Below are 72,089 nucleotides of genomic sequence, written 5' to 3'. Positions count from 1 at the left end.
TTTGTACAGCCGGATTTCTATGCCCTATCATCCTATTTTTAAGCATACAAGATGCAAACCAATGAATGTCATACTAACAAATGTATTATTAGCAAAGAGACAGTGTGCAGCCCCATGATGATTGGTCCCACTGTATTCAACCAACTGCCATTACTGATTTTCCATTGGACCTCATTGGATGATGAGACATTGGCTAACAAGGGTGCACATTGAGTAACCAATCATCAGCGTTTAGTTGAAACACATGGTTTACTTTTATTGTAAAGCATCATCTGTTGATGTTGATCTGTTGAGATCATGTGAATTGCATGACCACTGACACTAGTTGTTTGGGTACAGTGGTGACCTATCCCCTATGATATATATTATATGAATATCTTTCTCCCATTTGCCGGTTTCACTACTGGAAAGAATTACAACCTGCAGATATCTATCAATTCCAACACTGGATATATAACTATATCTTGGTTGTACATCTTCTATGCTCAAAAAGTGAGGTGACTATTATTTCTAAAGACATCTAGATTATTTTATTAGAGTATTATGAGGAGGACTCTTTGTATCTTGTGGTGATGTAGATCTTTTATATGATGGCGATGTGGATCTTTTAATAAACAACCAAAAGTCTCATCTTTACCTTATTCTAGTTCTCAAAATGCAGACTGAGATATGGAATATAACCTCTAGAACTTCTCTCAGACATAGATAAAGCAAGGGCAATCAGTGCTTTTTTGCCAACTGGAGCAGCAGGGCCTGGCTAACTGCCAGCCCATCCCTCACTGCCAGCTTATCCCCCTTGCCCCAGAGCCAGGAGAGAGGAATGTATTTGCTGACCAAGCTCCTGTGGTTTTCTCCTTGTTATATAGTGCCTGGGACAGTTGGCAACTATATATTACTCTAAAATAATATTTCTCATCAATCCCAGCAAATAATGACTTTGTTCTTCAGCAGGGATAAAGCGGAACCATAGAGCGGCAATCCTGGTCACAGCCTTTCTTGTTACCCTGCTGGTACCTTTAGTAATATTGATTTACTATAAATGCAAGAAAAGAGGTAAGTTACTTTATGTTATCTACTTATATATGAAGTACAGATTGTACTTTGCCTAGGCTAGCCAGTTTTACAGGGAGTGGAATATTATTGGGAGTGGAATATTATACAATTCTTAGTGCCATAAACGTCTCTACTGTACATTGTACCCATATTCATCAAATCAGTTATTTTCTGTGTTAAAGGGCAAGGAAACCTAAAATGACTGTGGGTGCCCATTTGTTATGCATTCCAGTGATCTTTTACTTTGGACCACTTCTATAAAAATGAATGGGTATTTGTCCAAAATGTGGCACTTCACCATTTTTAAAATTCTGCCATTCTGCTCCAGGTAAGTTCCCACAGACTTGCTTGGATCATTGGATCAACCCAGGGCACAATCTGAGCTTATGTGGTCCCAAATTGGCACCCCACTCTTTTTAGGTTACAGGCAGTATTGGTCTGATTGACCAAAAATGATATAGGGTGCGAAATGACAAATATAGAAAAGAAAAGCAGAATTCGGCAGATAATGCCCTTCAAATGTAACAAAGACTAATGCTTTATTCCTTCCTGCCCCCATAGAACAGGAAGAAGGGCTTCACCTTGTAGAGGATTTGGGTGATGAGAATCAACTGAATAATTCTCTGGCATCAACAGCAATTGCAGGTATATGGGGTATATTATATGGAGTCCCTGTGGGGGGAAAGTGAGGGTATATTATATAGAGTCCCTGTGGTGGGAAAGTGAGGGTATATTATATAGAGTCCCTGTGGTGGGAAAGTGAGGGTATATTATATAGAGTCCCTGTGGTGGGAAAGTGAGGGTATATTATATAGAATCCCTGTGGTGGGAAAGTGAGGGTATATTATATGGAGTCCCTGTGGTGGGAAAGTGAGGGTATATTTTATAGAATCCCTGTGGTGGGAAAGTGAGGGTATATTATATAGAATCCCTGTGGTGGGAAAGTCAGGGTATATTATATAGAATCCCTGTGGTGGGAAAGTGAGGGTATATTATATAGAGTCCCTGTGGTGGGAAAGTGAGGGTATATTATATAGAGTCCCTGTGGTGGGAAAGTGAGGGTATATTATATAGAGTCCCTGTGGTGGGAAAGTGAGGGTATATTATATAGAGTCCCTGTGGTGGGAAAGTGAGGGTATATTATATAGAATCCCTGTGGTGGGAAAGTGAGGGTATATTATATAGAGTCCCTGTGGCTGGAAAGTGAGGGTATATTATATAGAGTCCCTGTGGGGGGAAAGTGAGGGTATATTATATAGAGTCCCTGTGGTGGGAAAGTGAGGGTATATTATATAGAGTCCCTGTGGTGGGAAAGTGAGGGTATATTATATAGAATCCCTGTGGTGGGAAAGTGAGGGTATATTATATAGAATCCCTGTGGTGGGAAAGTGAGGGTATATTATATAGAGTCCCTGTGGGGGGAAAGTGAGGGTATATTATATAGAATCCCTGTGGCTGGAAAGTGAGGGTATATTATATAGAGTCCCTGTGGTGGGAAAGTGAGGGTATATTATATAGAATCCCTGTGGGGGGAAAGTGAGGGTATATTATATAGAGTCCCTGTGGGGGGAAAGTGAGGGTATATTATATAGAGTCCCTGTGGGGGGAAAGTGAGGGTATATTATATAGAGTCCCTGTGGTGGGAAAGTGAGGGTATATTATATAGAGTCCCTGTGGTGGGAAAGTGAGGGTATATTATATAGAATCCCTGTGGCTGGAAAGTGAGGGTATATTATATAGAGTCCCTGTGGTGGGAAAGTGAGGGTATATTATATAGAGTCCCTGTGGGGGGAAAGTGAGGGTATATTATATAGAGTCCCTGTGGTGGGAAAGTGAGGGTATATTATATAGAGTCCCTGTGGTGGGAAAGTGAGGGTATATTATATAGAGTCCCTGTGGTGGGAAAGTGAGGGTATATTATATAGAGTCCCAGTGGTGGGAAAGTGAGGGTATATTATATAGAGTCCCTGTGGTGGGAAAGTGAGGGTATATTATATAGAGTCCCTGTGGTGGGAAAGTGAGGGTATATTATATAGAGTCCCTGTGGTGGGAAAGTGAGGGTATATTATATAGAATCCCTGTGGCTGGAAAGTGAGGGTATATTATATAGAGTCCCTGTGGTGGGAAAGTGAGGGTATATTATATAGAGTCCCTGTGGTGGGAAAGTGAGGGTATATTATATAGAGTCCCTGTGGTGGGAAAGTGAGGGTATATTATATAGAGTCCCTGTGGTGGGAAAGTGAGGGTATATTATATAGAGTCCCTGTGGTGGGAAAGTGAGGGTATATTATATAGAGTCCCTGTGGTGGGAAAGTGAGGGTATATTATATAGAGTCCCTGTGGCGGGAAAGTGAGGGTATATTATATAGAGTCCCTGTGGCGGGAAAGTGAGGGTATATTATATAGAATCCCTGTGGCGGGAAAGTGAGGGTATATTATATAGAATCCCTGTGGCGGGAAAGTGAGGGTATATTATATAGAATCCCTGTGGTGGGAAAGTGAGGGTATATTATATAGAGTCCCTGTGGTGGGAAAGTGAGGGTATATTATATAGAATCCCTGTGGTGGGAAAGTGAGGGTATATTATATAGAGTCCCTGTGGTGGGAAAGTGAGGGTATATTATATAGAGTCCCTGTGGTGGGAAAGTGAGGGTATATTATATAGAGTCCCTGTGGTGGAAAAGTGAGGGTATATTATATAGTGTCCCTGTGGGGGGAAAGTGAGGGTATATTATATAGAATCCCTGTGGTGGGAAAGTGAGGGTATATTATATAGAGTCCCTGTGGGGGGAAAGTGAGGGTATATTATATAGAGTCCCTGTGGCGGAAAAGTGAGGGTATATTATATAGAGTCCCTGTGGTGGGAAAGTGAGGGTATATTATATAGAGTCCCTGTGGCGGAAAAGTGAGGGTATATTATATAGAGTCCCTGTGGTGGGAAAGTGAGGGTATATTATATAGAGTCCCTGTGGTGGGAAAGTGAGGGTATATTATATAGAGTCCCTGTGGAGGGAAAGTGAGGGTATATTATATAGAGTCCCTGTGGGGGGAAAGTGAGGGTATATTATATAGAGTCCCTGTGGGGGGAAAGTGAGGGTATATTATATAGAATCCCTATGGCGGAAAAGTGAGGGTATATTATATAGAATACCTGTGGTGGGAAAGTGAGGATATATAATATAGAGTCCCTGTGGTGGGAAAGTGAGGATATATTATATAGAGTCCCTGTGGTGGGAAAGTGAGGGTATATTATATAGAGTCCCTGTGGTGGGAAAGTGAGGGTATATTATATAGAGTCCCTGTGGTGGGAAAGTGAGGGTATATTATATAGAATCCCTATGGCGGAAAAGTGAGGGTATATTATATAGAATACCCGTGGTGGGAAAGTGAGGATATATAATATAGAGTCCCTGTGGTGGGAAAGTGAGGGTATATATATAGAATCCCTGTGGGGGGAAAGTGAGGGTATATTATATAGAATCCCTATGGCGGGAAAGTGAGGGTATATTATATAGAATACCTGTGGTGGGAAAGTGAGGATATATAATATAGAGTCCCTGTGGTGGGAAAGTGAGGATATATTATATAGAGTCCCTGTGGTGGGAAAGTGAGGGTATATTATATAGAATCCCTGTGGTGGGAAAGTGAGGGTATATTATATAGAGTCCCTGTGGTGGGAAAGTGAGGGTATATTATATAGAATCCCTGTGGTGGGAAAGTGAGGGTATATTATATAGAGTCCCTGTGGCAATATGGGCAATAGCAGAAGGACCTGGTCCCACAACCTTTAAAAACAATAACAATATAATGCTTTGTTTTCCACATATGTTGCATTTTCAACATACAAACACAATTGTTTTGTTTTTCAGACAAAGGAAATGTATTTGAAGGAATTCTCCAAGACTTAGAAATGGGTCATTACAGAACCTCACAACTTACTCCAAACAAAGTTTGGCAAATCTGGCCTGAAACTGTAGAAATACTTGAATGTCAAACACTGAAGGACGTTCCTTGGAGTTTCCTGAGGAAGCTCATGTCCTTAAACCCTGCTGCACGAAGCATGACCCTGATATATGTTGATAATCAACCAATCATAAGTAAGGGGGATGGTGATCAGGACAGCTTTCTAGAAACACCTGTCCGTGACTTGGTTCCAAATGTAGTCCATCCTCTAGATCTTCTCTGTGTTCTTCTTCATTGTTCAGATCCTTGTTTACAGCAAGAAATTTTTTTAAAAATGTCCATGTGTCAATTTGCTGTCCCCCTGCTGCTCCCTTCTTGGTATGGCCCAAGCTTCACCTTCATGCTGTGGGCAATGAGAGACATTGTGAAGAAGTGGAGACCTCCATCCTCACAGGACAGTAAAGGGTTTGAGGAGGATAATATTGTGAACATATCAATGCCAGTTTTCTCCTTTGTGCGACTAGGGAACTGCAGAACATCCAAGTCACGCATTCTCAACCGTATCCTCAGCCCGGCTCATCCGATCCAAGACTTTTTCCTACATAGAGAAATGGATTCGGGAAATGTTGCACGTAAGATCTCCGATGGGTTGGTGGAAATATCATGGTACTTCCCTAGAACTACAAATACATCTAATGTCTTCCAAGAACCCGCTGCAGTCGTCAATATGAGAGGAGACATCAAATCGGGAATGGCACAGTTCCACTTTTTATGCCAAGTATCGTCAGCCGTGTTCATATTCACAGAGGATATTAGTGAGGAGGACTATGAAGTGCTGCTAGGAACTGAAAATGCAGAGAACAAGTATTTTATCATTATTACAAAACCATACCAGTCTGTGCGTGAAGAGATGAGGAGATATCTGAAGCTGCTGAACTATAATGTGCTGAACAATACGGTTAATGATGCAGCACTAGTAGAACAAATAAGACTCCGTATTGAAGGGCTTAACAAAAGCTTGACCCATATGACTCTAGAGCAAATGGCTCACAAAGCCGGTGAACTTGGAATCCAAGTAGATGAATTTTCTGACAATATTTGTAACTTGAAAACACTTGCTGAGCAGAGCACTAATAATAGAGAATGCCTTGCACCATATAAAAGGAAGGCAATGAGTCTGGATGGAGATTGCTGGAAGGAGCTCCAACAAGTAGAAAGAATAAGAAAACAGTGGGGTGAGAATGGAGATGGTAACAAAGCAAAACTTGTACTAAAATGTTTTAATCTCTTAACGCAAATGAAATGTGAGTTTCAGAATGTAATAGTTAGGTTTTTAGTGGCAATCAATTATTTAACTCAGGGAGAGAAACTGATTTTTCTAAAGTGGATGAAACTAAACCTTGACCAAGTAGCTAGAGGGAATCATGCTGAGGAGTATTCCCTGGGAGTTGAAGACTTTTTACAAATGTTACCTCGGTTATATGAAGATAGGAATACTGGGAACAATTCTACTGACAACATTATCCATAAACTCCCAGGATTAGGTGCTGATCTCCTCCATGATGGGTTTCCTTTACAGCTGGTAGATGGAGATGCCTCCAACATCCCCATGAAGTGGGTTACAGATGTTCTGATGGAGCTGAACACCAAGACAGGAGGGAAATGCAGAATACGAGTGATCTCTGCACTGGAAGTACTCAGTACAGGGAAGTCCACCCTCCTGAACTCCATATTTGGGCTGCAGTTGCCCGTGGCCAGAGAACAAGGCACACAAGGAGCCTTCATGATACTGATTAATGTGAAAGAAACCTTTCAGCCAGACCTGGGCTGTGAGTTTATTGTTTTGATTGACACAGAAGGTTTGAATGTTGCTGAAATGTCTTCTCATGAAGACAAGTATGAACTTCACAGCCAGCTAGCAGAAATAGTGTTTGGGCTGAGTGATATTACCATAATCAACATGGTAAGGGAGACTGTATCTCAACTGAAAGGAAACTTGACCCAGAAATTCTTAAAAACAAAACGATTAGGAAGAAAGAAGAAATGCCTCTTTGTCCACCACAATGTAAGTGATGTGTATTTTTATAAAGAAGAAGGAGATGACCCTGAAGTGAACACTTGGTACATTCCCCCTTTATGGTTCGGGGCCCCACCCATGGCTTCTGTTAGCTTACAATACAGTGAAAGTGTCTGTGAACTAAAGAAAGACTTAATTTCCAGTATAAAACAGATGGATGTTCAAAACATACAGGAATTTTCTGACCACATGGAACAACTTTTTAAATCTGCAACCCATAAAAATATAATAAAATAGAATGATAGAAAAGAAATATAGGGGGAATGAAATATGTATGGCTGAAGGAAAAAACGGTTGCAATGGGAACAAAATGGTGCTCTTTACGACAAAAAAATACTGTTAGCAAACACTTTGCATCTCTTAATGCAAAACCCTATAACAGTATAATGATCCAGGCCTTTACATTTGTCCACAGCAGCTCCCCATCTTCTGATCTTGATGGGCATCTTTGAGAGTCAGTGGCACTGCACATGCTCAGTAGGCTCTGGGCTGCTGTTGGGAAGCTGAGCTTAGGGGTCATAGGAAATCATCAACACTTAAGCTGGAAGTGAGGTCACATTGGCAAAGAACTAATGGCTGATTGCAGAAAACCATGTAATTTGAATCTGAAATTCACGATACTATAAGAGTATAATTAATTCATATTGTATATATACTGTATATAGGGAGTTGCCCCTAAGCTCAGTGAGCAGCCCAGAGAGAGTGCTGGGAATCAGCAGAAAAGATGGGGGCTACTGGGGGTATATTTATGGGCACAGATCTTTCCTGCCTTGGGCTGGTTTAGAAGATGCAGAAATGGAGCCACAATAAAGTTACAAGGGCTATAAATATTGATATATGTGGGATGTAGCAGAGACAGAATACACGGGACCATATAGGTCCCACACAGCGGCAACTGCCACGGTTAAGGAGATGCCCCAATCTGACACTTTTGTTTGTTATTTGTCCATTCCCCCCCCCCCATACAGTCATTCCTGTATTTCTCCCCATCACTGGCATTTTTCCCAGTACAACAATCTCTGCCATTGACCGCAACACTGCCATCTCTTCTATCTACAGCCCCCTGAGGTGACTTTATGGGTGGGGCAGAGAGAGAAATAGCAAATGTATTTTCTTTAATGACATTACAAATCTTTAATTTGTCATGTGATTTTATAAATTATGTCATCAGAACTTTGTGGGAGGGGCAAGAGAAGGATGAATAGGAGGGTTTTTTTGCTGCACTTTTAGTTATATCGACATTTCTATCTTTTATATCTGGAGCATCGCAATGTTTGAAACCATTTTAATGATGCTTCATGTTTACACAACATATTTTTTTAAATAAAATTCTAAAAAAAATGTTTGCAAAACTTCAGACTGGTTTATTTGGAGCTGAGATCCAGACGGTAGATGTTCTGAGAGCTTTCTGTATCTTTATTAAGCTAAATGTGTAATTTCTAGAAAAGAAAAAACCCTAATCAACAGTGTCCCCAGCACCCAATGTCTTACAAGATCACTCAGCCTAACGCCCATGGAGTCTTCCACTCTCTCATCTGAGCCGGTTCCTATGGAATTCATATTAACAAATATATACACTATACAAAATAAGTAAAGAATATTACATATAGATATAGTGCAAACAATCTAATATTGCAAGTACATACACCTAGGGGCAGATTTATCAAATATGAGTTTAGAGGGTAAAACATAAAAACTCACCCACGTTCTATTTATTCATCAGTGACGTAATTATATATACAGCTGTCTGCTATACCTTAGTTCCTCTTGCATGTCGGACTGGTTGCGGCCCTCTCAAAAGCTTTTTCTGTAGGGGGGGCCCGGCATGATCAAGTTACACTGCTGATTCCTATAGTATTTGTAACCCCTATTTGGCCATGAAATGGTTAAAACCCAGGCTAGTATGGTTTAGAGCATGGGGTACATGCGACTCTCTTAGACATATAGCCCTCGCTATATGGAAGAGACAATGCGGAGCAAGGGTGTAGTGGACTACAACTCACTGTGGCTGTGTAGTGCAGAATTAGTAAAGATGGACACCAGAAGGTTCTTGCAGTTGAACTATAGAACAGTTTATTGTCAGAGACAAATAGGAAAGCAGGGTTATACTCACAAATGCAGATATAGATTTTAAATGATAGTAGTACTCCACCGGTTTATCCCACCTCCTTCTAGAGTCTGGGCAGGGTAAATGCAGCTGGGCAGCTTGGCACCCCTTGGAAGCAGTCAGGATAGATACCTCAGTCCTCAGGTTGATAACTCCTAGCTTCAGAGTCTTCTGTGTGAGTAGGGATCAGGGTTTGTTCTAACCTGTCTTATATGTCTACTCCGTGGCCCTACGCTGAGGCAACATTGCCGGATGGAAGGGTACTTCCTTTCTACTCTCCTAGATGGGGCTGGAAAACTGCCCATGCTTCCTTCCCTCTCTATCTCCCTCTCCTAGAGAGTGCTCGACAAGAGTAACTATCTTACTGGTCCTCATTCACGGGGCTCTGTCCCCGACTTCACCAGAGTGGTAGGTAACACTCTGGGGCAAATGGCTTTACTGGGGCCTAGTTCTGCTCCCAGGCTCAGTGGGCCTTTATACTGAGAGACAGAGGCAGCCAAAGAGAAAGCCACACCTCCTTGCTAGACACTATATGAGGCTGCAAGGGGTGTGGTCAACCAGACTAAACCAATAGATATGAGTTACATAACTATAAACTAGATACATGGGACTCTGCCCAGTAACAATGGAAATGTGAAGAGTTAGGGTTTAAAGCCATAGGGGAGCTAAATCCTATGGGTCCCTACATATTTTTAGAAGTGTATTTATAGGTAAACTCTACTTTTCACTCACTGATTAGAATGTGGGTGAGATTTTATGTAGTAAGCTCTAAACTCACATTTGAATAAACCTGTACCCTAGGGTTGCCACCTTTTTGGTCAAAACTTACCGCCCAACTTTCAGGGAGGTGAGATGATGGCGGTAGGGAGGTGGGGCAATGATGTATAGGAGGTGGGGCAATGATGTCATGGTGGTGGGGCAATAATATCAGGGGATGGGGAGTTATTGGACTTAGGGCAAAAATTGGGTAGATCAGAACCAGGTGGAGATCTGCCGGCAATGAAGACTGGACCCTTTAGCTGAAAAAGTAAGTACGGCTAAAGAAAGAAAATGGGAATTACAAATCTACCGGCAATAACATTACCAGTAAATTTTTAAAACTGGTTCCAGCCCTAGCTGGTAATTTACCTGCAACTGGAACAACTAAAAAAGTAGCACACTTCCCTTCTGAGGTTTGATTTCAGCATAATAACATGAGGCTACAATTGTTTATTATTTTACCCATGTAAGATGGCCAGTGCAATGCCGATCCTCGAATTTTATTGCTTCTATATTGAAGTTTTTGGTCTGTAACGTTCTCATTGGTCGGTTTTCTTGCATCTTCCTTTGGCAAAATAGTGGGTTCCACTCGGATAGATCCATGTAGGATATTAATTCCCCTCAAAAATCACTCATCAAATTGTGCTATAAAGGGATTTATTGTCAGAATATTTAACATACATCAGTTTGAGTAAATCATATAACAGTTTAATGATATAAGGTTTCATTGCAGCTGTGAGTGATCCTTACAATAATATATATATATATCTAGATCTACAACAATTACAGGTATTTATTATTTATTTCCAGTTCCAATTCCAGGTAAGATTATTTATTATTATTATTATTTATTCATAAAGGACCAAGATGCAGTGTTCTACAGATTATATAGTGATCTATGTAACGTATGTAACTCATTTCAATCAGCGGCAATAGTTCTTGTAATCATTTTCATTTCTCATTTCTAATTATTTTTTTTACTTCGTATTGGGGGTAAATGGGAAATGTGGGGGAGAGTTTATATATTTAGGGTATTATCAAATGTACTAACAAATTCCTATAATAGATGATTAAATATATATTATATTGTACTATATTTAGAGTTATATGGATTTTTTTTTCCCCATTAACCTAAAATCTACCCATTTTCCTTTTAACATGGGATATATGAAATAGAACTTACTAACTTATAGTCTATAATCATATTTTCTCATTAGGACCCTTTGATGGCCAACAAGGACGCCTATATGCATATAATTCTTTATCCCTTTATTCTATCCAGAGACAGAGGCTTCTCAGTGGGCTGTTGGTTTGTGCGACTTTGCTCTTTAGGATCAGGAAGTACAATGTGGCTTTAGTTTCATTCAAATGTTGCCCTGTTAGCGACAACTAACAAAAACCATAGATATTTCCTAATTAAAAGAATAGGCAACACCTATGTTCAGCCCAAGCCCTATTCATTGATCCAGTGTTGAAAAAGGGGGTAAAGTGTCCCTTTAATTAGTTAAACCACATAGCAGTTAGGAAGACAGAAGGGAAGATGAATAGGAGAAGGCCTGAAGAAAGATAATCAATTAAAATGAATCATTAAACTAACCCTTCATAGTTGGCTGTTGGGTTCAGAGATCCCAGAAAGCATTTTCAGTTTCAGGCTGAATATAAGACACAACAGGAAGGCTTTTAATTCAAATGACATGCAAAATAAATCATGTTGATCAAATGAAAGGTTGCATAGTACAGGTCAGTCTATAACATGCTAAAATGTAATGTAAAGTTGCACTTCCCCTTTAACTAAAATGATACACCTCCCTTAGGCTTTGAAGAGCCTTTCCCTCAGTTATCTGGCGCCATGTGGCTGGCAGATCCGCTGGTTTTGCCTCATATTCCTTTGCAAATTCTGTATTAAACTTTGCAAAAATGAATTTCCAGTAGTCTGAGGCTGTGATGCTGGGGTCAGGCTGAATGGCCCAGTCTGGGTAGAATGTGTGGTATTCCTTGTAGGGATGCCATTTCCATGCTGTATCAGCACTGCTGAATTTACTATCAGAGATAACTTGAGTTGAACATATGTCTGTACATAATTTTTCAAGTTCCTCCCCATCCTGATTAGAAGACTGGGAACTCATAGAGTAACTAGAGGTGCATCTTCCTAAACCTTGAGGCCGATGGACAGAGGCAAAGTGTTCTTCATGGTGATCCCCTCCAGCCTCACAGGGGGCCTTGCAGAAGGGACACTGCTTCCCACAGCCAAACACCTTCTTAAACAGCTCTTCCTCTGGTTTCACTGAGGCATTAAACAGTACATCTTCAGTTCTATAGGATTTCAACTCTGATTCCATTGCTTTCTCCGTGTCTGTGAGAAATTCCTCAATATATCTTGAAAACTGCTCAATATCTGTGTTGTTCTGAAAAACTATCACTTTCATGGCTTCTTGTGGGATAACTAATTTGCTTTCAAGCATGAGGCAAAATTGGGTCAGAAAGTCAGAGACAGAGGTTCTGTTTAGTAACTCTGGGCTGTGAAGAACCTCCCTGATATCCTTACAGATACGAGTGAGAATATTTACCTGCAACTTCTCTAGCTTTTGCCCATCACTATACCTATCTAATATGTGATCTATAATCCATCTTTTCACAAACCACTGGTACGAGTTAATATACAGCACAAACTGAGAGAAATCCTGTTGCTCAAGCAGTTCTTTAAGCACAGAGAACTGGAAGAAGGTTCTGCTGCAATATTCTCTTGCACTCTCGCTATTCAGAATGTCCTCTACAATATCATTGCCAATATGCTGGAAAATATATTTGGTTATTGCTGGCTTCAGGCACAGCTCACAGAACTGCCGGGCTCTGCTTTGTGTTTCATCTTTTTTTTGGAATATATTTTCAAACAGTAACTGATATTGAGGCTTTAGGTTTTGCAGACAGAGGACGGGATCATTTTCTCTAAGAAATGTATCATGCATCACCTGGAACCTGGGAGCTGCATTCCCTAAAATATGAAGCTTGATGTCCAACTCAAACTCGTGGGTAAAATGAAGATTTTCAGCTTCTTTCTCACTGAGCCTACTGCTGATTTTGTGGATCAGTTCCCGGCAGTAGGTTCTGTCAAAGTCTTCCTTTGTGTTAACTTTTTCTGTTACATACTCACTGCAAATTCTTGTCAAACAGCAAGCATGGTCCTGTATTTTATCATTAGATTCCTTGGTATACCATTCTTTAGCTCGCTTAATTAATGAGTACCATCCAATATAAACATGGCTTTCAGTTACCTTGAACTCATTTTTTCCAAAGTCACCAAAATGTTTTACTTTAAGAATCTTCTCATTTATTGTTCCCCCTCTGTTAGCCATGTTCATTCTGATTTCTTGCAGCATTTCCTGACTGATGTTACGTTTCTCTAAAGGATTTCTGGGTAACTCGGATAATGTTCTCTCCCACATATTGTCAAATGTGTCTTTCACTTCCTTATCACCTGGATGGGTTCCAATTTGTCTGAACTTTTCCAGAAGGCTGGTAACATTTTCTTCAATTGTTCTTTGGTAATTGCTTTGGATATTTTGTAATTGACGGTTTTGATTTTGGATTCGAAAAACATCATCAACTTTTGCCCCTGCAGATTGTGCCATTTCTTTCCGGAAACATTTCACATCCTGAGAAAAATCAGCTCTGTATCTTTCTATCAGATGAACATTGTTAGATTTACTTTCAAAATATTTCTCTAAGTTGTCCAACATCTTCTTCTCTTCTTCATAAAGAAAAGCATTCAGATGATCTTTATAACCCACACACAGCCCTGAGTGCAGTTCATCTGCTGACTGATTCTTCATACTGTTCTCAGTGCTAATGAGCCAGGTATGAACCTGTTTGCGGAAGTCCCATTCCCACTGAGAGTATTTCATTGCTAAGTGATTGTAAGCTTCAGCTACCAGGCTGTTTCTAAAGCTGAAAATGAAATTCTCATGTTTCACAGAGTTCCACAAGCTTTCCATATATTTAATAAATCCAGCAAATTTATATGGTTGTCGAATGCTTTTCTGTTTCTCCATCAATTTAAACAAATATTGTTTCAGTTCATACACATTCTCACTGTAGCCGGAGCTTACAGAAGCCATGGGTGGGACACCGTACCAAAGCCCAGGAATGTACCAGTTGTCTAAATCAGAGTTATAATCCATTATATCACAGAAACCTGTGATTCCACTTATTTTTTCCATGTTTGCTGCTGCTTTTGTCATTTGGTTGAGCTGATCCAAGAGCTTTGTTCTGTCCCTCATGTTATTATCACGAGCAGAAACATCACTCACATTCTGATGCACAAACTGGCACTTGGGTTTCTCTCTTATTGCATTTATTCTAAGAAATGCATGTGCGGCAATCTGTAAAATGTCTTTCATGTCAGCTACATTTTCTCCAACAATATTGATTATAGTGATATCACTGAGCCCAACCACTAGAGTTGCCAACTCATTGTCATGTTCATAGCTGTCCTCCAGAGAAGCCAGTTCTGGGGCTTTCAGACCTTCTGTGTCAATCACCAGAATAAACTCACAGCCCAGGTTTGCTACTAAATTTTCTTTCACATTAATCAGTGTCATGAAGGCTCCTCGTGTGCATCGCCCACTGGCCACAGGGAACTGCAGCCCAAACATGGTGTTCAGGAGGGTGGATTTCCCTGTGCTCTGCACTCCCAGCACTGTGATTACTCTCATTCTGCATCTTGCCTCTGTCTTCTTATCCAGCTCAGTCAGAATGTCTGTAACCCATTTCATGGGGATGTTAGAGGCATCTCCATCCATCAATTCCAAAGGGAACCCATCCAGCAGGAGATCAGCTGCTATTTTGGGCAGAACAGTTAACTGCCTGCTTGTTGGACTGATTTGTTTTGTTTTCACCATGGAACATTCTGCTTCATAAAACTGCCCCATCTCCCGCAGAAAATGTTCTACTCCCAAAGAACTGTCAGAGATTTGCTGCCCCAGCTGTATAAGTTCATCTTTGTTCATTTCTGATGTAATTTTCTCCTTGTACTCAGCTTGCAATTTCAAAATAATTTTTCGGCTAAGGGAATCAAGTGTGAACTTTATCCATTTCAGGAAATAATGTTTCTCTACCTGTGATAAATGAGTAATGGCAGATATAAATAAAGTCATGCCTGTGGGAAGAGGGTGCCGGTTCTGCTGGTTACGTAAATCCAAGAGCTTCTTCTTCAGCAGAGATTTGTATTGTTCTATAGTTACATCCCCTTGTTTTCTCATCCGGCACAATTCTTTCTCAGTTTGGGACACCTCCTTCCACAGATCCCCTTGTAGCTTCAGTGTTTCTTTCTTATACTGAACCACATCTCGTATCTCTTTAGTAATTTCTGCGGCACGGGCTTTTGCTGTCCGACATTCACTGCACATTTCATCTACCAGGAACTCTGTGGCCGAGTGTGACATGTCCTCAAGTGTTATCCTTTTACAGGAGTTCCCCAGAACATTCTTCATAATTTCATGTATTTTATTCACCAGTTCTGCATCATTTGCTACTTGGTCTTTTCTCAGTATATATTTTGGTCCAATATTCATAAGGGCAGAAAACTTTTTGAAGGATTCTGCAGCCTCTCTACTGATACATTTACCACTTGGAGTAATAATAAAATAGAGTTCTGTGCCAGATTGACTGCACTGTGATAGGGTCTCACTCTCCCTCTCATTAATATTCTCAGCAAACACAAACACTGCGGCTGAGACCTGCATTAGGAAGGCTAACTGGGATTTATTCAACTCTAGATTTCCACGCACATTTGTAATTGCAATGGGTTCTGGGAAGGTAAGGGAATTCTCTTTTCCATCAGGAAAACGCCAGGATATTTCCACTAGGCCATTAGATAACTGCCTGTCAATGTTTCCCCCTGCCATATTTTCATGTATAAAGAAATCATTGTACTGCTGAGCTGGGCTGAGCACTTGATTGAGAATTTTAGATTTAGATAATTTACTTTGCCCCAGTCTCACAAAAGAGAAAAGAGGCATGGGTATATTCACCAGGCTTTCCTCTATAAAAGCCCTGCTCCCTGCTGATGCCTGAGGTCTCCAGCTCCTTACTATGCCTCTCATAGCCCACAGCATGAAGGTGCATTCTGGGCCATCACCAGCAGGGAGCAGCAGTGGGACGGCAAACTGGCACAGGGACATTTTTGAAAAAATCTCTTGTTGCAAAAACAAATCAGAACAATTCAGAAGAACACAAAGAACATCTAAAGGATTAATGGAGTTAGATACGTGATCTTCAGTATCTACACCAAACATATCATCCATTGTTTCTTCTTCCCTGGAAACTGTATCACTTTCCAATAGAAGTGTGTCCCTTGCAGTTCTTTCCACTGCTGCCAGTTTCCTTAGGAGAGTCAAGGGAAGGTCTTGAATAGATTTAGGACCACATTCAGCCATATTCTCTGCTCCATTGTCCAGGATAGCCCTCAGGGTGAGCTTTGAATGTTTATGTTGCTTTATTATGTCAATCAGTGTGTGTCTTTTGCCTGAGGGTTGAAAATTCAAAGTAAAAGTCAGATGAGTCTTACAAGGGCTGTCATTATTATTTCTATATCTTCAGCATATTATTTAGCATTCCAAAGACTATGTTCAGCCATTCAAACCAGTCACTGTCCCAGCAGATGTTATATTCTAATTTCTGAACCCCACCCTCTAGGGTAATCTCATCAGTAGCCAATCAACCTGCCTTTATGTTTTAGAAAAGAAATAAACATAATAAACACAGCATTCACACAAACATGAATGAAGTACAGAGGAACATAAGCCAAATTTATTAGAAATTGAATGTATGGCGAGAAATACATTTTCATGCCCTACAATGCCTCCTGATAGGGTCATTGGGTTCTAATAAATGTGGCCCAGTGCCTTCCAACATAATGTTTTGTGGCGTTTTGGTTTTGCTAAGGGAATGAAGGCGCCCCATGAATAACCAGCCACTTGTAGTGCAGAAGCTTATATGGGGCTCTGCTGTGGGTACAAAAAAATAAATGAAGCTCATCTAAAAATAATGCATTCATAATAGTGGAAAGCACTCGCAAATCTTGGGGGGAAGCGAACTGCTTATGCTGAATGGATGCCTGCATCTTCCACATGGTATTATAAATAATAAGCCATTCTGGAATTGGCATTTTTTATATTTCTTTTTATAATCAGGCCAAACGTATCAATGTACCACTGTGTGTTGGGCAGTATGCGGAGTACTGGCTAGTATTATTTCTGGGTTCCATTCAAGCCAGGTCACTGGAAGTAGTTTGTATGCTTTCCCTATAGTTTAAATGGGTTTCCTCTGCATAATCCAATTCCCCCCACAAAACATACAGAAAGGTTAAATGGCTCCTGATAAAAATGGATTGTAGTTCCACTGGGCAATACCCAAGCAATCAGAATGGGTAGGTTAAAATAAAATACTTGAAATGTTTAATGCTAAAAAAGAAAAGAATATTTATTATGTCATCATTCATTAGAGCACACAGATTCCAAAACTTTGTTTCCAAACTAGTCCCGAGGTTTGGATCACACTTCCACATGGTAATGATTTAACAATGTCCACAACACTGCTCTACAGATGTGATCTACCAGAACATCTGCCTGAAATTCCCATGAAGCACTCAGAGCTCTCACAGAGTGTGCCCTCACCCCCTTATGAAACTGTCTAACCTGATAGCTTAAAGGGGAAGGAAAGGCTAAGTAACTTGGGGGTGCCAAAATGTTAGGCACCCCCAAGTGACTTAGATCGCTTACCTTTTACCCCGGGCTGGTGCCCCAGTTAGGAGAAAAAAGCACCAGCCCAGGGTACCTGTAGGAAGCACTTCCTCCTTCCTTTCTCTTCTGCCGGCGAAATCCGTCGGCCGGCACATGCGCAGTAGAGTGAAAAGCCGACTTATTATTATTTCTACCAAAGGTCATAACTTTGCACTTATCAACATTGAACCTCATTTTCCAGTTTGCTGCCCAGTTTTCCAATTTTGTCAAATCGCTCTGCAAAGCGGCACATCCTGCATGGAACTTATAGTTTTGCACAATTTAGTGTCATCAGCAAAAATAGAAACAGTACTGTCTATGCCCCCCCCCAGGTCATTAATAAGCAAGTTAAAAAGCAAAGGCCCAAGGACTGACCCCTGCGGTACTCCACTAACCACACTGGTCCAATTAGAAAATGTTCCATTTACCCCCACTCTGTGTAATCTATCCTTCAGCCAGTTCTCTATCCAATTACAAATATTATGTTCTAGGTCAATCAATGGTAGGGGGCAGGGAAAACCCATAGGTGTGTAGGCTGCCATAGTGACCAGGGAAAAATAAATCATCTTAATAATTCGTTACTATAACAGTGCACAAAAAATGTAAAATATTTAAATATAAGATGGAAATATTTATTACTCACTCTCGCTTTCCAATACACCAGACAGAGCTGGGAACCTGGGTCTCAGGGTTTCAAGTTGGCCGAGTAATTTCCGATAGTCGGCGTCTCCTCTCTGTAGCACATAATTTAATAACCGTTCCGCTCGCTCTTTGGGGCTCTCAGCTCTACCGATGTGTATATCCTTGTCTGGGTCAATGGTGAGGAAGGAATTCGGTATGAGAGCAGCACAGAGAGAATCTTCGCTGTAGATTTCAGTTAATCTCTCTATCAGTCGCTCTATGGTGCCCAGTGCAGGATCCATGATTCCTGTCTGTCCAACCTGAAAATATTTAGCAACAAGGGGTTATTAAAATTTAGTTTAAAATGTCAAAGACTACTTATACCCTAAATGGAGTTAGCCGAATCCTTGATGGAGAAGGACCTATCTATATTATGGTTATAACAATTTATTTGGAATATAAAAGGTTACTGTTTGAAAGAGGTCAGCAATTAGTAGTCTCCTGTATTTCTGTGAGTTCCAGTTCCAGCCCTCACCAATCACTGCCAAACATTAAAGACCATATTTGTAGGAGTATGCATTTAACGCAACTGGTTTCCCTGCCAGATCCTTACATATCCTCTCCTTCTGTGCAAAACCCCTAGGAGTGAACACTTTGGTCACACTGTAACACTCATAGGACAAGTCATCTAATCATAACTCTGCACTAGCGATGCAGATCCAGATTTTTAAATTAATAAACTCTCTCTGACCTTATTTAGTTTTAAACTTTAATCAGCCAGAATGCATTTTAAAGGACAAGTAAGTCAAAAATATTGATGTGCACTTTTTGTAAGGCCATCAACCACCGTTACTAACTCTTCTTTCCATCCAGAATGTTCCTCAATGGGTGGTATTTTTACCCTGCAACACCACCTTATCCAACTTTGTTACAGAAAAGACCACAACAGGTGTTCTACTGCTTTAAGAAAGTCTGTCCAGGTAGCCTATCATGGTGTATCTAGCCCCCACAGCATGCCACCTCAACACCTGGTTACAGACATGGTCTTTTCAGAAAGAACAAAGGATCATCTTTTCATTCTAAAAGTCTGACAGCACTTTAGGCTTCCTATTATATGGCAGTATCAGAACCAAGCAGTTGTTCTTAATGGTCATGAATGTTTGATAAATCTTAATGAAAAATAAGTGGCTCAGTTCTATGGCAAATGGGGGAGGAAATCTTCTTGAAAAAAGACTTCCCAAAGCCTTTTTAATGGCTCACCATTAATCAGTGTGAGCCCGGGTATATAAATCCCAAGCTCTCTGCCAAAACTAATTTAACACTGGCTCACCCAGTGACTTATGTGTACAGGCCCCGGACCCTCCAACGCACAACTTCAAAACACTCCTGATAAAACTATAGGGAAAATACACTCACTGAAGACAAGTGTTTGGTCCAGGTGCAGCGCCCCAAACCCGTAGCTTGGGGTGTAACCGAACATCAACTGAAGGAGAAATGGCACGCACTCCTTAATCCACCAAAACTTGTCTTTATTGTAGAGATCTAAAACAACAAAGTCCTGCCCATTTCTCCTTCAGTTGATGAATGTTCGATCAACAAAATTCTGGCCCTCTAATGATATATGTAATTGGAGCCCACCATTAAGAGAGGCAGCTCACACTGGATGGATACTTAATAACAGACTCTCTTTGTTCATATCAGCAACCTTAAATGAACTTACAGACCCACTGTTCCACCAAACCGGAATGTTTTTTTTATCTTTGCAGCTCTTGCACAATTTAATTTAGGAGTAGAATGGAAGAAGACCAACATCTGGGGGCAGATCTACTAAAATTTGATTCAAATAAGCTAATTTCTACGAATGTCCGCAACATTTACTAAAAAGTATGAACTTAAAAAGTCTGTGCACAGGTACAGCCGAGAGTCATCTGATGGCAGACTGACAGGATTAGGAGGCAGAGCTAAAGGCACAATCATTAGTACAAGGCACAGGTACAGCCGAGAGTCACCTCATGGCAGACTGACGGGATTAGGAGGCGGAGCTAAAGGCACAATCATTAGTACAAGGCACAGGTACAGCCGAGAGTCACCTCATGGCAGACTGACGGGATTAGGAGGCGGAGCTAAAGGCACAATCATTAGTACAAGGCACAGGTACAGCCGAGAGTCACCTCATGGCAGACTGACGGGATTAGGAGGCGGAGCTAAAGGCACAATCATTAGTACAAGGCACAGGTACAGGCGAGAGTCTGTACCCCCGCCTAATGATTTACAATTTAGTGGTTGAGCACAACTTTCCCTTTTCTTGTGTTATTGTTTATACAGGAGCAGTGTCTAGCTCCATGTTGTAGCCCCCACTATTCCCAGCTACAGTCAGGTGATCCCAATGGAGCCAATAAAAGGGCAACCATATGGGAGTTTTAACCTTATAAGCAAGAATGTTGCAGGTAAAACTTAGTCCCTTTGGTCAGTACTAATCTTAAATTACTTATATAGGTCAGTCAGTGTAGGACTGGCCAGAAGGGATGACTGTGACACAGTTGGCCAGCTTGAAGTATATTGCAATGTACGGACAAACAATCCCTCCTTTGGGTCTGGGGAGGGAAGGCATTTCTTAGTAGCTGAATGCACAGAATGTCCTAATGTCCTATTTCTACATATTGATAATGGGTGAGTGCAGAGGATCTTTTGCGGTTGTTTATATGTATTTTGTGGTCACAGTCTCATTGCACTCCCGCCTAATGATTTACAATTTAGTGGTTGAGCACAACTTTCCCTTTTTCTTGTGTTACAGGCGAGAGTCACCTGATGGCAATCTGACAGGATAAGGAGGAGGAGTTAAAGGCTAATTTACATATATACATGTAACCCTTTCTTGGCACACTCACTTATTTTGGGCTGTAACATCACTGCCTCAACCCCCATACCATCTGCCCTGGGTTCAGGTTTAGCCTCTGGTAAAGGTGGCAACCCTAATGGCCCTGTAGGAGTGAATATGAGAGCTGCACACACTGTATGCAACAATATAGGGGTGGAGAACAATAAGCCAATGATATTCTTGCCCATTCTTGTTATTGAAGCTCTACTGAAGGGCAGGGGAACCAGAGGAGAAGTAGGAAAGGGTCTGGCACAGCATGGGATGGCCAAGTTATGGTGCATCAAGGGGTCACACATTTACACACATTTACACACTGTCACACATTTACACACATTTACACACTGTCACACATTTACACACATTTACACACTGTCACACATTTACACACATTTACACACTGTCACACATTTACACACATTTACACACTGTCACACATTTACACACTGTCACAAAACTTTTACACACACATGTATACACAAATCATTTTTTTTTTCATTTTACCACTTTGTTTTTAGTTTCTTTTCCCTAAAAACTGTTTATTTTGACAGCGTGACTATTGGATCAGATATTCTGACCACTAATTACACTGTTGCGTGACTTATTTTGTTCTTTCACTGATTTGCACAATTTTTGTGGTTATATCGCATTTTATCCCTGTATAAGTGTTCCTAATCTGATTTTAGCGTAGCTTTGCCAGGTGTAACTTTGGTGTACAAAAATAACTTTACCTATTTTGAATTCATCAGAATGTGTACTTTACAAAAATATATGGTTTTCTGGGGGTCTCTGTATAGTTAGGGGGGTTACGGCACATAATACACTAAAAGGGCCTCCGTATGCAAAAGCTGAGTTGGCAGGCGAGAAATCCATAGGAGCTATTTTCATTTTGGGGTCAGTACATACCACAGACTTTGGTATATCTATGCATATTGGGCATCAAACTGTTCAGTAGGCCTCTGGTGTTCCTATTTTGGGTGACTTGCCTTTGTACGCAAGAAATTGTGTGAGATAAATGCGGCAAATTGCAACATTTTTAGGCAATTTTCTGAAATGTCATAAAAACAACTAAATTTAGGAAAGCTCTGCAGATTGGTACTTTGGTGTAGAAAGGACTCTTTACCCGTGTTGGATTTGTCAGAATGTGTACTTTACAAAAATATATGGTTTTCTGGGGGTCTCTGTATAGTTAGAGGGGGGTTACTGCACATAATACACTGACAGGGGGCTCTGTATGCAAAAGCTGAGTTGGCAGGCGAGAAATCCATAGGAGCTATTTTCATTTTGGGGTCAGTACATACCGCAGACTTTGGTATATCTATGCATATTGGGCATCAAACTGTTCAGTAGGCCTCTGGTGTTCCTATTTGGCGTGATTTGCCTTTGTACATAAGAAATTGTGAGAGATAAATGTGGCAAATTGCAACATTATTATGCAATTTTCTGAAATCTTATAAAAATCTGCAAATTTAGGAAAACTTTGCTTGGCTTGGTACTTTGGATTAGAAAGACACGGGTACCCATTATAGATTCGGGGGAATGTGTACTTTCCAAAAATATATGGCTTTCTGGGGTGAGTGTACTTTTTTGTAGCTTTATCCCACATGAAGGATGTAAATGTGTTGATTTTGCTGGAGCTGAAATGACAGAAATGGCAGATCATATGGGGGTATGTTCCCATTGGGGCCCCTACATGCCACATACTTAGCTAAACCTATAGATATTGGGCATCAAACTGTTCAGTGGACCCCTGGCGTTCATATTTAGGGTGTTTTATTTGGTTACTTTATGACCTGTAGGAGATAAGATACTATAGACTGGAAGCCTTGAAGCGATTTTTTAAAAATTTCACAAATTTTGATAAAAACCAATAACTTTAGGAAAGCATTGTGACTTGTTAGTTTGGAGTAGACAGATAGTTGTGCCTATTCTGGATTCCCCAGAATCTGTTCTTTCCAAAAATATACAATTTTCTGGGATAAACATAGTTACATAGTTACATAGTTAGTTACACAGGGTTGAAAAAAGACCAGTGTCCATCAAGTTCAACCCATCCAAGTAAACCCAGCACACCTAACCCACACCTACCAATCTATACACTCGCATACATAAACTATAATTACAACCACTAGTACTAACTGTAGATATTAGTATCACAATAGCCTTGGATATTCTGATTGATCAAGAACTCATCCAGGCCCCTCTTATAGGCATTAACAGAATCTGCCATTACCCCATCTCTAGGAAGGGCATTCCATAACCTCACTGCCCTCACCGTGAAAAACCACCTACGCTGCTTCAAATGGAAGCTCCGTTCCTCTAATCTAAAGGGGTGACCTCTGGTGCGTTGATTGTTTTTATGGGAAAAAAAGAGCATCCCCCAACTGCCTATAATCCCCTCTAATGTACTTGTACAGAGTAATCATGTCCCCTCGCAAGCGCCTCTTTTCCAGAGAAAACAACCCCAACCTCGACAGTCTCACCTCATAGTTTAAATCTTCCATCCCCTTAACCAGTTTAGTTGCACGTCTCTGCACTTTCTCCAGCTCATTAATATCCTTCTTAAGGACTGGAGCCCAAAACTGCACTGCATACTCAAGGTGAGGCCTTACCAGGGACCTATAAAGGGGCAAAATTATGTTTTCATCCCTTGAGTCAATGCCCTTTTTTATACAAGACAGCACTTTATTTGCTTTAGTAGCCACAGAATGACACTGCCTGGAATTAGACAACTTGTTATCAACAAAAACCCCTAGATCCTTCTCCATTAAGGATCCCCCCAACACACTACCATTCAGTAGATAGTTTGCGTTTATATTATTTCTACCAAAGTGCATAACTTTGCACTTATCAACATTGAACCTCATTTTCCATTTTGCTGCCCAGTTATCTAATTTTGTCAAATCGCTCTGCAAAGCGGCACATCCTGCATGGAACTTATAGTTTTGCACAATTTTGTGTCATCAGCAAAAATAGAAACAGTACTGTCTATGCCCACCTCCAGGTCATTAATAAACAAGTTAAAAAGCAAAGGCCCAAGGACTGACCCCTGCGGTACTCCACTAACCACACTGGTCCAATTAGAAAATGTTCCATTTACAACCACTCTTAGTACTCTATCCTTCAGCCAGTTCTCTATCCAATTACAAATATTATGTTCTAGGCCAATATTCCTTAATTTGATCATTAACCTTCTGTTAGGTACTGTATCAAACGCTTTAGCAAAGTCCAAGTAGATGACATCAACTCCCATTCCAGCATCAAGGTTCCTGCTCACCTCTTCATAAAAGGCGACTAAATTAGTCTGGCAAGATCTGTTACGCATAAAACCATGCTCCAAGCCAGACCTCAATGAATCCTGAAAAATTAAGTGAAGAGGTTTGGCAATCACAGCGCTCAGCTCATTTAATACCCTGGGATGAATCCCATCCGGCCCTGGACCTTTGTTTACCTTTACATGTTCAAGTCTCTTTTGAATTTCCTCCCAAGTGACCCATGCGCCAGTAGCTAAATTACTCGAACTGGGCATATTACAAGGGAAGCCTTCATTATCTGGCTCCTCAGATGTATAGACAGATGAAAAATAAGAGTTCAAAATTTCAGTTTTTTCCCCGTTCTCATCAACCAACGTACCCCCCCGTGATAATAAGGTTCCCACCCCTTCTTGCTTCATTTTTTTACTATTCACATAATTAAAAAATAATTTAGGATTCTTTTTACTCCTAGCTGCAATATCCCTTTCCATTTCTATTTTAGCTTGCCTGATAGCTTTTTTGCTGCTTTATTTGCTTCCTTGTACCTGATGAAAGCCCCAGCTGCCCCAGCTAACTTGAATGCCCTAAAAGCACATTTTTTCTTACCTCGACAATAACACTTTTATTCAGCCATAAAGGTTTTGCTTTGCGATGCCTCTCCTTGCTTACTAGGGGGATATACTGTTGCGTATACCTACAAAGCAATGTTTTAAAGATGTTCCATTTCCCTTCTGTGTCTAACCCCATGAAAAGCCTTTCCCAGTTGACACATTGCAGAGATGCCCTTATACTGGCAAAGTCTGCACGTCTAAAATTGAGCGTTTTAGTTACTCCCTTATAGCGCTGTCTCTGCAGCATTATCTCAAAGGAGACCATGTTGTGATCACTGTTCCCCAAATGCTCACCCACACAAATGTTAGAGATGAGTTCATTATTATTAGAAATCACCAGGTCCAAAATAGAGTCATTCCTAGTGGGTTCTTGAACCGCCTGAAATAAAAAGTTGTCATTTAGCATATTTACAAACCTACTAGCTTTTTCTGACTTAGCCCCCCCATTACTCCAGTCGATGTCCGGATAATTATAAAGTCCCCCATAATAACAACTTGACCCAGTTTTGAAGCCTCCTCCATTTGCAACAATAGCTGGGCCTCATCCCCCTCATCTATACTGGGGGTTTATAGCATACACCAATGATCATTTTCTTTGTGACCTTCAGCCCTACTGAAATTTCTACCCAAAGAGATTCAATGTTTTCATTTGTAATGTCTTTATTACATGGCTTTAAATCTGACTTTACATAAAGACAAACCCCTCCACCCTTTTTAATCTCTCTGTCCCTCCTAAAAAGTGTATAACCATTTAAATTCGCAGCCCAGTCGCATTTATCATCCCACCAGGTCTCAGTGATACCTATTAAATCATAGTTTTCAATACATGCAATAGCTTGCAGCTCCCCTAATTTACCCGACAAGCTACGCGCATTAGCCAGCATGCAGCGGAGATTATTGCTCCTCCCTCTGATGCTTACATTAGCTAAGGGAGAATTAGAGCTAAGGCAATTATGAGACTGTTAGTGGAATTTGTGGCCTTGAAATCTAAAGTATGCAGCTTTCTGGGGCAGTGCTTTGGGAATTTGGTAGTGTACTGCTGGGAGTTTTTGACCTATACAAGTGAGAAATCTCAATAAATATATATTTGGTATTGGCACGTTCAGGAGACACGGGACTTTCCAAATCAGTTGTATTTTCATGCATAAAATCATTTCCTGGTCATCCCCAGGCAGCATGAAAAACACAAATGGGTAGGCTCCCCTGTCAGTATGCAGAAGAAAACACACCTCCTTATTAAGTTTAAATACCTCCCCCCAATGGCACCTCCCTGTCTTTGTTTTCTTCTGTCAGTAACACAGTCAGAGCAGGTCACACTCACAGGTCCGTTGGGATCAGATTACCGGGTGCAGTTTTTTGGCAGTGTCTCTCCACCCGAAGCCCTGCCGTTATCAGCTGCGGCTGTGTGAGCAGGGAACCTCTGCGGCAGGTTTCTGTGCCTTTTGGCTCCGTCCAGCGCTACTGCGCTCCCTTCAGACCGGCTACCCGGAAGTGACGTCATCGGGGTGCGCGCGAGGTTTAAAAAACCTCAGTGTGTTGGCAGATCCTGCCCTTAGTAGCGGTTCTCGGCGTTTCTTCGGCGTTTTGCGAGGAAACATGGATCCAGCTGCCCCTAAACGTGCCGCCTCTCGTATGCCTGGGTGAGTGTTGATCTGCTTCAGTTTTTTTTTTTTTTTTTTTTTCCCCCCCCTGGTTTTTTTCTACTAACTGCGAAAAGAACTGCCAAATCTACTTAGTATTATTTTTTTCCATGTGTGCATTAGTGATTCTGCCCCTGTTGAAGAACCTTCTTCTAAAAGGGACAAGCATCACAGTAAGGAAAGCAAATCCAGTACTAGGACTTGTAAGGCTTGTGATAGTCCTGCAATCAAAAATAAGAAGTTATGTCAGGCCTGTTTTGATGATTATGCTGCCAGAGACCTTACTGACCTTTCTGCCACTCCTGCTATGGTTCATGATACTTGTCTGGATAAACCTTCCACTTCTTCTAGCATGCCGGTAGATCAATCTACCATTATGAAATGGATTAAACAAGCCGTATCTGAAACTGTTAACGTTTCTACTAATAAAGCCCCTGTTGCCTCCCAGGTCCTGATGTCTTCAGAGGATGAGGGTGAATGTTCTTTGTCTGAGGAGGAGAGTCAGGAGGATATTCAGTGTTTTGAGGCTAGATTTATCCCTTCTTTAATCAAAGCGGTCAGACGGACCTTAAGTTTGGAAATTCCGCAGGCGGAGACAGCATCTACTTCCCTCTTTACTAAGAGGAAGAAGCCTTCTTTTCCCATTCACCCAGAGATCAAGGAGCTGATTAATCAGGAGTGGAGTAAAGGCTCAAAAAAGTCGCCTGTGGAAGCTAAGTTTGCACAATTGTACCCCTTTGCAGCAGAGGATTCTGAGGTTTGGGAGAATACTCCCACAGTTGATGCTCCGGTTGCCCGCCTGTCCAAAAAGACCGCTCTCCCTATAGATGACATCTCGGCTTTGAAACATCCGATGGATAGGAGATTGGAGACGGAGTTGAAGAAAGCATATTTGACAGCAGGGGCAGCCTGCAAGCCGGCGGTTGCAGTTGTGTCGGTAGCCAAGGCTATGTCTATCTGGGCAGAGAATATTGAGCAAGCAATTTTGGAAGATTCTCCCAAGGACAAGCTAGCTGAAGCACTTTTAGATCTCAAGAAAGCGGCAGATTTCTGTCTAGAGGCATCAGTGGATCTTTCTAAGCTGGCTGCCCGGAATATGATTTATGTTGTTGCCGCTCGTCGCGCCTTGTGGCTGCGTGTTTGGTATGCTGATACAGCCTCAAAGAATACTCTCTGTAGATTGCCATATGAAGGGAAACGTCTTTTCGGAAAGAATTTGGATGAGATCATCTCTAAGTCAACAGGAGGTAAAAGTACCTTTTTGCCTCAAACAAGACATTTTCAAGAACCTAAGAAGCAGTTAGATAGATACCCTTATAGGCGTAGGGAAGAAGCTAGATCCTACAGGCCTGGTAAGGAGTCTAGGGCTCCATGGCGCACTGGTCGCTCGGCCTTTTTTCGTTCCAACAAACCTAAAGTCTCCAGATCCCCCAAGCATCAACCTAAGCCCCAATGAGATGAGGCCGGTCCAGTCGTCTGTGGGTGCGAGATTATTGAAGTTTCAGCAGGTCTGGGCCGAAGACATAAAAGACGAATGGGTACTTTCAATTATTTCAAGGGGGTATCGTCTGGAGTTTACAAGGAAACCTGTAAGAAATCATTTTATGGCTACGAAAGCAAAGCCAGAAAACCATTTAATCCTGCAGGATTACATTTCGCAGTTGCTGGTAAAGGAGGCAGTCCAACCGGTTCCCCCAGAGCAAAGGGGGCAAGGATTTTACTCACCTCTGTTTCTAGTAACAAAGGCATCGGGAGAGTTGCGACCGATTTTAGATTTAAGAGAGTTAAACGAATTCATAAAGCCTCAGCGTTTCAAGATGGAATGCCTGAGCCTGATAAAGGCAGCGGTGCAACCAGGGGATTGGCTGGCATCCCTAGACTTGAAGGATGCCTACTTACACGTTCCAGTGGCAGTGGAACATCAAAAGTATCTCAGGTTTGCATGGAAGAACCAGCACCTGCAGTTCCGGTGTCTGCCGTTCGGGCTCTCTACATCCCCAAGAACATTTACGAAGGTCTTGGTTGTCCTAATAGCGAAATTGAGAAAGGAGGGCATAGAAATCTACCATTATTTGGACGATCTGCTCGTAGTGGCAAGGAGCAGGTCGATACTCCTTCATCATGTAGCACAAGTCAGGAAGATCTTAGAATGCTATGGATGGATCATAAACGAGGGCAAGAGCCAACTGGAGCCTTCCCAGACCATCATTTACCTAGGTGCTTTCTTCAATACGAAGATAGGGATGGTTTCTCTTCCCCATCACAAGATCATGTCGATTTCAGCAAAGACCAAGCAGTTGATGTCTTGTCAGAGTCTCCCAGCCAGGGAGTTTATGGCCTTGTTGGGTCTGTTAACATCCACCATAGGCCTGGTAAAGTGGGCGAGGTGGAAGATGAGAATCATCCAGAGATGTTTTCTCTCCCAATGGAGATCGGAATCTCAGGACTGGTCGCAGATTATTCTTCTTTCTCGGAAGATGAAAGTACAGCTTCGTTGGTGGCAGAAACCAGACAATCTTCGCCAGGGTTATCCATTGGCAGAACCCAACTGGGTAGAAGTATTTTCGGACGCATCAGGTCAAGGCTGGGGAGCTCATACAATGGAAGTGTTAGTCCAGGGTTCATGGAATTCAGATCTATCCCATCTCCCCTCGAATGTGTTGGAGCTGAGGGCAATTATGGAGGCCCTGAAGCACCTCAGGCCATATTTGTGGGGTACTGCTGTGAAGATAAGGTCAGACAACATGTCGGCGGTTTCCTACATCAGAAAGCAAGGTGGGACAGGCAGTACCAGGCTGATGAGAGAGGTCAAGCCAATCATGGATTGGGCTCAAACCTACCTAGTGGATATTACAGCAGTTCACATAGCTGGAGTCAAGAATCATCAAGCGGATGCCTTGAGCAGGATCTTAATAGACAGAGGGGAGTGGGAACTGAAGAAGGAGATCTTCAGTTGGATAACCTCCAGATGGGGCACCCCATGGATAGATTTAATGGCCTCGGAGAGGAACCACAAAATCAGTCGTTTCTTCTCCAGGATCCCATCCCCTCGGGCGATGGGGACGGATGCATTCTCACAGAACTGGGAGAGTCTTTGGGCCTATGTGTTTCCTCCGTTCCCTCTGATCTTCAGAGTGTTGAGGAAGATTCTAGTATCCCACATGGATGTGATAGCAATAATCCCGAACTGGTCTCGCAGACCATGGTACCCGTTACTCAAACGTCTTTCAATCCAGAAACCTCTGACATTGCCTCTAGTGGAGGATCTAATAAGTCAAGGCCCTTATCTTCATCCGAACCTTTCCAAGCTCAACTTGGCGGCTTGGAGATTGAAAAGTCCAGATTAAGATTACAAGGCTGTTCTGATCAGGTCATACAAACCCTAGTCCATTCAAGGAAACGATGTACAGTCAACACATACGACAGGATCTGGGATCGATTTGTCTCCTGGGCGCAGGAGAAAGGCTATGATCCTTTGAATCCCTCAACACCTATCATTCTGGATTTTCTTCAATCCGGTTTGGACTATGGCTTGAGTATAAGTTCACTGAAGGTACAAGTTTCAGCTTTGTCCGCAGTTCTAGGGAAGAGATGGGCTGAGGAGCCATTGATTGAACAGTTTTTCAAAGCGGTATTAAGAATTAACCCGCCAGTCAGAAAATCAGCCCCACCATGGGACTTACCATTGGTCCTCAAAGCTTTATCTTCTCCACCCTTCGAGCCAGTTGATCAGATCTCATTATGGTATCTATCCCTTAAGACTATCCTTCTCGTGGCTCTGACTTCTGCCAGGAGAATTTGTGAGTTGCAAGCCTTATCAGTGGAACAACCATATACTGTTTTTCACGAAGGAAAAGTTGTCTTGAGACCTGTGCCTTCCTTTTTACCAAAAGTTGTTTCAAAATTCCATTTGGATGAACCTATTATTTTACCTGCCTTTCCAACAGATGGCGAACCAAGTGCTCTGGATGTGAAGAGAACCTTGGAAATATATATTAAAAGAACAGAACCTTTTAGGAAGTCTGAAAGGCTGTTTATAATTCCTGCCGGATCAAGAAAAGGAGAAGCAGCTTCTAGGAGCACCCTAAGTAGCTGGATAGTTAAAGCTATCGTAGGAGCCTATAAGGAACAGGGCAGATCATCACCTAAAGGTATCAGGGCGCATTCCACTAGAAGTGTGGCGGCCTCTTGGGCGGTGGAGGCAGGTGTGTCGTCAGAGTCCGTGTGCAGAGCTGCTACTTGGGCATCTTCAAATACATTTATTAAGCATTACAAGCTAGATTTAATTTCGTCGGCTGAAACCCAGTTTGGGCGTTCAGTCTTGTCCGCACTTAGAAAATAAATTACACGCATCAGGTTTTGTCTCCCTCCCTTGTTTATTGCTATGGTATTTACCCATTTGTGTTTTTCATGCTGCCTGGGGATGACCAGGAAAGGAGAAAATTGTTTCATACTTACCGTAATTTTCCTTTCCTGGTCATCCCCACGGCAGCATGCCCACCCTATTAACCTTTCTGCTTTATTTTACAGCTTGAAAACTAAGACAGGGAGGTGCCATTGGGGGGAGGTATTTAAACTTAATAAGGAGGTGTGTTTTCTTCTGCATACTGACAGGGGAGCCTACCCATTTGTGTTTTTCATGCTGCCGTGGGGATGACCAGGAAAGGAAAATTACGGTAAGTATGAAACAATTTTCTCCTTTTTGTTTCTGGTATGTGTGTTTATATTATGGAAAATTTGATTTTTTTTTTCATTTTTAGACATTTAGAAGCCTATATCTTGTTACAGAATTGGGGTAAATTCCTGGGTAAACTAAAAGTCCCCCAGAGGAAAGTGAAACAGTGCAAAATGTTCAAAAACTGTCTGGCAGTACAAGTTCCGCTTTGACCAAAACACGGCTGGCAGTAAAAAGGTTAAAGGGGATATCCAACCAAACCTGTATTTTTGAAGGGAAATGTAATTCTATGCAACCCTCTATTATACACTCAGTACTCATTTGAATTGGTTTTACAGTTATTTGTAAATATAATTGCAATTGAAAGCAGTGTCTGTCCCCTCCTTCTTGTTTTTTGACTCTTCAAACAGTGTAACAGGAGCCAGGTAACCCCAAAACCCATTAATCATCTGGAGATTGATTCGACTGATAGTCCTGCGATTCTGCTGCAATGAGTATTATCCCTCAAGAAAAATTTCTGTCCATATATCAATAAGAAATAAAGAGAAGCCAGGGCTCTGGCCCTGGGTAGGGGCTGGGGGTTCTCTATACTGATTAAAAAAGTAAAAAGACAATTGGGCAGGTTACTGTTCTTGATCACAAGGACCTGTGCCCCCCCCCCCACCCCCTGTAAATAAGCACCTTTGTCTGAACAGTAAATCAAGCTTATTCCCACTCTGTACCCGGATTAATAAGGGATCCTTTGTAGCACTGTGTATTAGTCCCTATAGTATAATAGCCCAGTAATAAATGGAATACATAAATAAATCCCTGATATTATTCATAAAAAATGAAAGTATGTTAAATATTAGCAGATGCAGCAGAGTTCCCAATATTAAAGTCCATGTATGCCTTGCTCCTCTGGAAGATATTGGGCTGCGGCACAGTATAGAAATGCTTTTTATTTTTCTCTGCATCCCCAGACTGCAGAACCCCACCCATGCCCTCTCCCTGCTATTGATAAGAATTTCCATCCATATATTTACCTTAGGTCCTTGGAACAAAGCCCATCAGAGCCGGGTCTCTCTATCCGTCAGAATCTGCAGTAAATAAAAACAGGAGGGTCCGATTAATATAAAAGCTCATCAGCCTCAGACAGGAGGAAGATGCCTCTCCCAGCTCAGATGTATAAGGCAAAGGCTGCATTTAGATGACTTTCATATTTAACTTGCAAGGAAAGAAATGTATTGATTCCCCTAAGTGGTATAAGGGCTGAGCATTATACATTGGGGCATATTGCTGATTAAAGGTGACATATAGCATACCCCCCAACTGTCCCGCTTTGAGCGGGACAGTCCCGCTTTTAATAGTGCATCCCACTGTCCCGAATAGTTCCATGAATGTCCCGCATTTCTGTAATACATTCATGGAACTATCAGCGACAGCGGAATGCTATAAGGTTGTGCCCCGTGTGTATGACGTCACATGTACGCAGGGGGTGCAAACTTATAAAAGGGCCTGTCGCCGCCGGGCGAGGAGCCTCATAAGGAGAGGAGCTGCTGAGGAAGGAGCATGTATGGGGGCATTGTGTATGGGGGCAATTGGGGGTACTGTGTATGGGGGCAATTGTGGGTACTGTCTATGAGGGAATTGGGGCACTGCCTATGGGGTCAATTGGGGGCACTGTCTATTGGGCCATTGGGGGCACTGTGTATGGGGGGCAAAACTGGTACATAGTTATAACTCACTTATAACTGACTGCCTTCTCTCTATGTTTATTTTTTATATGTAGGAGCTGCTATATTGTTTTCCTTAAGTCGTACAGTATGAGTGTATAGCACATTTGCGTCTGATCCCACCATTTCATCTATATAAAAGGAGTATTTTTAGAAAAAAACGGGGTGTGTTAGTTGGGGCGTGGCCACAAAAGTGGGCGTGGTCAAAAACTTGCTGCGCTGCGTGCGACAAATCTTTTTGTCCTTCTTTTCATTATTCAAATATTAGGAGGTATGATATAGGATAAAGGAAAACCCCTAACCCTGTAGGCAATTATGAATAATATACAGTGCTGGTTTCCCTTTGGGCTAAACATTAAAGTGGACCTGTCACCCAGACATGAAAATCTGTATAATAAAAGTCCTGTTCAAATTAAACATGAAACCCAAATTCATTTTTATATTAACACATCCAAACCCATTATAAAGGCATTTAAAAATCACAGCTGTCAATCATATATTGCTTGCCCCGCCTCTATGCCTTAGGCATAGAGGCGGGGCAGACAGTAACTTTAGCTTTCCATTCAGCACTTCCTAGATGTCACTGCACATCTCACTTTTCCCCTCCCTCCTCCTCATCTAATTGTGTAGCCAGTGCATGGGCATGGGCATCAGGTCCCCCATTCTATCACATAAACAAGATTTTGGCATGATACAAAGCTTGCCTTAATAACAGTGTCCACAAAATGGTGCCTTCCTGCTTGCTTTGATTGAGTAATTCCAAGATGGAAGGATACAAGATTTATATTATTTATATAGCGTAAGTAAAGTTTATTTTGCTCAACTAACAATATAGAAAATAATTTGGACTTATTTCTTAGGGTGACAGGTCCGCTTTAACCCTATCTGTAACAATGGCCCCTTTATTGGAGCTCCCTATAGATCCTCTCAAGTCCCTGTCTGGGTTTCACATGAGGGGTGGGCGTGTCCTAACAGTCCCTGCCAGAAGCACAGTAGGAGGGGGAGAGCCAATCACAGCCCTGCACTCACACAAGCACAGACAGGCTCAGCCTATCCTACAGTGCCGCCGGCCCCCCTGCACAGCCTGGGAACAGAGGCAGCAGGAAGTGGAACAGATGGGTGGGGCTAGTGGGGTATTTGGAGAAATTTTCAATAAATCAGCCTGAAATGCTATTTTTTAAAGCCCATTCCTTCTGTATTTAGATGAGTACAGTTCATTGGCACAATATTGTTTTTCACACAATATGTCCCCTTTAAGGGTACATTGTTTCCCTGTGTGGGGTCTCTATGAATACTATGAGCCACCAAGAGAAGGCTCTCTTTTGGAAACCTGGGATGCAGATTTTACAGGTGTTAAAAGGCAGTTATGCTAAGGACTGTGTAACACATCGGTGGGCTCTGATCCACCCTGTGGGTGCTTTTAGAAGCACATTTATCGATGGGTGAAAGTTAGAAATGACCATTTGATAAATTTTCATCCAAAGTTCCAAAGGGATGAAAAGAACTTGGGTAAGTTTTTATGAGTTAAATGAGTCCTCTATCAAAAGAAACACAGGATTTCTTGTCTTATTTTGTGTATGCATGTTCTTCTGTGTCAGACTTTCCCTCTTAGAAAAATTCCGTAGGGCATGGCATGAGTCTGCACAGCTCTCTCCTCTCTTGTTCCCTTTCCCATCAGAATTTACCCCCCCTTCCATCAGAATTCACCCCCTTCCCATCAGAATTCAATCCCCCTCCCATTAGAATTCACCCCCTTCCCATCAGAATTCAATCCCCCTCCCATTAGAATTCACCCCCTTCCCATCAGAATTCACTCCCCCTCCCTTCAGAATTCACTCCCCCTCCCATCAGAATTCACCCCCCTTCCCATCAGAATGTGTAATCTGAGCTTCCAGCAGCTAGGGGTGCAGCAGGACACTACTGAGACCAAGCTAAAATGGCAGCTGCTATCTTAAACAAACAGAGGGAGCTTCTAGGGCTGATTACTCAGGTATGGTAAAGCTTTCTGCAGAATAAATATAGTGTTCTAGCTTGTACTACTATTGGCAGTAAAATGCCTTTCCTTCTCTTTTAAGATAAAAAAAACTCACATTTTGATATCCCTGCCCCATGTTGTGTCATTTACTTTTTATGGTGCTGAGAGATACTGTAGTTTACAAGGGAGACGATACAACTAGGATAGGACATATATGGCCTTAAGGGTCCCTTTTGATGTTGTAATGTTATTTCAGCTAAGGTGGTTTTCTTGCTTTTCTATATACTTTTTTTTCCAACCAAGAGTATACAAACTCACTTCTTGGTATGTATTCTCCATAACAAACCAGACATAGTGAGCTTTTCTCAGATCTCTCCATGATTATACAGGGGTGTGTGTGTGTATAATCAGGTATAACTAGGTCCAGTCAAAGGGGCACTAAACCCTGCTGCACAGCACGGCTCAACCAAACGTTACTCAGCTGATGCTGGACTACAAATCCCAGAATAATGTAACATATAATGAAGGGTGAGGCATGCTGGGAGCTGTAGTCCAGCAACATCAGGGCTGTATTCTTAAAGCAATATTGCTTTAAGCAATAACACTTTTCCACAGATGTCCAGGGCCAGCAGCTGTATTAATATTATTTTAATATATATATTATTCAAGCAAAACTTGCCCCCAAGTCAGGAATTCAAAAATAACTGCCTGGTTTGGGGGCACTGAGAGCAACATCCAAGGGGTTGGGGAGCAACATGTTGCCCTTGAGACACTGGGGATCACTGCCCTATAGTGTAATAGCCCAGTAATAAATGGAATAAATCCCTGACATTTTTCATAAAAAATGAAAGTATGTTAAATATTAGCAGATGCAGCAGAGTTCCCAATATTAAAGTCCATGTATGCCTTGCTCCTCTGGAACAGATTGGGCTGCGGCACAGTATAGAGATGCTTTTTATTTTTCTCTGCATCCCCAGACTGCAGAACCCCACCCATGCCCTCTCCCTGCTATTGATAAGAATTTCCATCCATATATTTACCTTAGGTCCTTAGAACAAAGCCCATCAGAGCCGGGTCTCTCTATCCGTAAGAATCTGCAGTAAATCAAACTGGATAAAAAAAGGAGGGTCCGATTAATATAAAAGCTCATCAGCCCCAGACCGGAGGAAGATGTCTCTCCCAGCTCAGATGTATTAGGCAAAGGCTGCGGAAAGATGATTTTCACTTTCATTTTTAGCTTGCAAGGAAAGCAACGTATTGATTCCCCCAAGTGGTATAGGGCTGAGCATTATACATTGGGGGATATTGTTGATTAAAGGAGACATATTGGATAAAGGAAAACCCCTAACCCTGTAGGCAATTATGAATAATATACGGTGCTGGTTTCCCTTTGGGCTAAACATTAACCCTATCTGTAACAATGGCCCCTTTATTGGAGCTCCCTATAGATCCTCTCAGGTCCCTGTCTGGGTTTCAAATGAGGGGTGGGTGTGTCCTAACGGTCCCTGCCAGAAGCACAGTAGGAGGGGGAGAGCGAATCACAGCCCTGCAGTCACACAAGCACATACAGGCTTCAGTTCCCTATCAGGTCAGCCTAGCTGCTGATTGGTTCCTATCCTACAGTGCCGCCGCCCCCCTGCACAGCCTGGGAAAGGAGGCAGCAGGAAGTGGCAGGAAGTGGCACAGATGGGCGGGCAATTAACAGGTTGTATGCCTTGGAGAGGGGTTTGTATATGACTGTGTTGGTTTCCATAGAAACAACTAACTTTTCTCACATAGTGAGGGGCCTATACCATTCCTTGGCCTTGCATCATAGGATATATGTGTGTAACTGATTGTAATTATACATCTCTAGGATGTGTGCCCCACTTTTTTAAAATTTCTGCCAGAAGTATTACTCTGTTGTCAATTACAAAGTTGCTGATTCCTGTGGGTCGGTCCCCTGTTTTGTTCCACCTGTTGAAGGAGCCGGGCTCCATGCTGGGTTTGAAATCTGGGTTGTACATCAAGGGTTGCAGAGTGTGTGGGTGGTGAGATAACTTGTATACTTCTTTATTCTAATGCCATACCATAAGTGTTGCCTCTATTAGTGGGTGTTTATCTACTGTCGCTGTTGTTTTTTCTTTAGTGCTCCACAGCATGTTTTCTAGGGGTGGGGATACAAAGATTTCCTCTAGCTTGCACCTTTTTTCCCTTTCTTTGCTATCCAGTCTGTTATATGGACTAAGTGGGAGGAGACAATATATAAATACACATTAGGCAAGGCTAGTCCCCCTTTTTCTTTTGCAAGAGTAAGGATATTGTATTTCATGCAGGGATCGGAGCCTCCCCATATAAATCTTATGATCATGGACTTTACATTTGAGAAAAAGGATTGTGGGATTTGTATGGGTAACACTTGTAGGAGATATAAGATTTTTGGGATGAACGTCATTTTGATGTCCTGTATCCTGCCAAACCAGGACAAATGAAGCTTGTTCCAGGATTCATAGAGAGGATAATAGTGGTAAGTAATTGTCTTGGTAACAATTACTTAGGTCTGCAGTTAGCTTATTTCCTAGATATTTTATACCTTAAGTGGCCCATTGAAAAGAAAAACTTTGTTTTAAAGCCAGAGAGGTTCTGACCGTTACAGTGACATTCAATATTTCGGATTTTTTTTATTTCAAATAATTAACTTTAAAGTTGGATAGTTCTCCAAATACTTTAAGGAGGTTTACTGTGTTAGGTAGAGAGATACTATTGTGATACTAATATCTACAGTCAGTATTAAGGTGGCCACACATGTGGCGATCTGACGATGTTTCGTGCGACCATTGGTACAGTTAAGGAGGTAGAAACAATAGGATTTCTACCTCCTTCTGCCGATTCAGCCCTGACGGCAGATTTTGGTCAGGCGCCTTCTATTGCGTCCGATCAAAATCTTTTAACTGGCCCGATCGGCGAGTCGACTGATATCAGCAGCTTCCTGTGATATCAGTTGACTCGCCGACTTGCCATACACGCACCGAATATCGTACGAAACGAGGTTTCGTACGATATTGTCGGAGCGTGTATGGCCAGCTTTGGTGTTTGTATATATAGTTTGTGTATGTGAGTGTATAGATAGGTAAGTATAGGCTGTGTGTACTGGGTTTACTTGGAAGGGTTGAACTTGATGGACCGTATGTAACTATGTACAGGTACCATTACTACAGTCCTCTCTTTAGTTTCCCCAGCATCTGTTCCACACACTCAGCCGGCATAGGGACAGTCCCAGCAGCAAGTATGAGAACTTGAACCCATCAGGCAGAGAGACTGTAACTTTATAACGTTATTGATGTGCACTTGTCTGGGGACCTGTAAAACAGTAGGGAGAACACTGAGAAGAACAAGAACAGTGATTGTACAGTGAATTTTACATTACAGAGACATTTCAACAAGTGAATATAAACCTGTAAACCAGTAGGGAGACTCTCCCACTCTCAGGTACCTCACAAGGCCACAGCCCCCCTACATTACAGGCAGTTCATTCAGCAGATCCCCATTAATATGGGATTTATATAACAGGAGGGAAGTGCAGCATAGCTGGAATACACGGCACATTCCTGTATAACAATCTCAGCACAGTACAAGAGGTAGATCCCAGCAATCAGGTAACAGTGTGAGGGTTAAATCAGTTTATTCTCCACAGCAGCCATTTTAGATACATGTGCTCTGCCTGTCTTCAATACAAACTTTGGGTAATAGGCTGCACACACTGCAAGAACTGCTAAAAGCATGAAATTGCTATAGCTACAGGGAAACAGGCTGCTGCAGTAAAGAAAGAACCTTTACAATCAACTTTAGAGGAGATTAGAGCAGTAACAGACATCTTATCTGTTCTGTGTAGCTAATGCACTGAGGGGGGGCAGACCAAATGACAGAACATACGGGGGGGGGTTAGGGAAAGTCCATTAAGGACTATAGTCTGGCAAAGGTTCTGCTCAGTGTTTGGCTATGAATTTTACACAGACATTAGCTGGTCTGTCAGAAACTATTTATAACTTAATTAGAACCTAATAAACAGTAAAACATACAAACTTACTGGTCAGTATATTGGTACAATCCACATGATTTTCCTGTCAGGAGTTTAACCTCTTGCAGATCAGAGTTATTTGGCAAATATTGATATACTCCAGTTATTTTGTTACACAAGGCATTGTGGGAATTGTTGTCTTATCTGGAGGAAAGCTGAAACTGGTACCCGCAGTCAGATACAGCAGTGCAGGGGTCACAAATGATGGGCCGACATTGGCTAGTAATTATATCTACAGATAACTGTAACAGAATTAGACATTAAGTGAGAGAGCTATAGATGGAGGCTCCCATCTGAAGTTTCATCAGGATACAATGGAAATGGTTACATAGTAGTTGAGGCTGAAAAGGGACAACCATCCAGTTCAAACATTAATCAGTAAATCCATGCAGCTGATCCAGACAGGGTTGGACTGGGCTGCACTGGGAATAAACCTGGTGGTCCCTGGCCCTGATGGGCCCCACCGACCCAGACCCAATTCCCACTGGTGCTCGTCTGGGCCGCCGGTCTCCCTTCCCTGATGTGCTGAAAGTACTATGGGAGGGGGTCAGGCGGACAGTGGGGGCCGCGGTGGGTCCTTCACCCCCAGTCCGACCCTGGATCCAGAAGAGGGCAAAAAGCAAAAATCCTGTCTGTAGCTGTTTCAGATTTGTCTCAATAGGGGAAATAATAGAAAAATAATCAGTCATGGGCCCCGTGGCATTGAGGGAGACCCAAGAAACTAAAGGTGTTATTTGCAGGTCACATTCGGGGGGGGGGGCTTGCAAGGATTGGACAGGGCCTGGGTGGATTGTCAGGTTGGGGCATAATTGGGTATGGTTGGGGCACATCAGGGGCATCATTATACACACAACCAGCATTTTATTCATTGTACACATATGTATTATGTACGTCACAACCAGTGGGACAGTTCCATGTAGGATTCAAACCCCTTTAATAATCACTCATCACATGGTGTCAGAAAGAGATTTATTATTGGAAATAGTAGATTTCAGTAGAACATGTAACAGATTAATGATATTGGTGGTTTCATTGCAGCCATGATTGTTTTACAATATTCCCACACGATTTCCTTACAATCGTTCATTTTGATCTACAACAATTCCAGTTTTCATTATATTTTATTTCAGGAACTATTATTTATTATAATAACATGCATTTATTTATTATGCGCCAACATAATCTGAATTGCTGTACAATATAATTATATAGTGATCTGTGCAACATACGGATCTCATTTTATCTGCTCTTCCAATCATTACAACTGTAGGATTTCAAACCCCTTTAATAATCACTCATCACATGGTGTCAGAAAGAGATTTATTATTGGAAATAGTAGATTTCAGTAGAACATGTAACAGATTAATGATATTGGTGGTTTCATTGCAGCCATGATTGTTTTACAATATTCCCACACCATTTCCTAACAATAGTTTGTTTTGATCTACAACAATTCCAGTTATCATGATTATTTTATTTAAGGAACTATTATTATTTATTATAACAACATGCATAAACGTAGCATTGGGGGAAACTTTTTGATTGCTACTGGAGCCCCCAGGCTTATTCCCCTTCAGTACATAGTACATGCAGACAAGGCAGAGTTTAAAAATGCACTAAGGACAAGATGTTGCCTGTAAAGGTTCTTCTCGTTCAGCCTGGGATGAAACATAGCAAACTTTACTAGAATATAGTCCTCCTTATTAGGACCCTTTGCTAGTCAGCATGTTAGTCTCTATGAGGATCATTTTGCTACTTACAACTCATTATCTTGTGACAGTCTATCATTAATTATTAATTAAAGGAGAAGGAAAGGCTAATAAAGAGTTAATCCCAAGCTGCAGGCATACCTTCAGTTCTCTCCATAGTGCCCTTAAGCCTCCCCATATTTCTCCCATTCAGATGATCAGAAGCCTCATAGGAAAAAAAATGCTGAGCTCTGTAAACAAAATTCCCATAATGCCTCACTCCTGCACCAAGACCCCTGTACATATGCTGTTTGTAAGACTATGAGGAAACTTTCTGCTGATTGGCTCAGATCACTCATTCCTTGGGGGGGAGTTCTTAGCATTCTTATTGGAGGGCGGAGCAGGAGAGGGGAAAGAGGAGAGAGTTGCACAGACTCTGGAACAGTAATTAAGAACTACATGTTTACATAAAAGGATGCAATAAATACTGTGTTTCTTTTGATAGAGGACTCGGTGCAGTGTTTCTGTGAGTGCTTCTGGCTGTATTTACATAGACCTTTCTCATAAAGCTACTGAGTTTTTACCTTTCCTTCTCCTTCAAAGAGGCATGAAGAAGTTTTTTTTTCTCTGTTTTAGATTATTTTGGTTTTTTGTCTTCAGTGCAGTCTGTGCAGAGACAAACACTTTAGGTAGTGGTGGATGTGATTTATGTATGGATTGGTTACAGATCCTTTAAAATGAAGTCTTTGCTGAAGTTTTTATGAATACAAAATCCACTGGGCTTTTATCACATCTTAATAAATGCTTTATGTTTTGCAAGCTGTCCTGTAATTAATCCCAACTTATCATAAACCGTTAAAGAAGAAGCGAAGGTAAAAACTCAGTAGCTTTATCAGAAAGGTCTATGTAAATACAGCCATAAGCACTCACAGAAACGCTGCACTTTTGATAGAGTCCTCTATCAAAAGAAACACAGGATTTCTTGTCTTCTTTTGTGGTCACATGTTCTTTGGTATCAGATTTCCTGAAAAATCCTTCAGGGCACAGGCTCGAGTCTGCCCAGTTTGCTCCTTTCTCCCCTACCCTTGTCCTGCTTCCCCTCCCATCAGAATTCACTCCCCCTCCCATAAGAATGTGTAATCTTAGCTACCAGCAGCTAAAGCTGCAGCAGGAAGCTACTGAGACCAAGCTAAAGTAGCAGCTGCTTTTTTAAACAAACACACTAAACTTCTAGGGCTGTTACTCAGGTATGGTAAAGCTTTCTGCAGAATAAATATAGAATTCTAGCTTGCACTATTGTGGCTAATCTATCGGAAATAAAATGGCAAAATAAAATAACTGTAATCATAGCAAGTTTGTAATACAATAAGGGTGTGTTGTGTTACACTGTGCAGGTATGGGATCCCTTATCCAGAAACCCGATATTCAGAAAGCTCTAAATTAATAGGGGTCCATCTGCCATAGAGCCCATTATAATTGAATAATTCTAATATTTAAAAGTGGTTTATTTTTTAACTGTTGTAATAAAACAGTTCCTTGTACTTGATGGTAACTAAGCTGCATAAAGCCATATTGGTTACAAACAAATCTTATTAGGTTGGTTTAATGTTAAATGTTTCTAGTAGCTGTAAGGTATTGTGATTCAAGTATTGGGAAAAAAATCCTTATATGAAAAATTCCAGGTCCCAAGCATTCTGGATAATAGATCCCATACCAGTGTATAGCAACATATTGGTATGTGTTGTTGCTATGGTTTAAGGTAGGAATTCAGAATGAAAGATGAATAGGAGAAGCTCTGAGAAGAAAGCTAAACAATTACAAAGTAATAATATACCTAACCCCCCCTAGACAATATGTTTTTCTGTCAGGATCAGTGACCCCACAAAGCATTTTCAGTTTTAGGCTAAAACAAAAGGTACAAGGAAGGCAAATAATTCAATACATTAAACAAAATTGTTCTGATTGTTCATGCAGACAGGCTGAATGATTAGAAGAGCAAGAAGTGAAGGGGAGATGAGGGTCCTATTTAATATCCCAACTGCCAGTCAGCATACATTGACAGATATGGTGTGTCGGCCAATTACATTTTAAAGCTATCCAGTTCCTAAACTAACCAATATCCATAGTACATGAATAATAGTCAAGGTGACAGACATACAGTATATGCCACACAAATGGTCTAATTCTGTAGCTGTGTGTATGGCCAGATTTTAAGTTAATTTACAGGCAAACTTAATTTTTACTTATACCCATACACCTCCCTTAGGCTTTGAAGAGCCTGTTCCTCAGTTATCTGGAGCCATGTGTCTGGCACATCACCTGGTTTTGCCTCATATTCCTTTGCAAATTCTTCATTAAACTTTGCAAAAATGAATTTCCAGTAGTCAGAGGCTGTGATGCTGGGGTCAGGCTGAATTAGCCAGTCTGGGTAGACTGTACGATATTCACTGTAGTAATGCCATCTCCATGCTGTATCAGCATTGCTGAACCTAGTACCAAATTTAACTTGAATTGAACATATGTCTGTAGACAACGTTTCAAGCTTTGCCCTCTGACTAGGAGATAGGGGTTTCCTTCTATCCACTCCCCATTGAATCCGATAACTATAATGTATATGAAGATACATTTCTAAAAAACTGTGAAGCAAGTTAATATAGTAACTAGAGGTGCATCTTCCCAAACCTTGAGGCCGATGGATAGAGGCAAAGTGTTCTTCATGGTGATCCCCTCCAGCCTCACAGGGGGCCTTGCAGAAGGGACACTGCTTCCCACAGCCAAACACCTTCTTAAACAGCTCTTCCTCTGGTTTCACTGAGGCATTAAAAAGGACATATTCAGTTCTATAGGATTTCAACTCTGATTCCATTGCTTTCTCTGTGTCTGTGAGAAATTCCTCAATGTCCCTTGAAAACTGCTCAATATCTGTGTTGTTCTGAAAAACTATCACTTTTATGGCTTCTTGGGGGATAACTAATTTGCTTTCAAGCATGAGGCAAAATTGGGTCACAAAGTCAGAGACAGAGGTTCTGTTAAGTAACACTTGGCTGTGAAGAACTTCCCTGATATCCTTACAGATACGAGTGAGAATATTTACCTGCAACTTCTCTAGCTTTTGCCCATCACTATACCTATCTAATATGTGATCTATAATCCATCTTTTCACAAACCACTGGTACGAGTTAATATACAGCACAAACTGAGAGAAATCCTGTTGCTCCAGCAGTTGTTTAAGCACAGAGAACTGGAAGAAGGTTCTGCTGCGATATTCTGTTCCCTTCCTGCTATCCAGAATGTCATCCACAATATCATTGCCAATATGCTGGAAAATATGTTTGGTTATTGCCGGCTTCAGGCACAGCTCACAGAACTGCCGGGCTCTGCTTTGTGTTTCATCTTTTTTTTGGAATATATTTTCAAACAGTAACTGATAGTGAGGCTTTAGGTTTTGCAGACAGAGGACGGGATCATTTTCTCTAAGAAACATATTGTGCATCACCTGGAACCTGGGAGCTGCATTCCCTAAAATATGGAGCTTGATGTCCAACTCAAACCCATGGGTAAAATGAAGATTCTGAAACTCCTTCTCACTGAGCCTACTGCTGATTTTGTGGATCAGTTCCCGGCAGTAGGTTCTGTCAAAGTCCCCCTTTGTGTTAACTTTTTCTGTTACATACTCACTGCAACTTCTTATCAAAAAAGAAGCAAGAGCGTATATTTTATCATTAAATTCCTTGGTATACCATTCTTTAGCTTGTTTAATTACTGAGTACCATCTAATATCAACGTGGCTTTCAGTAACCTTGAACTCCTTTTTTCCAAACTCACTTAAATGTTGTACTGTAAGAATCTTCTCATTTATAGAACTTCCCCTGTTAGCCATGTCCATTCTGATTTCCTGCAGCATTTCCTGACTGATGTTACGTTTCTCTAAAGGATTTCTGGGTAACTCTGATAATGTTCTCTCCCACATACTCTCAAATGTGTCTTTCACCTCCTGATCACCTGGATGGTCTTTATTCCTCCTAAACTTTTCCAGAAGGCTGGTAACATTCACTTCAATTGTTCTTTGGTAATTATTTTGGATGTCTTGCAATTGATATTTTTGAGTTTGGATTCGAAAAACATCATCAACCTTTATTGCTACAGTGCGTGCCATTTCTTTCCGCAAACATTTCACATCCTGAGAAAAATCAGCTCTGCGCTTTTCTATCAGATGAACATTGTTAGATTTACTTTCAAAATATCTCTCTAAGTTGTCCAACATCTTCTTCTCTTCTTCGCAAAGAAGAATATTTAGATTATCTTTATAACCCACACACAGCCCTGAGTGCAGTTTATCTGCTGACTGATTATTGATAGTATTCTCAGTGCTAATGAGCCAAGTTTGAACCTCTTTTCGGAAGTCCCATTCCCACTGAGAGTATTTCATTGCTAACTGATTGTAAGCTTCAGCTACCAGGCTGTTTCTGAAACTGAAAATGAAATTCTCATGTTTCACAGAGTTCCACAATCTTTTAATCAATTCAATAAAATCACCAACATTATGTGGTTGCCGAATGCTTTTCTCGTTCTCCATGAATTCAAACAAATATTTTTTCAGTTCATACACATTCTCACTGTAGCCAGGGTTTACAGAAGCCATGGGTGGGTCACCGTACCAAAGCCCAGGAATGTACCAATTGTCTCTCTCAAGGTTATAATTCATTATATCATAAAAACCTGTAATTCCATTCATTTTTTCCATGTTTGCCGCTGTTCTGGTCATTTCATTCAGCTGTTCCAAGATCTTTGTTCTGTCACTCATGATATTATCATTAGCAGAAACATCACTCACATTCTGATGCACAAACTGACACTTGGGTTTTTCTCTTATTGTTTTCATTCTTAGAAATGCATGCACAACAATCTGCAAAATGTCTTTCATATCAGCTGAATTTTCTCCAGCAATATTAGTTATGGTGATATCACTGAGCCCAACCACTAGAGTTGCCAACTCATTGTCATGTTCATAGCTGTCATCCAGAGAAGCCAGTTCTGGAGCCTTCAGACCTTCTGTGTCAATCACTAAAACAAACTCACAGCCCAGGTTCTTTACTAAATTTTCTTTCACGTTAATCAGTGTCATGAAGGCTCCTCGTGTGCATCGCCCACTGGCCACAGGAAACTGCAGCCCAAACATGGTGTTCAGGAGGGTGGATTTCCCTGTGCTCTGCACTCCCAGCACTGAGATTACTCTCATTCTGCATTTCCCTCCTGTTTTATTATCCAGCTCAGTCAGAATGCCTGTAACCCACTGCATAGGGATATTGGAAGCATCTCCATCCATCAGTTCCAATGGGAACCCATCCAGCAAGAGATCAGCTGCTATTTTGGGCAGATCAGTAAACTGCCTGCTTGTTGGACTGATTTGTTTTGTTTTCACCATAGAATATTCTGACTCATAAAACTGCCCCATTTCCCGGAGAAAGTGTTCTATTCCTAAAGAACTGTCAGAGATCTGCTGCCCCAGTTGCAAAAGTTCCACTTTATCTGCTTTATTCATTTCTGATTTCATTTTTTCCTTGTATTCTGCTCGCAACTCTAAAATAATTTTTCGGGTAAGGGAATCAAGTGTGAACTTCATCCATTTCAGGAAATAATGTTTCTCTACCTGTGATAAATGAGTAATGGCAGATATAAATAAAGTCATGCCTGTGGGAAGAGGGTGCCGGTTCTGCTGGTTACGTAATTCCAAAAGCTTCTTTTCCAGCAGGGATTTGTACTGTTCTATAGTTAAATCCCCTTGTTTTCTCATCCGGCACAATTCTTTCTCAGTTTGGGACACCTCCTTCCACAGATCCCCTTGTAGTTTAAGTGTTTCTTTCTTATACTGAACCACATCTCGTATCTCTTTAGTAATTTCTGCGGCACAGGCTTTTGCTGTCTGACATTCACTGCACGATTCATCTACCTGGAACCCAAATTCTGTGGCCGAGTGTGACATGTCCTCAAGTGTTATCCTTTTACAGGAGTTCCCCAGAACATTCCTCATAATGTCACGTATCTTATTCACCAGTTCTGCATCATTTGCTACTTTGTCTTTCATTACTATATTTTTTGGTCCAACATTCATAAGGGCAAAACACTTTTTGAAGGATTCTGCAGCCTCTTTACTGATACATTTACCATTTGGAGTAATAATAAAATAGAGTTCTGTGCCAGATTGACTGCACTGTGATAGGGTCTCACTCTCTCTCTCATTGATAGTCTCAGCAAATACAAACACTGCGGCTGAGACCTGCATTAGGAAGGCTAACTGGGATTTATTCAACTCTAGATTTCCATGCATATTGGTAACTGCAATGGGTTCTGGGAAATTAAGAGGAGTCTGTTTTCCAACAGGGAAACTCCAGGATATTTCCACTAGGCCATTAGATAACTGCCTGTCAATGTTTCCCCCTGCCATATTTTCATGTATAAAGAAATCATTGTACTGCTGAGTTGGACTGAAAACTTGATTGAGGATTTTAGATTTAGATAATTTACTTTGCCCCAGTCTCACAAAAGAGAAAAGAGGCATGGGTATATTCACCAGGCTTTCCTCTGTAAAAGCCCTGCTCCCTGCTGATGCCTGAGGTCTCCAGCTCCTTACTATGTCTCTCATAGCCCAGAGCATGAAGGTGCATTCTGGGCCATCACCAGCAGGGAGCAGCAGTGGGGCAGCAAACTGGCACAGGGACATTTTTGAAAAAATCTCTTGTTGCAAAAACAAATCAGAACAATTCAGAAGAACACAAAGAACATCTAAAGAATTAATGGAGTTAGATACGTGATCTTCAGCATCTACACCAAAAATATCATCCATCGTTTCTTCTCCCCTGGAAACTGTATCACTTTCCAATAGAAGTGTGTCCCTTGCAGTTCTTTCCAGTGCCGCCAGTTTCCTTAGGAGAGTCAAGGGAAGGTCTTGTATAGATTTAGGACCACATTGAGCCATATTCTCTTCTCCAATGTCCAGGATGTCCCTCAGGGTGAGCTTTGAATGTTTATGTTGCTTTATTATGCCAATCAGTGTGTGTCGTTTTCCTGAGGATTGAAAAGTAAAAGTAAAAGTCAGAAAAAAGTCATTATAATTGTCATTATAATTATGGGCCTTTATTTCTATATCTTCAGCATGTTATGCAGTACGTTCAGCCATTCCCAGCAGCCACTGTCCCAGCAGATCACAGGGCCCCGTGCAACAAAATTATCAAGACCCCCCACCTATTTCTAATATACATTTATTAAGAAATCTACTTACTGTTTTTATAAACAGTCCCTTGCCTGCAATTCCCCCCTTCATACCACTAGCGCTGATGGCATTCTACAGCAACTCAATAAGAAAGCAGCCAGTTCCAACAGCTTCAGCCACATCATGTCTGCCTAAAACTAGGTTCAGGGACTAAATTCAAGATTCCTTTATTGTCAGTACAAACCATATACCATTATACAGTGTATAGAAATGACGTTTCTCCAGGCCCCCATGGTGCATTGCTATAAGAATAGAAATAACAATAACATAATAAAAACATATAGTACAAGGACAGATATAAAGTGACAGGGGCAGTTGGTATTTTACATGTTCAATGTATGAGTAGAAACAATGCCCCCAATTGTACAGTCCTTTGGTGCTGCAATATAGTATTGTGAGGCAGCGATCATGGGGGTTAGGCTTGCATCATCAGCGCTTATCCACAGAACTAACAATATGGCGGCTGCATGTAAGGGGGTTAAAGGAGAACTAAAGCCTAACTAAATAAGCAGAAATGTTGTACATTGTATTTTGGGTTTCTGTACCAGCCCAAGGTGACCACAACCCCTTAGCAGGGAAGATTTGTGCCCCCAAAGATTGCCCAGTAGCCCCCCATCTTCTTTTCTGCTGATCCCCAGCACTCGCTCTGGGCTCCTGTTACTTACCTGAGCTTAGGGACCCACTCACAATATACTGCATAAATTAGGGATGCACCGAATCCAGGATTCGGTTTGGTATTCGGCCAGGATTTGGCCTTTTTTGGCAGGGTTCAGATTTGGCCAAATACACGGTCCTGGTTGAACCGAACCCAAATTAACATAAATTAGCATATGCTAATTAGCAGGCGGAAGGGTTAAATGTTATTAGCATATGCTAATTAGATTTTGGTTCGGTATTTGACTGAATCTGTCGGGGTGGGTTCGGCCGAATCTGAAAAAGGGGGTTCGGTGCATCCTTAGCATAGAGTATAAATGTAACAATAAAAAGCTGATTAGTAATTCAATCAGATTCACATTACATGACAGATCTCAAACCAGGGCATTTGCATCAGAATTGAATAATTAGCCCTGTAGCATCAGCTTATTTGACAGACAACCCTCATTTTCTGCTTGATAATTTGCTCAGCTTCTCACCAGCTGCTCAGACTCTACTGAGCATGTGCTATGTTCCGGACAGTTCCGGGGGGGGACACAAAATCCAACATGGCATTTCTAGCCATATTCATTTGTAGGATTTAGTTCTCCTTTAAATATGTGTTTTGTGTAATGTAGGGGTTCACCATAAGGTGGCCATAAGTGTGGGAATGTTGATATTTAAGGTATCCTATAGGGAGCTAGAGAACAGGGGGTGGTCCCTGGCAATATTGAGGGGAGGGCCCAGAAGTTATAAAAGGGAGAATATGAGAGGGCGTGGCTGTCTATGGCCAATGGGAAACACCTGCAGGAGCAAGAAGGGGGGGACACTGGGAAGGTACAGCAAGCAAGAAGGAAGGCACCAGCTGTGAGTATTGCAGGGTAGCCAGAATAGGGGGGTTTGGAGGGACCCAAGAGCACCTGGCAAGTCTGGTACCATTGGGCTGAGCCCTGTAACTGGGGATGTTCAGTCCCCTTGAGGAAAGGTACTGGAGTCTAAAGGTGGAAGGGGCAAATGAGCAGAGGGAAGGGCAATGTGTGATTACTTGGGACTAACTGAGTACGGAGGTGTGTTACCTGCACCTTGTGTTTAGTGTGGGTGATGAAACTGAGTGGGAATTACTGCCTACACACAAGCTGTCCAGCATGGGTAATGGATTATTAATGTAAGGCTTTTTTCTAAAAAAAAACCATAGCAGTTGGCAAGGGGTGTTATGTTACCAATGACTGGGCAAAGTTAGCATAACGGGGGTTTCCTTGCCCTTTAAGAGGACCATTGCATTGTAAGCAGCATTTGCTTTATATTAGGAAACCATGGTACCTGGAGGGGCCCAACATAATCCCAGTGAGACTGAGCGCGTGCCCTCTGTACAGCTGAATCCAACACACTAACTCTATGGGGCATATTCATCAAAAATCAAGTTTGATGCAAAATGTTAATACTTGTGTGAGAACTTTCTGACACCTCGAATAGTCGGGATTTATTAAAGAATAAAAATGAGAAAAGTTGCCTCTTCTCAAGTAAAAGCTGGGGAGGTTCTAGAGAAATCAATGGGAATTGTCTCAAGCAATTTTACTTATTTATTTTCAAACACTGAAGTTTCTCAGCCTCACTGAAAATGAATGGAACACTGGGATCCTCGCTAGCGTGCAACTGGTTTCTGCAGGGAAACACTAACTCGACCATTCATTTTCTCTTGGATAAGGCAGAGTTTGAGAAAAAGTTGAGTGAATTGGTTTATATTTCTGTTTATAATCAGGTGAAATGCTTTCCATATTTTATAAAAACACTTTTTCTGTTCTTAATTAATGCCCCACTGTGTGCTGGGCAGCTTGTGGGGTAGTGCTTAGTAGGGTTGCCTCCTGGCCGGTATCTGACCAGCCCTCAGGCACTGGTATCACAAAATGTACTGTATTAGCAGTCAAATTTGTAATGCCCCTTATAACCACAGGCTCACATCTGCTCCGCTCATTTCCCCACTCACTCCACCCATTTTCCTACCCATTTTCTGGCCCCATCCAGCTTTTTCCCCCCGGCTCACCAATGTTCCTGCCCCTTATGTCATAGGCCTTCCTCCAAAATACTGTCCCCCTGACTCGAAGGCAGATAATGGCAACTCTAGTGGTTAGTATTGCTGCTTTGCACTGGGTTCCATTCTAGCCAGAGCACTAGGAGGAGTCTGTATGTTTCCCCCCACACTCCAAATCCTAAACAAAATGACCATAGTTCCTCTGGGCCAGTAAATGCAGAAAATGTATATTATCTGTAAAGCAGAGTGCGGAATATGTCAGCAACATATAAATACATTGGAATAATTATTATTTATTAATTTGATAAGTTTCCAGATCTTTGCAGATTTTTTAACTGTAAGGAGGAAATATTTATTACTCACTCTCTCTTTCCAATACACCAGACAGAGCCGGGAACCTGGGTCTCAGGGTTTCAAGTTGGTCGAGTAATTTCCGATAGTCGGCGTCTCCTCTCTGTAGCACATAATTTAATAACCGTTCCGCTCGCTCTTTGGGGCTCTCAGCTCTACCGATGTGTAAATCCTTGTCTGGGTCAATGGTGAGGAAGGAATTCGGTACGAGAGTAGCACAGAGAGAATCTTCGCTGTAGATTTCAGTTAATCTCTCTATCAGTCGCTCTATGGTGCCTGCTGCAGGATCCATGATTCCTGTCTGTCCAACCTGCAAATATTTAGCAACAAGGGATTATTAACTTTAACTTATTAACTGAGTGAGTTCCATTATCAGCAGTGAATGATGTATTGGCAGGAGTGAAAAGTTAAGCTGGCCATACATGCACCAATATTATTATATGAAACTAGGTTGTGTATGGTGGAACGACGAGACGGCCGATATCCCATAAGCCTTGAATATCAGTCGTCTCAGCAATCGGATGGGACAAAAGATTTTAATTGGGTGGCATTGAAGGGCCTGAGCAAAAGCATGCGTTTAGGGCTGAATTGTCAGATAGGGGTAGAACGCTGATTGTTTTTTACCTCTATATCTGATGATTGAGCCCTGAACGTCAGCGGTGGGTATGAACAATGGTCGCAGGAAAGATCATAATTGTAACATGTATGGCCACCTTTAATGTAATGGGGAGGCTGTGTCATAAGTATAGAGAGATCCGGACTAATAAGTCATTTCATTGGCAGATGAGATTCCGTGTGCTTGTACATGCTTGTATCTGTAATGTAAAGTTTTGCCTTTGGAGTTTAACATTTCTACTTGTTCCCCTAATTAGACCAAATTAGCTGAATCCGTGATGCAGAAGGAGCTATCTTTATCTAGAAAGGCCAATCTTACGTAGCTCGGGCTGGTAATATATAGTCATATAAGAAAGTGTACTACAAGGGAAAAGTCTGCCTAATTGAAATAGTTATAACAATGTATTTGAAACATAAATTGTGATTGTCCAGTCTGCCCCCCACAGAACCCCTTTTCTCACAGGTGAGAGGGTGATGGCAGCTGTAACAGCCACCTGTAATACCGTGACTACCTATGGGGTGCCATTTGTCCCAAGTACGTTTTGTACTTTGTTCAAAAATATTCTGGATTACAGGTCCCATACTGTATAGCAGAAAATCCATTCTGACAGAATTACCAATCTGTTCCACAAAACTTGTGTTTTATTTTAACAATATCAATTGTGTGACTGAAAGTTCATACAATTGGATAACAAATATAATTCTGCACTGACAGAGTGATTGTGCCCAACAGCCAAGTGCAATGATACAATGACAAAGCTGAAAGAAGCACAAACTCAGTGTATCAGTGGAATATTTGTGTATCATACTGTCCATTCCAGTCATCAGCTGACATCAGGTTGGTGCTTGGGATGTACAGTATAATATCTAATATATAATATAAATACTGAGTAGCAAATACATTCATGGCACATTAGTCAGGCTCCTGAGAAACACCAGCAGACAATACGTCCCATGTGCTTTGCCTTTAAATGGCGCTCATGGGAAGGTTTTGCCAACATGGGAGTGAATATGAGAGCTGCACACACTGTAAGAAGGAGTATAAGAGAGGAGAACAATAAAGATGTGATGGCCTTGCCCAGGGACCCCAACCTTTTATACCTGTGAGCCACATTTAAATGGAAAAAGTGTTGGGGAGCAACACAAGCATGAAAAATGTTCCTGGGTGTGCCAATAAGAGCTATAATTGGCCACTTAATAGCCCCCTATGCGGAATGGCAGCCTAAAGAAGGCTCTGTTTGGCATTATACTTGGTTTTTATGCAACCAAAACTTGCCTTCCTACCAGAAATTCAAAAATAGGCACCTACTTTGAGGCCATGGGGAGCAATATCCAAGGGGTTGGGGAGGAACATGTTGCTCACAGAGCACTGGTTGGGGATCACTGGCCTTGCCCCTTGTTGGTATTGCAGTGCTAACAAAGGGGAACCAGAGGAGAAGTAGGAAAGGGTCTGGCACGGTGGGGGTGGCCAAGTTATGGTGCATCAAGGTATTTATTCTTTTCCAGAAGATTGAACCTGTGAGCATTGGGCACAAATCCCAAGGGGTGCGGCAAGTGCATTGCTGGTAAAGAATGTGTTTTCTGTGCTTGGGGGTTTTTTTTGTTTGCTTTTTGGCTCTTTGTACCATGCCCCTCTCCATACCAAATAAACTGGTCTTTCAGCAATCCACAATGAAAACAAGACTGAAATATCTTCAATGTTTTTTTTCTGTCACTTGATCTTTTAAATTGTAAACATGACAATGACTTGGCTGCACAAAAGCAGCGGCGTTTTTCTGTAAGGGCTGTACTTCTGCGCACGTCTCTTTACCTCTTCTATAGGGGTCATTTATGGCTGCAAGTGCAGTCTGCAAAGTGCAATTTCAAGTCACCATGTTGTTGACCCGTAAGGCAGCATTTCCCCCACTATTCCATTGTAATTATTACCACTCCATGCACTTTATGCATCCACTTTAGTGTTTGTAAATTACCCCTTATAGCACTGCCTGTCTGTAGCTGCTTTATTCAGAGCCCTGACCCTTACGGCCGTGGCAGACAGGGAGATTAGTCGCCACACAACAAATCTCCCTAGGATGTAAATTGCCGGTGGGATGGGGATGGATGGAAATTGATTTTTTCCAACACGTATTCTAAGGGCCGTGGCAGACAGAGAGATTAGTCGAAGTCGCAGCAACTAATCTCCCCAAAATGCCATCCAATCGGCTGGAATGTAAATTGTCGGTGGGATTTTCCGAAATCGTGGCGCCGCATATGCCATCCCAGCTGCGATTTACATTGTCTCCGGTGGGATGGCATTTTGGGGAGATTAGTTGCTGCGACTGCGACTAATCTCTCTGTCTGCCACGGCCCTTAGAATACATGTTGGAAGAAATCAATTTCCAGTTCAAAAACTAGAATTCAGGCTCTTGAAGTTACTAGCAGCAGTTTTTGATGCCCTAGTAACCAGAAGGGCACTGCCACCCCGAGGCAAAGTTCTCACCTGATGGGGAAGAGGAGCCATATTTCCTGGCCTGGCTAGGGGGCTGGGTGTTCTCTACACTGCTTCAAAAAGTAAAAAGACAAAACGGCAAAATACAAAGCACTGCCATGTAAGGGGACGTTTAGTAAAGCCCTGGAAGGACATACAAGAGCACTTAGGCTGATGCCACATGTAGCATTTTCTTGGAAAGTGGAAAAAACGCTTGCCGAACAAATGCCGCTACACTGCAAAAAATTCTATTTGTGGCTGTACCCAGAAGCATGAAATCCACCCGGGTGCGGGCACACACAGCCGATATGCACCAGAAATGCTAAGTGCTTGTTGGCAGATACCGGCTGTGTGTGTCTAGTGGCCTTGGTGGTTTCCTCTAGACTCTGTGTGTATCTTCTGTGGAACTTGTTATAACCCTTGTACCATGCAGAGTGGAGTGGTATTGAACCCTTCCAGCCTGCTCATCACCTGACATTCCCTGGGGTCCAGAGCTCTGCTGCTGCTGTAACCATGTATTCACCAATAAAAACAAAGTATAATCTAATTTTTTAGTTCGCTTAGTTCGTTTAGTAAACATTTGTACACATAGCAGGAAAACAAAAAGAACTATTTTCTTCCAGAGCAGATCACTCGTTACACATGTATATTAGTTTTTGACTTATTTGTATATATAATTGCTATTAGAAGTAGTGCATATCAGTCTTTTTCTATTCCCTGCCCTGGGGGCTCCCCTGAAACAATGTAACACAAGGCAGCAGCCTGACAGACCTGACTCGCTGGGGGAGACTGACCCCTGAAACAATGTAACACAAGGCAGCAGCCTGACAGACCTGACTCGCTGGGGGAGACTGACCCCTGAAACAATGTAACACAAGGCAGCAGCCTGACAGACCTGACTCGCTGGGGGAGACTGACCCCTGAAACAATGTAACACAAGGCAGCAGCCTGACAGACCTGACTCGCTGGGGGAGACTGACCCCTGAAACAGTGTAACACAAGGCAGCAGCCTGACAGACCTGACTCGCTGGGGGAGACTGACCCCTGAAACAATGTAACACAAGGCAGCAGCCTGACAGACCTGACTCGCTGGGGGAGACTGACCCCTGAAACAATGTAACACAAGGCAGCAGCCTGACAGACCTGACTCGCTGGGGGAGACTGACCCCTGAAACAATGTAACACAAGGCAGCAGCCTGACAGACCTAACTCGCTGAAGGAGACTGCTGCTTTCAATACCAATTACATTTACACATCAAATTTTGAATAAACTGATATTGGAAAGCTGCTTAGAATTATGTTTTCTTTTATTAGGCAAAAACTTATTTTTGGGGTTGACATGTCCCTTAACAGTAACTGCAGCCCCATAAAAATGAAGACAAATGTCTCCCACCCTGTACCCAGATTAACGAGGGATAATCGTTATCACTGTTTGTCACAAAACTCCAATAATACCATCAATTCCTGCCATTACCTCTAAAACTAACAATCACTAGCAAATACAACTGAGCGACTAATATAAATACACACTGAGGGCTTGCCCTGCTGGAGGTGATTGGGCTGCAGCACAGTACAGAAATGCTTTTCATTCCCATTGTCGGCACTGAGCCCCCAGACTGCAGATCCCCCTCCGTGCCCATTTCCACCAATATATTTACCTCAAGTCCTTTGAACAAATCCCATAAGAGCTGGGTCTCTTTTCTATGAGAATCTCCCCCAGATCAAGGCAAAGAGAGTTCAGGTTGGAGACAAGCCTGACACAGGAGACAGGAGCAATGTCTCTCCCAGCTCCGATTTAGACAGCAAAGAGATTTTCACTTTCATTTTCAATCAGCAAATTACTTCCTGGACTGCACCTGATGGGTTTCCCCACATGGTATAAGGGCTGAGTATTTTGGGGATTGCAAGCCCAGGCCTGGGTCTCACTATGGTTGAAGTGTAACGGGGTGGGGTCAGGTATAACTAGGTGTGGGGGGGGGGGGTCCAGTTATTGCCTTCGACAATTACAAACACTGTTTAGGATTGTTCCCGTTTTATATGGGATTGTCCTGCCAACCTCTGTCCCGGAGGTGAATTCATGGGAGGAGAAAGTTTTGAAAGCTTTAGATTCACGTTACTGTTTATCGACGTATTTACGCAAGACTGAAGGTATAAGGAAGACTCTGGTTGGGGGAAACAATACCAATACCAACAGGAGGGGCTCCCAGTGTGGGCGGCCATGTTGTGACACTAACATGCAAATGATTCTTAGTACCCCAGTTTGCCCATTATGTGCCTGTGTGTGAGAGACCCAGCCCTCCAGGGCCAATTAATTTGCAGAATAATCCTCCAATGAGAATCCCAGCTGATCTGTATAAATCTTGCTCCCTGTTCTTTGTGCATTGGTCAGTTTTCTTGCATCTGTAATCAGGATTTTGGTCAGTAGAATTCTCATTGGTGAATTGTTAGTGAGTATAGGCACAGGGGTCATATATTAATGTCACATTTAGAATTCTAGACAGGTGCATGGACCATTAACAGGCCAAGGCTACTGTAGTTTATGGAACAGCCCAAATGACTAAACTGTCTTCATTCAGGTCATATTCTTTGTCTGTTTTTCTGGTTATTGTAAGAGCTCACTCTAGGAGTGAGAGTTATGGTAGATAGCAAGGACAGCCCCAGTCCCAACGAGGAGTTTTATGTAGAGCCGCGTGACTCTACATGTCCTGTGAGGACACTGCAGAGCAAGGTGGGAGGTTTAAAGAGAAAGGAGAGCCCCCCCCCCCCCCGGAACAGCAAACAGCACCCTGCATTTGAATTCCTACATGACAGGGGTCCTGGAGGCTTCAGGAGTGGAGCGGTACCAACTGTATAACCTGACCGTGCCTGTATTTGTAGTGACATCATGGATGTCTCAGGGCAGATCTGTCAGGGTGGACGCATCAGGATGGGGGGCTGGGTGAGTTTGCTACTCTGCACTGGGCCCCTCGAAAGATTATTTTGCAGGGGGGCCCGGCGCAGAGTAGTTACACCACAGCAAGTCATATATTAATACAGAGAAAAAAGCTTTTGTCTGTCAATCAACCCAGGATTATACAGGAGTCAGATGGATTCTTAATAGGGGGGCCTTAGTTTGGTTGGGGTGAAACAGGGAGTGGCCCATTATAACTAGGTATGGGGGAGAGTCAAATTGCCCTCAGGATAGTAGAGGTGGTGCTTGATTGTGAAACAAAGAACTTGCAGTTGAACCATTTCAACAGCAAATTGTAAAAACTGATCAGTGAAATGAACTGTGCATCAGTGCCCTGAAAGGTCCCCTTGGATTGTCCATGGCTAACAGTCCAAATCTTTCTAGTGTGAATGGGGACTGGATCAGTATTTTCTAGGGTGCACTATGGCAGATCTACGCCACTGGCAACCCTGCCCTTTCCTACAACATTCTCGTTATTAGGGCAAAGGCAAAAAGGACATTTTGTCATCCATGGGAAATTAAAATCACAGTGGGTGAGAAATTCCCTTTGATTTGAAAAACATTAAATTGTCTGTTCCAAACAAGCTGAATGGCACATTGTGTACATGAAAAACACATTCTCATCCTGCTAGGAACAGTGGTGTTGGAAAATATTTTTAGACGTATTCCTGCCTGTGGTGACACGGGCACCCTATGCGCCACTGCTGCCGGGAGCACTATTTCTTTGCCCTTACAGCACACACAGTAGGAATAATAAATCATAAGGAATTTAACAGAGGTGGACAAATAAAGTTCTGTAACCCTTGATTTTGTACACCCAGTAGAAGGTTCTGTGCAATAAGGCTGTTCCTTGTATGTAGAATTTCAAGTTTTAGTTTAAAATTTGAAGCTCCTCCTGTATTTTAGATGTATGTACCTATTGTCATAAACGCCTCCTTCTAGACCAGTTATAGTATCTGGGTGTAGAACAGATGCATCATAGTTTCGGAGATACAGCTGACTAGCTGGTTCCCCTCCAGTCCCCCCTTTTTTTCTTAAAGGGACACTAAACCCTGCTGCACAGCGCGGCTCAACCAAACGTTACTCAGTTGTTACTGGACTACAAATCCCAGAATAATGTAACATATAATGAAGGCTGAGGCATGCTGGGATTTGTAGTCCAGCAACATCAGAGTTGTATCATTAAAGCAATATTGCACAATAAATCTTTTCCCCAAAACAAAAATTTATCAAGAAAAAAATACTGGAAAATTTGTGTACTGGAGAAAACCCATTTATAAATCTCAAAAAAAAAGTAAAAAAAGAATCAGCTTTTTCTCAGAATTGCTTTGTAAAAGTGCCCCTAAGTTCCCAAAAGCCCAGTAAGGTGTGGGTAGCCAATCACAGCTCTGCTTTCACACAGGAAAAGAGGAAGCATAGTTCCCTGCCGGGTCCTCCTAGCTGCTGATTGGATGGCATCCTACAATGCAGCCTGGGAAAGCAGCCAGCAGGAAGTGGAATAGCCGGGTTCCTTGGGTTACATAATGCAACAGCAAATACTTGTTCTTGACACTCTAACTAGATCTTCATATGAACCAATTAATATCCGCAGAAAGCTCAAATGGAGCAATGTATACATTCACAGCCCAGTGAGCCCTTAAAGGAGACATATCCTATAAAAATTAACAATGTATCAATGAATTATACTCCTCTAGATATAGAAGGATTGTGCTTAAAGTTGTGTTTCAGACTGATTTATTGAGAAATTCCCCCAAACCCCACTAGCCCCGCCCATCTGTGCCACTTCCTGCTGGCTGAATTCTCTGGATGAGCTGGGGAGCCGGCGGCCCTCCGTACCCTGCACTGTAGGATAGGAACCAATCAGCAGCTAGGCTGACCTGATAGGGAACTGAAGCCTGTCTGTGCTTGTGTGAGTGCAGGGCTGTGATTGGCTCTCCCCCTCCTACGGTGCTTCTGGCAGGGACCATTAGGACATGCCCACTCTCCATTTCAAACTCGAGCAGAGAAGTGAGAGGATCTATAGGGAGCTCCAATAAAGGGGCCATTGCTACAGATAGGGTTAATGTTTAGCCCAAAGGGAAACCAGCACCGGATATTATTAATAATTGCCTACAAAATTAAGGTTTTCCTATTTATCCAATATGTCTCCTTTAAGTCAGGCAAAAGAGCCTCTCAAGAACCTGAAATCTCTTTTTACTGGGGTTTTACTGGGGTTATCTTCATTTCCATCCCAGGTTCTTGTACTGGGACATGTTTTCATTGTTAAATTGTGATAACATGAACATTACCCAAATACAAAAAATTGTATTTTTCCTAATGATATAAAATGTTACCTGTAAATGTAATTGCTGTAAATGCTCCTCTTCTATCCTCTGTTCTACTTATCTAAACTGTAGGTGCTCAGCCGGCATAGGGACAGTCCCAGCAGCAGGCAAGGGAACCCATCAGGCAGAGAGACTGTAACTTTATAACGTTATTGATGTGCACTTGTCTGGGGACCTGTAAAACAGTAGGGAGAACACTGAGAAGAACAAGAACAGTGATTGTACAGTGAATTTTACATTACAGAGACATTTCAACAAGTGAATATAAACCTGTAAACCAGTAGGGAGGCTCTGCCACTCTCAGGTACCTCACAAGGCCACAGCCCCCTACATTACAGGCAGTTCATTCAGCAGATCCCCATTAACATGGGATTTATATAACAGGAGGGAAGTGCAGCATAGCTGGAATACACGGCCCATTCCTGTATAACAATCTCAGCACAGTACAAGAGGCAGATCCCAGCAATCAGGTAACAGTGTGAGGGTTAAATCAGTTTATTCTCCACAGCAGCCATTTTAGATACATGTGCTCTGCCTGTCTTCAATACAAACTTTGGGTAATATGCTGCACACACTGCAAGAACTGCTAAAAGCATGAGATTGCTATAGCTACAGGTAAACAGGCTGCTGCAGTAAATAAAGAACCTTTACAATCAACTTTAGAGGAGATTAGAGCAGTAACAAACATCTTATCTGTTCTGTGTAGCTAATGCACTGAGGGGGCCAGACCAAATGACAGAACATACAGGGGGGTTAGGGAAATTCCATTAAGGACTATAGTCTGGCAAAGATTCTGCTCAGTGTTTGGCTATGAATTTTACACAGACATTAGCTGGTCTGTCAGAAACTATTTATAACTTAATTAGAACCTAATAAACAGTAAAACATACAAACTTACTGGTCAGTATATTGGTACAATCCAAATGATTTTTCCTGTCAGGAGTTTAACCTCTTGCAGATCAGAGTTATTTGGCAAATATTGATATACTCCAGTTATTTTGTTACACAAGGCATTGTGGGAATTGTTGTCTTATCTGGAGGAAAGCTGAAACTGGTACCCGCAGTCAGATACAGCAGTGCAGGGGTCACAAATGAGGGACCGACATTGGTTAGTAATTATATCTACAGATAACTGTAACAGAATTAGACATTAAGTGAGAGAGCTATAGATTGAGGCTCCCATCTGAAGTTTCATCAGGATACAATGGAAATGGTTACATAGTAGTTGAGGCTGAAAAGGGACAACCATCCAGTTCAAACATTAATCAGTAAATCCATGCAGCTGATTCAGACAGGGTTGGACTGGGCTGCACTGGGAATAAACCTGGTGGTCCCTGGCCCTGATGGGCGCCACCGACCCAGACCCAATTCCCACTGGTGCTCGTCTGGGCCGCCGGTCTCCCTTCCCTGATGGGCTGAAAGTACTATGGGAGGGGGTCGGGAGGACAGCGGGGGCCGCGGTGGGTCTTTCACCCCCAGTCCGACCCTGGATCCAGAGGAAGGCAAAAAGCAAAAATCCTGTCTGTAGCTGTTTCAGATTTGTCTCAATAGGGGAAATAATAGAGAAATAATCAGTCATGGGCCCCGTGGCATTGAGGGAGACCCAAGAAACTAAAGGTGTGATTTGCAGGTCACATTCGGGGGGGCTTGCAAGGATTGGACATGGCCTGGGTGGATTGTGAGTCAGGTTGGGGCATAATTGGGTATGGTTGGGGCAAATCAGGGCCAGCATTATACACACAACCAGCATTTTATTCATTGCACACATATGTATTATGTACGTCACAACCAGTGGGACAGTTCCATGTAGGATTCAAACCCCTTTAATAATCACTCATCACATGGTGTCAGAAAGAGATTTATTATTGGTAATAGTAGATTTCAGTAGAACATGTAACAGATTAATGATATTGGTGGTTTCATTGCAGCCATGATTGTTTTACAATATTCCCACACCATTTCCTAACAATAGTTTGTTTTGATCTACAACAATTCCAGTTATCATGATTATTTTATTTAAGGAACTATTATTATTTATTATAACAACATGCATAAACGTAGCATTGGGGGAAACTTTTTGATTGCTACTGGAGCCCCCAGGCTTATTCCCCTTCAGTACACAGTACATGCAGACAAGGCGGAGTTTAAAAATGCACTAAGGACAAGATGTTGCCTGTAAAGGTTCTTCTCGTTCAGCCTGGGATGAAACATAGCAAACTTTACAAGAATATAGTCCTCCTTATTAGGACCCTTTGCTAGTCAGCATGTTAGTCTCTATGCAGATCATTTTGCTACTTACAACTCATTATCTTGTGACAGTCTATCATTAATTATTAATTAAAGGAGAAGGAAAGGCTAATAAAGAGTTAATCCCAAGCTGCAGGCATACCTTCAGTTCTCTCCATAGTGCCCTTAAGTCTCCCCATATTTATCCCGTTCAGATGATCAGAAGCCTCATAGGAAAAAAAATGCTGAGCTCTGTAAACAAAATTCCCATAATGCCTCACTCCTGCACCAAGACCCCTGTACATATGCTGTTTGTAAGACTATGAGGAAACTTTCTGCTGATTGGCTCAGATCACTCATTCCTTGGGGGGGAATTCTTAGCATTCTTATTGGAGAGCGGAGCAGGAGAGGGGAAAGAGGAGAGAGTTGTGCAGACTCTGGCACAGTAATTAAAAACTACATGTTTACATTAAAGGATGCAATAAATCCTGTGTTTCTTTTGACAGAGGACTCGGTGCAGCGTTTCTGTGAGTGCTTATGGCTGTATTTACATAGACCTTTCTGATAAAGCTACTGAGTTTTTACCTTTCCTTCTCCTTCAAAGAGGCATGAAAAGGTTTTTGTTTTTTTCTGTTGTAGATTATTTTGTTTTTTTGTCTTTAGTGCAGTCTGTGCAGAGACAAACACTTTAGGTATGGTGGATGTGATTTATGTATGGATTGGTTACAGATCCTTTAAAATTAAGTCTTTGCTGAAGTTTTTTTCAACACAAAATCCACTGGGCTTTTATCACATCTTAATAAATGCTTTATGTTTTGCAAGCTGTCCTGTAACTAATCCCAACTTATCCTAAACCATTAAAGAAGAAGCGAAGGTAAAAACTCAGTAAGCTTTATCAGAAACGTCTATGTAAATACAGCCATAAGCACTCACAGAAATGCTGCACTGAGTCCTCTATCAACAGAAAAACAGGATTTCTTGTCTTATTTTGTGGTCACATGTTCTTTGGTATCAGATTTCCTGAAAAATCCTTTAGGGCACAGGCTCGAGTCTGCCCAGTTTGCTCCTTTCTCCCCTACCCTTGTCCTGCTTCCCCTCCCATCAGAATTCACTCCCCCTCCCATAAGAATGTGTAATCTTAGCTACCAGCAGCTAAAGCTGCAGCAGGAAGCTACTGAGACCAAGCTAAAATAGCAGCTGCTTTTTTAAACAAACACACTAAACTTCTAGGGCTGTTACTCAGGTAGGGTTAAGCTTTCTGCAGAATAAATATAGAATTCTAGCTTGCACTATTGTGGCTAATCTATCGGAAATAAAATGCCAAAATAAAATAACTGTAATCACAGCAAGTTTGTAATACAATAAGGGTGTGTTGTGTTACACTGTGCAGGTATGGGATCCCTTATCCAGAAACCCGATATTCAGAAAGCTCTAAATTAATAGGGGTATATCTGCCATAGAGCCCATTATAATTGAATAATTCTAATATTTAAAAGTGGTTTATTTTTTCACTGTTGTAATAAAACAGTTCCTTGTACTTGATGGTAACTAAGCTGCATAAAGCCATATTGGTTACAAACAAATCTTATTAGGTTGGTTTAATGTTAAATGTTTCTAGTAGCTGTAAGGTATTGTGATTCAAGTATTGGGAAAAAAATCCTTATATGAAAAATTCCAGGTCCCAAGCATTCTGGATAATAGATCCCATACCAGTGTATAGCAACATATTGGTATGTGTTGTTGCTGTGGTTTAAGGTAGGAATTCAAAATGGAAGATGAATAGGAGAAGCTCTGAGAAGAAAGTTAAACAATTACAAAGTAATAATATACCTGAACCCCCCTAGACAATATGTTTTTCTGTCAGGATCAGTGACCCCACAAAGCATTTTCAGTTTTAGGCTAAAACAAAAGGTACAAGGAAGGCTAATAATTCAATACATTAAACAAAATTGTTCTGATTGTTCATGCAGACAGGCTGAATGATTAGAAGAGCAAGAAGTGAAGGGGAGATGAGGGTCCTATTTAATATCCCAACTGCCAGTCAGCATACATTGACAGATATGGTGTGTCGGCCAATTACATTTTAAAGCTATCCAGTTCCTAAACTAACCAATATCCATAGTACATGAATAATAGTCAAGGTGACAGACATACAGTATATGCCACACAAATTGTCTAATTCTGTAGCTGTGTGTATGGCCAGATTTTAAGTTAATTTACAGGCAAACTTAATTTTTACTTATACCCATACACCTCCCTTAGGCTTTGAAGAGCCTGTTCCTCAGTTATCTGGAGCCATGTGTCTGGCACATCACCTGGTTTTGCCTCATATTCCTTTGCAAATTCTACATTAAACTTTGCAAAAATGAATTTCCAGTAGTCAGAGGCTGTGATGCTGGGGTCAGGCTGAATTAGCCAATGTGGATACACTGTACGATATTCACTGTAGTAATGCCATCTCCATGCTGTATCAGCATTGCTGAACCTAGTACCAAATTTAACTTGAATTGAACATATGTCTGTAGACAACGTTTCAAGCTCTGCCCTCTGACTAGGAGATAGGGGTTTCCTTATATCCACTCCCCCTTGAATCCGATAACTATATATATAATGTATATGAAGATACATTTCTAAAAAACTGTGAAGCAAGTTAATATAGTAACTAGAGGTGCATCTTCCCAAACCTTGAGGCCGATGGATAGAGGCAAAGTGTTCTTCATGGTGATCCCCTCCAGCCTCACAGGGGGCCTTGCAGAAGGGACACTGCTTCCCACAGCCAAACACCTTCTTAAACAGCTCTTCCTCTGGTTTCACTGAGGCATTAAAAAGTACATCTTCAGTTCTATAGGATTTCAACTCTGATTCCATTGCTTTCTCTGTGTCTGTGAGCAATTCCTCAATGTCCCTTGAAAACTGCTCAATATCTGTGTTGTTCTGAAAAACTATCACTTTCATGGCTTCTTGGGGGATAACTAATTTGCTTTCAAGCATGAGGCAAAATTGGGTCAGAAAGTCAGAGACAGAGGTTCTGTTTAGTAACTCTGGGCTGTGAAGAACTTCCCTGATATCCTTACAGATACGAGTGAGAATATTTACCTGCAACTTCTCTAGCTTTTGCCCATCACTATACCTATCTAATATGTGATCTATAATCCATCTTTTCACAAACCACTGGTACGAGTTAATAAACAGCACAAACTGAGAGAAATCCTGTTGCTCAAGCAGTTCTTTAAGCACAGAGAACTGGAAGAAGGTTCTGCTGCAATATTCTCTTGCACTCTCGCTATTCAGAATGTCATCTACAATATCATTGCCAATATGCTGGAAAATATGTTTGGTTATTGCCGGCTTCAGGCACAGCTCACAGAACTGCCAGGCTCTGCTTTGTGTTTCATCTTTTTTTGGAATATATTTTCAAATAGTAACCAATACTGAGATTTTAGGTTTTGCAGACAGAGGGCGGGATAATTTTCCTTAAGAAATGTATCGTGCATCACCTGGAACCTGGGAGCTGCATTCCCTAAGATATGGAGCTTGATGTCCAACTCAAACTCATGGGTGGTATGAAGATTTTCAACTTCTTTCTCACTGAGCCTACTGCTGATTTTGTGGATCAGTTCCCGGCAGTAGGTTCTGTCAAAGTCTTCCTTTGTGTTAACTTTATCGGTAACATACTCACTGCAACTTCTTATCAAAAAGCAAGCATGGGCCTGTATTTTAGCATTAGATTCCTTGGTATACCATTCTTTAGCTCGCTTAATTAATGAGTACCATCTAATATCAACATGGTTTTCATTAACCTTGAACTCCTTCTTTCCAAAGTCCTCTAAATATTTGAATGTAAGAATCTTCTCATTTATTGTTCCCCCTCTGTTAGCCATGTCCATTCTGATTTCCTGCAGCATTTCCTGACTGATGTTACGTTTCTCTAAAGGATTTCTGGGTAACTCTGATAATGTTCTCTCCCACATATTGTCAAATGTGTCTTTCACTTCCTTATCACCTGGATGGGTTCCAATTTGTCTGAACTTTTCCAGAAGGCTGGTAACATTCTCTTCAATTGTTCTTTGGTAATTGCTTTGGATATTTTGTAACTGATGTTTTTGATTTTGGATTCGAAAAACATCATCGACTTTTGCCCCTGCAGTTCGTGCCATTTCTTTCCGTAAACATTTCACATCCTGAGAAAAATCAGCTCTGTACCTTTCTATCAGGTGAACATTGTTTGATTTACTTTCAAAATATTTTTTTAAGTTGTCCAACATCTTCTTCTCTTCTTCATAAAGAAAAGCATTCAGACCATCTTTATAACCCACACACAGCCCTGGGTGCAGTTCATCTGCTGACTGATTCTTTATACTGTTCTCAGTGCTAATGAGCCAGGTATGAACCTGTTTGCGGAAGTCCCATTCCCACTGAGAGTATTTAATAGATAACTGATTGTAAGCTTCAGCTACCAGGCTGTTTCTGAAGCTAAAAATGAAATTCTCATGTTTCACAGACTTCCACAAGCTTTCCATATATTTAATAAATTCACCAATATTATGTGGTTGCCGAATGCTTTTCTGCTTCTCCATGAATTTAAACAAATATTGTTTCAGTTCATGCACATTTTTACTGTAGCCAGGGTTTACAGAAGCCATGGGTGGGACACCGTACCAAAGCCCAGGAATGTACCAGTTGTCTAAATCTAAGTTATAATCCATTATATCACAGAAACCTGTGATTCCACTTACTTTTTCCATGTTTGCTGCTGCTTTTGTCATTTGGTTGAGCTGATCCAAGAGCTTTGTTCTGTCCCTCATGTTATTATCACGAGCAGAAACATCACTCACATTCTGATGCACAAACTGGCACTTGGGTTTCTCTCTTATTGCATTTATTCTAAGAAATGAATGTGCAACAATCTGTAAAATGTCTTTCATGTCAGCTACATTTTCTCCAACAATATTGATTATAGTGATATCACTGAGCCCAACCACTAGAGTTGCCAACTCATTGTCATGTTCATAGCTGTCCTCCAGAGAAGCCAGTTCTGGGGCTTTCAGACCTTCTGTGTCAATCACCAGAATAAACTCACAGCCCAGGTTTGCTACTAAATTTTCTTTCACATTAATCAGTGTCATGAAGGCTCCTCGTGTGCATCGCCCACTGGCCACAGGGAACTGCAGCCCAAACATGGTGTTCAGGAGGGTGGATTTCCCTGTGCTCTGCACTCCCAGCACTGTGATTACTCTCATTCTGCATTTCCCTCCTGTCTTCTTATCCAGCTCAGTCAGAATGTCTGTAACCCATTTCATGGGGATGTTAGAGGCATCTCCATCCATCAATTCCAAAGGGAACCCATCCAGCAGGAGATCAGCTGCTATTTTGGGCAGAACAGTTAACTGCCTGCTTGTTGGACTGATTTGTTTTGTTTTCACCATGGAACATTCTGCTTCATAAAACTGCCCCATCTCCCGCAGAAAATGTTCTACTCCCAAAGAACTGTCAGAGATTTGCTGCCCCAGCTGTATAAGTTCATCTTTGTTCATTTCTGATGTAATTTTCTCCTTGTACTCAGCTTGCAATTTCAAAATAATTTTTCGGCTAAGGGAATCAAGTGTGAACTTTATCCATTTCAGGAAATAATGTTTCTCTACCTGTGATAAATGAGTAATGGCAGATATAAATAAAGTCATGCCTGTGGGAAGAGGGTGCCGGTTCTGCTGGTTACGTAAATCCAAGAGCTTCTTCTTCAGCAGAGATTTGTATTGTTCTATAGTTACATCCCCTTGTTTTCTCATCCGGCACAATTCTTTCTCAGTTTGGGACACCTCCTTCCACAGATCCCCTTGTAGCTTCAGTGTTTCTTTCTTATACTGAACCACATCTCGTATCTCTTTAGTAATTACTGCGGCACGGGCTTTTGCTGTCCGACATTCACTGCACATTTCATCTACCAGGAACTCTGTGGCCGAGTGTGACATGTCCTCAAGTGTTATCCTTTTACAGGAGTTCCCCAGAACATTCCTCATAATTTCATGTATTTTATTCACCAGTTCTGCATCATTTGCTACTTGGTCTTTTCTCAGTATATATTTTGGTCCAATATTCATAAGGGCAGAAAACTTTTTGAAGGATTCTGCAGCCTCTCTACTGATACATTTACCACTTGGAGTAATAATAAAATAGAGTTCTGTGCCAGATTGACTGCACTGTGATAGGGTCTCACTCTCCCTCTCATTGATATTCTCAGCAAACACAAACACTGCGGCTGAGACCTGCATTAGGAAGGCTAACTGGGATTTATTCAACTCTAGATTTCCACGCACATTTGTAATTGCAATGGGTTCTGGGAAGGTAAGGGAATTCTCTTTTCCATCAGGAAAACGCCAGGATATTTCCACTAGGCCATTAGATAACTGCCTGTCAATGTTTCCCCCTGCCATATTTTCATGTATAAAGAAATCATTGTACTGCTGAGCTGGGCTGAGCACTTGATTGAGAATTTTAGATTTAGATAATTTACTTTGCCCCAGTCTCACAAAAGAGAAAAGAGGCATGGGTATATTCACCAGGCTTTCCTCTATAAAAGCCCTGCTCCCTGCTGATGCCTGAGGTCTCCAGCTCCTTACTATGTCTCTCATAGCCCAGAGCATGAAGGTGCATTCTGGGCCATCACCAGCAGGGAGCAGCAGTGGGACGGCAAACTGGCACAGGGACATTTTTGAAAAAATCTCTTGTTGCAAAAACAAATCAGAACAATTCAGAAGAACACAAAGAACATCTAAAGGATTAATGGAGTTAGATACGTGATCTTCAGTATCTACACCAAACATATCATCCATTGTTTCTTCTTCCCTGGAAACTGTATCACTTTCCAATAGAAGTGTGTCCCTTGCAGTTCTTTCCACTGCTGCCAGTTTCCTTAGGAGAGTCAAGGGAAGGTCTTGAATAGATTTAGGACCACATTCAGCCATATTCTCTGCTCCATTGTCCAGGATAGCCCTCAGGGTGAGCTTTGAATGTTTATGTTGCTTTATTATGTCAATCAGTGTGTGTCTTTTGCCTGAGGGTTGAAAATTCAAAGTAAAAGTCAGATGAGTCTTACAAGGGCTGTCGTTATTATTTCTATATCTTCAGCATATTATTTAGCATTCCAAAGACTATGTTCAGCCATTCAAACCAGTCACTGTCCCAGCAGATGTTATATTCTAATTTCTGAACCCCACCCTCTAGGGTAATCTCATCAGTAGCCAGTCAACCTGCCTTTATGTTTTAGAAAAGAAATAAACATAATAAACACAGCATTCACACAAACATGAATGAAGTACAGAGGAACATAAGCCAAATTTATTAGAAATTGAATGTATGGCGAGAAATACATTTTCATGCCCTACAAAGCCTCCTGATAGGGTCATTGGGTTCTAATAAATGTGGCCCAGTGCCTTCCAACATAATGTTTTGTGGCGTTTTGGTTTTGCTAAGGGAATGAAGGCGCCCCATGAATAACCAGCCACTTGTAGTGCAGAAGCTTATATGGGGCTCTGCTGTGGGTACAAAAAAATAAATGAAGCTCATCTAAAAATAATGCGTTCATAATAGTGTAAAGCACTCGCAAATCTTGGGGGGAAGCGAACTGCTTATGCTGAATGGATGCCTGCATCTTCCACATGGTATTATAAAAAATAAGCCATTCTGGAATTGGCATTTTTTATATTTCTTTTTATAATCAGGCCAAATGTATCAATGTACCACTGTGTGTTGCGGAGTACTGGCTAGTATTATTTCTGGGTTCCATTCAAGCCAGGTCACTGGAAGTAGTTTGTATGCTATCCCTCTGCATAATCCAATTCCCCCCACAAAACATGCAGAAAGGTTAAATGGCTCCTGATAAAAATGGATTGTAGTTCCACTGGGCAATACCCAAGCAATCAGAATGGGTGGGTTAAAATAAAATACTTGAAATGTTTAATGCTAAAAAAGACAAGAATATTTATATGATATCATTCATTAGAGCACACAGATTCCAAAACTTTGTTTCCAAACTAGTCCCGAGGTTTGGATCACACTTCCACATGGTAATGATTCAACAATGTCCACAACACTGCTCTTCAGATGTGATCTACCAGAACATCTGCCTGGAATTTCCATGAACCAGAGCTCTCACAGAGTGTGCCCTCACCCCCTTAGGAAACTGTCTCACCTCATAGTTTAACCCTTCCAGCCCCTTTACCAGTTTAGTTGCACGTCTCTGCACTCTCTCCAGCTCATTAATATCCTTCTTAAGGACTGGAGCCCAAAACTGCCCCCCATACTCAAGGTGAGGCCTTACCAGGGACCTATAAAGGGGCAAAATGATGTTCTCATCCCTTGAGTCAATGCCCTTTTTTATACAAGACAGCACTTTATTTGCTTTAGTAGCCACAGAATGACACTGCCTGGAATTAGACAACTTGTGATCTACAAAAACCCCTAGATCCTTCTCCCCCAACACACTACCATTCAGTAGATAGTTCGCGTTTATATTATTCCTACCAAAGTGCATAACTTTGCACTTATCAACATTGAACCTCATTTTCCAGTTTGCTGCCCAGTTATCTAATTTTGTCCAATCGCTCTGCAAAGCGGCACATCCTGCATGGAACTTATAGTTTTGCACAATTTTGTGTCATCAGCAAAAATAGAAACAGTACTGTCTATGCCCACCTCCAGGTCATTAATAAACAAGTTAAACAGCAAAGGCCCAAGGACTGACCCCTGCGGTACTCCACTAACCACACTGGCCCAATTAGAAACTGTTCCATTTACCCCCACTCTGTGTAATCTATCCTTCAGCCAGTTCTCTATCCAATTACAAATATTATGTTCTAGGTCAATCAATGGTAGGGGGCAGGGAAAACCCATAGGTGTGTAGGCTGCCATAGTGACCAGGGAAAAATAAATCATCTTAATAATTCGTTACTATAACAGTGCATAAAAAATGTAAAATATTTAAATATAAGATGGAATTATTAGTGACTCACTCTCGCTTTCCAATACACCAGACAGAGCCGGGAACCTGGGTCTCAGGGTTTCAAGTTGGCCGAGTAATTTCCGATAGTCGGCGTCTCCTCTCTGTAGCACATAATTTAATAACCGTTCCGCTCGCTCTTTGGGGCTTTCAGCTCTACCGATGTGTATATCCTTGTCTGTGTCAATGGTGAGGAAGGAATTCGGTATGAGAGCAGCACAGAGAGAATCTTTGCTATAGATTTCAGTTAATCTCTCTATCAGTCGCTCTATGGTGCCCGGTGCAGGATCCATGACTCCTGTCTGTCCAACCTGAAAATATTTAGCAACAAGGGGTTATTAAAATTTAGTTTAAAATGTCAAAGACTACTTATACCCTAAATGGAGTTAGCCGAATCCTTGATGGAGAAGGACCTATCTATATTATGGTTATAACAATTTATTTGGAATATAAAAGGTGACTGTTTGAAAGAGGTCAGAGGGTGATGGTAGCTTCCATACCCACATTTATTAGGAAGCAATTAGTAGTCTCCTGTATTTCTGTGAGTTCCAGTTCCAGCCCTCACCAATCACTGCCAAACATAAAAGACCATGAACATATTGTAGCCTATCATGGTGTGTCTAGCGCCCATGTTATAATTATCTTTTCTCTAACATATTTGTGTAAGTACTATGGTCAACAAACACCACTCACCAAGGTGATATTTAAAGTATATTTAATGTGTGGAAAAGAGTTACAAAAGTTACATACAAATTACCAATGATTAAGCCAGTCAAATCAATATTGACAGCTTCCCAATACAATACAAAGTATGTATGTATTCATATAAAGTAGTAAAAATGTATGCATGTGTGTTAGAGTGAATATGTGTAAGTGAGAGCTTGTGTGTGTGTGTAAGGGTGTGTGTGTCTGTATATCTGTGAGACCAGCCTTTTGTTGCTGATATATATCCCTGTTGGAAAATCCTCCCCCACTGTATTACCCCTAAGACCATATGTTTCCTATCAATCACATTCCAGACTCAAGGAACAATGGGGTATGTATAGTGTATGTATAGAGATATAGTGTAGATTGTGAGTCAGTGTGCACATTTGAACCATGTTAACTCATTCAGGCCTTGGATACAACTTATTTTGCAATACCCAATATTTAACAGCCCACAGCATGCCACCTCAACACCTGGTTACAGACATGGTCCTTTCAGAAAGAACAAAGGATCATCTTTTCATTCTAAAAGTCTGACAGCACTTTAGGCTTCCTATTATATGGCAGTATCAGAACCATGCAGTTGTTCTTAATGGTCATGAATGTTTGATAAATCTTAATGAAAAATAAGTGGCTCAGTTCTATGGCAAATAGGGGAGGAAACCTTCTTAAAAAAAGACTTCCCAAAGCCTTTTTAACGGCTCACCATTAATCAGTGTGAGCCCGGGTATATAAA

At 41.7% G+C, this 72,089-nt stretch overlaps 3 protein-coding genes and 1 pseudogene across 5 annotated transcripts in view; 1 reads left to right on the top strand and 3 right to left on the bottom strand.

Moving 5' to 3' along the window:
- Positions 1–8,359, top strand: part of LOC101733098 (up-regulator of cell proliferation) — a 17,134-nt gene extending 8,775 nt beyond the window's left edge. For 2 of the 3 annotated variants that reach the window (XM_031893592.1, XM_031893590.1), the window contains exons 6-8: positions 949–1,053; positions 1,615–1,698; positions 4,923–8,359. In XM_031893592.1, coding sequence (XP_031749452.1) covers positions 949–1,053; positions 1,615–1,698; positions 4,923–7,270 — 2,537 coding nt within the window. In that variant the 3' untranslated portion in view covers positions 7,271–8,359. The remainder of the gene's footprint in view (positions 1–948; positions 1,054–1,614; positions 1,699–4,922) is intronic. The other variant, XM_031893591.1, reaches the window with a different exon arrangement.
- A 2,186-nt stretch (positions 8,360–10,545) lies between these two features.
- On the bottom strand, positions 10,546–32,443 carry LOC116407727 (interferon-induced very large GTPase 1-like). The gene is made up of 3 exons (XM_031893623.1): positions 32,379–32,443; positions 18,321–18,618; positions 10,546–16,422 (listed from the first exon to the last, which is right to left on the bottom strand). Exons 2-3 carry the CDS (start codon positions 18,598–18,600, stop codon positions 11,687–11,689), a joined length of 5,016 nt encoding a protein of 1,671 aa, XP_031749483.1. The 5' UTR covers positions 18,601–18,618; positions 32,379–32,443; the 3' UTR covers positions 10,546–11,686.
- Positions 32,444–42,722: 10,279 nt separating this feature from the next.
- LOC108648787 (interferon-induced very large GTPase 1) lies at positions 42,723–55,932 on the bottom strand. Its single transcript, XM_031893679.1, has 3 exons — positions 55,812–55,932; positions 51,084–51,381; positions 42,723–47,853 (listed from the first exon to the last, which is right to left on the bottom strand). The coding sequence occupies exons 2-3, from the start codon at positions 51,361–51,363 to the stop codon at positions 43,028–43,030; spliced, it is 5,106 nt and encodes a 1,701-aa protein (XP_031749539.1). The 5' UTR covers positions 51,364–51,381; positions 55,812–55,932; the 3' UTR covers positions 42,723–43,027.
- Positions 55,933–63,839: 7,907 nt separating this feature from the next.
- LOC100488373 lies at positions 63,840–71,380 on the bottom strand (annotated as a pseudogene).
- Between the last annotated feature and the right edge of the window lie 709 nt (positions 71,381–72,089).

The sequence above is a fragment of the Xenopus tropicalis genome, chromosome 9 (genome assembly GCF_000004195.4).
Source record: "Xenopus tropicalis strain Nigerian chromosome 9, UCB_Xtro_10.0, whole genome shotgun sequence".
Taxonomy (NCBI): Eukaryota; Metazoa; Chordata; class Amphibia; order Anura; family Pipidae; genus Xenopus; species Xenopus tropicalis.
The sequence above is the reverse complement of the archived record's forward strand: the minus strand, read 5'-3'. Positions and strand labels throughout refer to the sequence as shown.

Coding starts and splice junctions, on each gene's coding strand:
- LOC116407727 (XM_031893623.1), bottom strand. CDS start 18,600: ATGGATCCTGCACTGGGCACCATAGAGCGACTGATAGAGAGATTAACT. Junction 16,423..18,320: donor TGGTGTATTGGAAAGCGAGA/GTGAGTAATAAA, acceptor TTCAACCCTCAG/GCAAAAGACACACACTGATT.
- LOC108648787 (XM_031893679.1), bottom strand. CDS start 51,363: ATGGATCCTGCAGCAGGCACCATAGAGCGACTGATAGAGAGATTAACT. Junction 47,854..51,083: donor TGGTGTATTGGAAAGAGAGA/GTGAGTAATAAA, acceptor TTCAATCCTCAG/GAAAACGACACACACTGATT.